The 72,089-nt window shown below is 35.0% G+C and overlaps 2 protein-coding genes and 2 non-coding genes across 6 annotated transcripts; all 4 read right to left on the reverse strand.

Moving 5' to 3' along the window:
- Positions 1-39,873: 39,873 nt before the first annotated feature.
- On the reverse strand, positions 39,874-59,087 carry LOC141672062 (tRNA N(3)-methylcytidine methyltransferase trm141). 2 transcript variants are annotated; one of them, XM_074478555.1, is made up of 13 exons: positions 58,966-59,087; positions 56,926-57,035; positions 56,747-56,808; positions 56,364-56,414; positions 56,235-56,261; positions 55,583-55,687; positions 44,511-44,618; positions 44,293-44,364; positions 43,876-43,926; positions 42,442-42,504; positions 42,206-42,330; positions 41,279-41,468; positions 39,874-41,031 (listed from the first exon to the last, which is right to left on the reverse strand). In XM_074478555.1, exons 2-13 carry the CDS (start codon positions 57,026-57,028, stop codon positions 40,318-40,320), a joined length of 1,671 nt encoding a protein of 556 aa, XP_074334656.1. In that variant the 5' UTR covers positions 57,029-57,035; positions 58,966-59,087; the 3' UTR covers positions 39,874-40,317. The 2 variants fall into 2 exon arrangements, with proteins under 2 accessions (XP_074334656.1, XP_074334657.1); XM_074478556.1 differs by having other exon boundaries at positions 40,891-41,175.
- Positions 48,145-48,252, reverse strand: LOC141676164 (small nucleolar RNA R71). Its single transcript, XR_012556769.1, has one exon. It is a non-coding gene; the product is annotated as a small nucleolar RNA R71 (small nucleolar RNA).
- LOC141675576 (small nucleolar RNA R71) lies at positions 51,244-51,350 on the reverse strand. Its single transcript, XR_012556221.1, has one exon. It is a non-coding gene; the product is annotated as a small nucleolar RNA R71 (small nucleolar RNA).
- Positions 59,088-61,181: 2,094 nt separating the features above from the next.
- On the reverse strand, positions 61,182-66,978 carry LOC141670736 (U-box domain-containing protein 51-like). Of its 2 annotated transcripts, XR_012554702.1 has the most exons (10): positions 66,624-66,978; positions 66,317-66,423; positions 66,078-66,184; positions 65,809-65,985; positions 65,473-65,596; positions 65,281-65,382; positions 64,745-65,179; positions 63,780-64,538; positions 63,304-63,441; positions 61,182-63,176 (listed from the first exon to the last, which is right to left on the reverse strand). XR_012554702.1 is itself a non-coding variant. In XM_074476723.1 (9 exons), exons 1-8 carry the CDS (start codon positions 66,808-66,810, stop codon positions 63,804-63,806), a joined length of 1,974 nt encoding a protein of 657 aa, XP_074332824.1. In that variant the 5' UTR covers positions 66,811-66,978; the 3' UTR covers positions 63,199-63,441; positions 63,780-63,803. The 2 variants fall into 2 exon arrangements, 1 of the variants encoding a protein (XP_074332824.1); XM_074476723.1 differs by lacking the exon at positions 61,182-63,176 and having other exon boundaries at positions 63,199-63,441.
- Positions 66,979-72,089: the final 5,111 nt, after the last annotated feature.

Here is a 72,089-nt window from a genome sequence, read left to right on the forward strand (position 1 = left end):
CCTCTAGCATAGGTATTATCAACTGAACCAACAGATATATATTTCAAGAATATGAAACAGGCATGCATATATACCATATCACATGCTACAATATATCGCAAGAATTTGCTAAATAACCAACATGCATCTATCGCAAGATAATGCATATACAAGTGTATACATCACAACAACAGTATAACGGATAGAATACTTGCCTGAGCGACTTGGGGGTGAGAAAGGCTCGGGACGAGTCTGATAACCTATAAACAACAAGTAAGTTGGAATTAAACCAAAGTCACTTGTAAATCTATACCTTAACTAACTTAGATTCTAACGCTTGTTTTGCGCTCACCGATTCGCTTAAGTCACTCGGGTACCCTCGGCTCCACCATTTTTAATAATTTAACCTTTACGAGTTTTAAAGCGATTCCTTCGCGAATGTCTTACCAACTGCCTAACACACTTACCATAAATGTTTCATACATTAATTAACCCTTTTTGGTCTTTAACCTACATTTCAAAGTAAGGCGAGGGAAAAAGTTTCGTTCGCGAAACGCCGTTACTTGAAACGGTCGTTTCTCCTAAACCGTGCATCGGAATCGAACGAACTACATATCAAAACGAAGCTCGTAACATGAGCTATCTAAACATGGCAGTGGTCATAATCTAGCAGGGGGTTCTCGGGTCCTAATGCTATGCACAAAAACAGTCCAAAGAAAATCGGACGTTACGACGGCTATGTTTACGCGATTTCCAAATTTTAAACCATACAAAACCAACCACAAACCAACCTCAAATCCAACATACAACCAACCTCCATTCTTATCACATCATAACAACCCCAACCAATTCAATTTAATCATTCATACTTATGCTTAAACTTAACTTTAATCATAATTAAGTTCTTTTAATCAAAACCATAACATTTACCATTCCATTTCACTACCATTCCAAATCCCAACTCTAAATCATAACAACAAGCTACAATATCAACCCACTAATCAAAATCATCTTATAATATATAGGAATCTAGGGTTTGGAGATGGTATACCTTCCTTGAAGTGGTGGGTGGAGCTAGGAAGCCTTAAGAAGCTTTGAGAAGTCTTAAGAATGCTTGGATCTTCAAGAAAAACAAGAAAAAGTTCAAGTTAAAAACTTGAAAACACTATTCATTGTCTTCTTCTTTGATTAAATGAAGAATATTGAGAAAGAATTAATGGCTTAAACTCATAATATAGTCCTAACTAAGCATGAAGATGATTAGGGAATTATCTTACCAATTTAGGAAGCTTGGATCTTGGATTTTGAAAAATCTTGCCTTTAAAAAGTAAGAAAGCCGAGAGCAATGAAGAACTAATGCCTTGGTTGCTTTTTGATTTTTGATGAGAATGATTTTTACTTGGCTTGGTTGACTTGTTTTGTATTTGATTTAGTCAATTACCTTCTTGCCCTTGAAATTGTGTGGTTACAAAGCTACCACACCTCCTTCCTTCCCATGTCATGCTTATGCCATCCTCATGATGTCATCCTCCCTTCCTTGTCCTCTTTCTATTGGTTGGATGACATCATTCCCACTAATCCCTTTGATTAACTTCCTAATCGTTTGCCTAATGACCGCTGATCTGTTATACGGTTCGCTTAACTTTCGTTCTCGTTTATCGTTTGAAGGATCATACCCGGGATCTTATTACTTAGGTTCCCTTAACCTTTCTCAATATATTATATTCCTTTTTATGATCCTCTATTATAATCCTTTAATTTAAATCCTTTTTATCCTGTTACCTTATACTCAATTCTCTCCGTATCTTGTGGATTTCCGGGAAAAACCAAAGTGTTCGGAATTGGATTCTGACGATCTTTACATACACTTATATACTTCATAGAGTACTAATAATATCCCAGAATATCCATAACAGAACCCCTACATAGTGTGGCGTGAAAAGTTTCTTCATTCAGCTAAAACACTATTCACGAGGGTTACAAAAAGTTGAAAATTTTTGGGGTTATTACAGTCTCCCCTCCTTAAAAGGATTCCGTCCCGGAATCAAACAGAAAACAAATGGGGGTACTTTTCTAGCATTGTGCTCTCTAGTTCCCAAGTTGATTCTTCCACATTATGATTCTGCCATAGTACTCTGACTAGCTTGATCACTTTGTTCCGAAGCACCTGCTCCTTCTTATCCATAATCCTTACTGGCTTCTCCACGTAAGTTAGATATGGATGCATATCCACCTGCTCGTACTCCACTATGTGCCTGGCATCCCGATGATACCTCCTTAGCATTGACACATGGAACACATTATGAACTTGTTGCAAATTAGGGGGTAGGGCTAGCTCGTAAGCTAACTTTCCAATCCGTCTTAATATCTCAAAAGGTCCAATGTATCTTGGGCTTAGTTTTCCTTTCTTTCCGAACTTCATTAATCCCTTCCAAGGGGATACTTTCAGCAGTACTAAGTCCCCTACTTCATATTCCTTGTCCTTTCGGGCTAGGTCTGCATATTTCTTTTGTCTGTCTTGGGCTGCTACAAGTCGCCCTCTGATAAGATCCATTATATCTTTGGTCCTTTGGACCACTTCGGGTCCGAGCATCTTCCGCTTTCCTACTTCATCCCAGTATAAGGGAGATCGACACCTTCTTCCGTACAGGGCCTCATAAGGCGGCATTCCGTTGCTAGCATGAAAGCTATTGTTATAAGAAAACTCGATCAACGGCAGGTGATCATCCCAACTTCCTTTAAGGTCTATTGCACAGACTCTCAACATATCCTCTAGTGTCTGGATGGTCCTTTCACTCTGTCCATCCGTTTGGGGATGGTACGCGGTACTCATATTTAACTTGGTCCCCGCACACTCCTGAAAACTCCTCCAAAATCTGGAGTTGAACCTAGGGTCTCGGTCTGAGACAATGGACGCTGGGACTCCATGTCGCGTCACTATTTCCTTAAGGTAAATGTCCACCAGTCTATCGACTGTGTATCTCTCATTGATAGGAATGAAATGAGCTGACTTTGTCAGTCGGTCTATAATTACCCAAATGGCGTCGTGATTGGCTTTCGTCCTTGGCAAGCCTACAACAAAATCCATCGCTATCTGTTCCCATTTCCATTCGGGAATCTCCAGGGGTCGCAAAAGTCCACTGGGTCTCTGGTGCTCTGCCTTTACTCTTTGGCAAGTCAAACACTTGTTTACCCATTCTGCTACGTCCCTCTTCATGTTGGGCCACCAGTAATATTCCTTCAAATCCCTATACATCTTGGTACTTCCTGGGTGAATGGAATACCTTGAACTATGGCTTTCATCCAAAATCTCATCTTTAAGTTCTTGAACATTCGGAACCCAAATTCGGTAGGAGTACCTCATTATCCCTTTATCATCTTTCTCAGTATGGATCTCCTCTCCAGTCATTGACTCTCTGCCTTCATTCATTATTTTCTCCTGGCACAATCTGATCTTTTCCAATAACTCTGGCTGCATTGAGATCTCAAAAAGCTTTTCAGTTCCGGTTCCGGTTACCTTTACTTCTATTTCCATTCTCTCAAAATCTCTCATTAATTCTTCCGAAGTCGTTATCATTCTGAGTCTTTCCTTTCTACTAAGGGCATCAGCCACCACATTGGCTTTCCCTGGATGATAGAGAATCTCACAATCATAGTCCTTGATTAGTTCTAACCATCTCCTCTGGCGCAAGTTGAGCTCTTTCTGCGTAAATATGTACTTGAGGCTCTTATGGTCTGTGAAAATCTCGCACTTCTCTCCATACAAGTAGTGCCTCCAAATTTTTAAAGCAAATACTATTGCCGCGAGCTCAAGGTCATGAGTAGGATATCTAACCTCGTATTCCTTCAGTTGTCTCGACGCATACGCAATAACTCTACCGTGCTGCATAAGCACACATCCTAATCCTTTGTGCGACGCGTCACTATATATCACAAAATCTCCTTTTCCGTCCGGCAATGCCAATACCGGAGCCGTTATCAACCTTTTCTTTAATTCCTAAAAACTGTTCTCGCATTTCTCCGTCCATTCAAACTTCTCTGTCTTACGAGTAAGTCGTGTCAAAGGGGCTGCGATCTTCGCAAAGTCCTGTACAAATCTTCGATAGTAGCCGGCCAATCCTATGAAACTCCTTACCTCTGTGGGTGTGGTTGGCCTTTCCCAATTTGAGACCGCCTCTATCTTGGAGGGGTCGACCAATACTCCTTCTTTATTGATCACATGTCCTAAAAACTGTACTTCATTCCGCCAGAATTCACACTTCGAGAATTTGGCATATAACTGTTCCTCTCTGAGTATTCCTAGAGCTATCCTCAAATGCTCTGCATGTTCTGCCTCAGTCCTTGAGTAGATCAAAATATCATCGATAAAAACTATCACACACTTGTCCAAGTACTTCTTAAATACTCTATTCATTAAATCCATGAAAGCCGCTGGGGCGTTGGTTAATCCAAAGGACATTACCAAGAACTCATAATGCCCATACCTGGTACGGAACGCTGTCTTGGAAATATCTTCGGGTTTAATCTTTAGTTGGTGATATCCAGTTCTCAGGTCGATCTTGGAAAAATAAACAGCATCCTTTAGCTGGTCGAACAGATCGTCTATTCTAGGTAATGGGTACCTGTTCTTTATGGTTAGCTTGTTCAACTCTCGATAGTCTATGCACAACCTCATGCTCCCATCTTTCTTCTTAACAAATAAAACTGGTGCTCCCCACGGAGACACACTGGGTCTTATCATACCCTTATCCAAGAGTTCCTGCAATTGGATAGCTAATTCCTTCATTTCTAACGGGGCTAACCGGTAAGGTGCTTTTGAAACTGGCGCCGTCCCTGGGGCCAACTCAATAGCAAATTCAATCACTCTATCGGGTGGTAATCTCGGAAGGTCTTGTGGGAATACATCTTCAAATTTGTTGACTACTGGAATATCTTGTAAGTTGGGCACCTCCTTCTGCGTGTCCACCACATAGGCTAGGTAGGCCTCACTTCCTTTTCGTAGCATCCTTTTGGCCTGAGCCATAGTCAAAAATTTCTGCGTCTGCCTCTTTCCTCTAAATATAACTTCTTTCTTCCCGGGGATATTTAACTTAACTTTCTTCCCTTTACAGTCTATCTGAGCATCGTTGCTAGATAGCCAGTCCATTCCCAAAATCACATCAAACTCCCCTAATTTAAAAGGAATCAGATCAACACTGAAAGATTGCTCCCCTATGCCTATCTCACAGGCGGGGTGAATCTGGTTAACAGGAATAATTTCATGATTGGCTATTTCTACTTGTAAGGGTTCTATCAAGAGTTTATCCTTAAGTCTTAACTTACGCGCAAAGTCCCTTGATATAAAAGATTTAGTTGCTCCCGAATCAAATAAAACATTTGCACTGACTGAATTTAGAGAAAGGGTACCTGCTATCACATCTGAATCTTTCATAGCATCCTGGACTGTCATGTTGAAAGTCCTTGCAGTAGGTGGCTTATTAGAAGCAGCCCTGCTTGCTCCCGAAGCTGCTGGTTTGTTCATTGGGCATTCCCTCTTCCAATGACCCGGGCGTCCACACCGATGATAATTGGTGGTTGGAACGACGGCAGGGGCTGACGAAGGGCATTTATTTGAGTAGTGGCCTTCCCGACCGCACTTAAAACAGGTTACTGGCCTTTCTTTACACTCCCCAGTGTGATTCCTTCCATATATGTTACAGGCTGACAATGGGGGTCGAGACTGGTTGGAATAGGACATTCTTGACTTCTGGCCGCCCTGGCTCACACTCACACTCATTGGCCGCTTAAACCCAGTGTTCCTTCCTGGTAGGGACACTGCTCCTCGATTAAATCTAGTTGGGAAGCTCCTTCCTGCGGAACCTCCACCCATGCTCATACTTTTCCTCTTTATTCCTTTCTTCTCTCTTTCCTTCTGCATCTGTTCACTTCTAACTTCTACAATCGTTGCCTTTTGCACCAGAGTGGCATAGTCCGTAAGCTCAAGGATTGCCACCCTATTCTGAATCCACGGTTTCAGTCCCTGCTGAAACCTCCTAGCTTTCTTTTCCTCGGTGCTCACAAACTCCGGCACAAACCTTGATAACTCAGTAAATTTCGCCTCGTACTCTGCTACAGACAAGTTATTCTGCTTTAGCTCCAAGAACTTGAGCTCCATCTGGTTTTCCATAAACCTCGGGAAATACTTTCCCAGAAACAACTGACTAAATCTCTCCCAGGTTATAATAGCATCTGTCTCCATGTTTTTCTTGGCCTCCCACCAGTAGTTAGCTTCTCCTTTCAGAAGGTAGGTAGCAAATATAGTCTTCTGTGCCTCCTCGGTACTCAAAATCTCAAAAGATTTCTCCATTTCCTTTAACCATGCTCTTGCCTCAACTGGGTCGGCTGATCCGTGGAACTCAGGGGGCTTAAGGGACTTAAAAGCCCTGAAAGAGTTTGCCACTGCATTGTTACTTCCTTGAGGGGGTGGGTTGGGTTGACGTTCCAAATTCTGCCTTAGGAGTTGCATGAACTGGCCCATGGGATCCATGCCTGGGTTTGGTACTGGTTGCTCAACCTCAGTTTCTCCTTCTTTAGCCTCTATCTCAAATCCCTCAACATCATATGTTTCCTCTTCCTCTTCATACAGGGAGTCATCCTGTTCCACATAATCCTCATCTTCCTCTTCACTGTGTTCTTGGTTTCTATTGTCCTGATTATGGCTTCCCTGGTCCTCAGATCCAGGGTTCGCCCTAGTTCCAATCTTTCTTGGCGGCATGATTCTGATAATAATAAAAACAATTATTGGGAAAATTCAACGTTAGGTCACAATCATATACAACATTGTGCCTTGCACAGCTCTTATAATGGGGAGAACGTATATCGCAATTCTATTATTTTAAGAAAGTTCTAATACGAAGGGCAGTAATAATAATGATAAAACAGTGATCCCGTCACTATGGAACTGAACTGAAAGGAAACAAATATATACATAATGCGAGAATACATAGTTTGATCTGGTCAAAAGTACAACAGTGCTACAGTCATCTGTCCCAAAAGTGATACACAAGAGTCTATCTGTCTAGTCAGAAAAAGGGATGTTATATACAAGTCAACTATCCCGGAAAATTGGCTCTTACTAAGGCCTCGGCTAACTAGACAACTAGACTATTCCATCATCAATCCTGAATCACACACCGGAGCGGGTCAGCTCCCAAACCCTTTCCATCGCACGACGGAAGATATAGTCGGCCTGCCGCCTGGAGATCCTACCATGCCTGTCCCCCTGGAGCGATCTGAGCCTCGCTCGGGATGTGAGCTCTATCCCCGTAAGCTCCCTCCTCAAGGATCGGGGTATAGAAGCCCTGGTCTCATAAGCTCGGGTACGCCTACCCACCCTCTCTGCATCCAACTCCCTCCTGGCCTCATCTAGTCGGCCCTCGGCAACAGCCACTCGGGTCCTCAATACATCCTGAACATATCCATGAGCTAACGAAGACTGCCTGTGGGCAGGGTCAAGAGGTGGTGAATCCGGAGCCGCTGAGGGTGCCTCCTCGGTCTGCCTAGGCTCGGAAGTATGGGTCTCTGAGCTGTCATCATCAGGAATCCAAGATAGTGGTGGAGGGGTAGGGGCTCTGACCACCGGAAGTGTGGGTAAAGGGATACCAGCATACACTACCATAGGTCCAACACGCTCCTCAGCTACTGGGACCTCATCCAGGTCCTCCTCATCTGGAATAGCAATAACCTCTGTCTCTGACTCCTCTGAGGGGTCCTCCTCATCTGAAACAGCAATGACCTCCGTCTCAGGCTCCTCTGAGGGGTCCTCCTCATCCTCCTCCATCTCAGGCTCCTCCTGATCCTCAACATCTAGCAATGCCTCATCATGCTCACGCTCGAACATCTCAGGGTCCTCTATCTCAGGCGCCTATACATTAAACGAGCTAAGTTACTATCATGATACTTATAAGGGTTCCCGTAAGGGTTTTAACTGTCAGCACTACTTTAAGTAGTCCGACCATGAACTTGGCAAGAGTTCTTATTATCTTTGTGAGTTTGTTATTATATCGTCGCATCATCTCTGAGGTTTATAACGCTTAGCTCTGATACCATTTCTGTAACACCCCCAGATCCGGGGTCGGGGATCCGGGTTGTCACGGTCTTTCTTTCCACAATATCACTTCACTTAATTAATAATAAATAACCTCATGCTGTGACCCCACCCTAACACACACCACAACCCGTTATAGTCTCAGAGATGAAATTGAAATAAGTACAAGTCTTTGAATCCACAATTTAAAATTATTACAACCCAAAATGATTACTTGATAATTTACAGTTAATTGCCATTATCTGCCACAAGTTATAATTATACATAATTTGATTCTCAAAAGTAGATGGTCTGAACTACAATGGATCTACCTCTGCAGCTATAGCAGCTACAACATCATCGGGAAGACGCGGGACGCTTCCCACGCGCTTGCGCTGGGTCTGCTGGAGTCTGGCCATCTCTCCTAACTGTTGTTGTGTGATGAAGAAATAAAGCAAGAGTGAGCCTTACAGCTCGCAAGATAATACATAGTGATAACAATAATATAAGTATCTAAATGGATACTTACTAGAATCTTTATCGTGCGTAAGATAATTACTTACTAGATATAAGTAAAAACAAGGAATGAAGTTACCAATACTTCACCACGCTTATATCATTTATAAAGCTACTTGAACTACCATCGTTCAAAGTATTATAAGTTTTAAGAAAAACATCCCATAGATGAGACCACAAGTTAAGACTTGAATAGATTCAATCTTTGAAATATTATTGAATGAAAAAGTTATGAGATACTTTATTTAGTCCCGATATATATATATCCACATATATATATCTCTTTAAACATTTCCTGGAACCTCTGTTATATGAAGTATGAACAGAGTTTGAAACATCCAATGAATTTTGGAAAGGAAAAGAATTTTGGCATAAACCAGATATCTTGCTGATCAGGCAAAGATACCAATAAGTAACCTTTTCTACTGTAGATGGATGAATTCCTCACCGGTCATCACCCTGGCCGCATTAGGACCTCGCGCTAGACCGTTACCCGGCCCCTCACGCGTTGATGGACTGCCACCCAGCCACTTACACATTCATAGACCGTACCCCGGCCTGTCGCTTATGCCGACTCAATTAGATGGGCTTACTTCCCGAACGTTGGGCAAGTAATCAATTCATTTACCAAAACTGCAACCTCGTTGCGAATATAAAATACACCACAGAGCCGGATTCCCCAGGTTTTGAGCGAGTATTTAAATCCCCTTAAAAAGGAAGATCTTAAATATAAAAATGAGTTTTGGGATCCGCTCTGACTTTAAAAATCATTTTGAAGACTCGAAAACACTTTAAAGAGTGTTTGGAGTAAAGCTGATTTAATGAAGTAAATCAGTCCCCAGAATATTTGAAAATGACTGAATATTATTATTTAAATAATATTCCCATAAAGAATAATCTTTATAAAAATAATTGAAGTAGAAGTATTAAAATTTATACTTGAAACGAGTATTAAATAACCAAAGATATACTTATATGAAAGTATTATCTTTATTTGAATAATCGAAAATAAGTTTGATTATTAACACCTTATTCTTTAATAAAATAAAGAATATATTTCAGCAAATAATCGGAGTCATAGATCCTCAAATGAATATTCAATAATATTCACTAATAATATAAAAGAGTCATAAGCCCTCGAATGAATATTCAAATAATATTCAATAAATAATATAAAAGAGTCATAAGCCCTCGAATGAATATTCAAATAATATTCAGATAAATAAATAAAAGGAGTCATACGCCTTCGAATAATATTCGAAATAATATTCAATAATAAAATAAAGTTTAAAGTTATCGAATAAACCTTATTCGATTAATAGTTTGGAAAACTATAACCATATATATATAAATATATATATATATATATATATATATATATATATATATATATATATATATCCATATCCATATATATACAAAATCTACTCGGGATCCTCGACTCCCGGTTTTAGAAAATATTTTCACCTTTGGGTCCCTATACTAAGGGTATATGCAAGATACCGCTATCCTCTAGCATAGGTATTATCAACTGAACCAACAGATATATATTTCAAGAATATGAAACAGGCATGCATATATACCATATCACATGCTACAATATATCGCAAGAATTTGCTAAATAACCAACATGCATCTATCGCAAGATAATGCATATACAAGTGTATACATCACAACAACAGTATAACGGATAGAATACTTGCCTGAGCGACTTGGGGGTGAGAAAGGCTCGGGACGAGTCTGATAACCTATAAACAACAAGTAAGTTGGAATTAAACCAAAGTCACTTGTAAATCTATACCTTAACTAACTTAGATTCTAACGCTTGTTTTGCGCTCACCGATTCGCTTAAGTCACTCGGGTACCCTCGGCTCCACCATTTTTAATAATTTAACCTTTACGAGTTTTAAAGCGATTCCTTCGCGAATGTCTTACCAACTGCCTAACACACTTACCATAAATGTTTCATACATTAATTAACCCTTTTTGGTCTTTAACCTACATTTCAAAGTAAGGCGAGGGAAAAAGTTTCGTTCGCGAAACGCCGTTACTTGAAACGGTCGTTTCTCCTAAACCGTGCATCGGAATCGAACGAACTACATATCAAAACGAAGCTCGTAACATGAGCTATCTAAACATGGCAGTGGTCATAATCTAGCAGGGGGTTCTCGGGTCCTAATGCTATGCACAAAAACAGTCCAAAGAAAATCGGACGTTACGACGGCTATGTTTACGCGATTTCCAAATTTTAAACCATACAAAACCAACCACAAACCAACCTCAAATCCAACATACAACCAACCTCCATCCTTATCACATCATAACAACCCCAACCAATTCAATTTAATCATTCATACTTATGCTTTAACTTAACTTTAATCATAATTAAGTTCTTTTAATCAAAACCATAACATTTACCATTCCATTTCACTACCATTCCAAATCCCAACTCTAAATCATAACAACAAGCTACAATATCAACCCACTAATCAAAATCATCTTATAATATATAGGAATCTAGGGTTTGGAGATGGTATACCTTCCTTGAAGTGGTGGGTGGAGCTAGGAAGCCTTAAGAAGCTTTGAGAAGTCTTAAGAATGCTTGGATCTTCAAGAAAAACAAGAAAAAGTTCAAGTTAAAAACTTGAAAACACTATTCATTGTCTTCTTCTTTGATTAAATGAAGAAGATTGAGAAAGAATTAATGGCTTAAACTCATGATATAGTCCTAACTAAGCATGAAGATGATTAGGGAATTATCTTACCAATTTAGGAAGCTTGGATCTTGGATTTTGAAAAATCTTGCCTTTAAAAAGTAAGAAAGCCGAGAGCAATGAAGAACTAATGCCTTGGTTGCTTTTTGATTTTTGATGAGAATGATTTTTTACTTGGCTTGGTTGACTTGTTTTGTATTTGATTTAGTCAATTACCTTCTTGCCCTTGAAATTGTGTGGTTACAAAGCTACCACACCTCCTTCCTTCCCATGTCATGCCTATGTCATCCTCATGATGTCATCCTCCCTTCCTTGTCCTCTTTCTATTGGTTGGATGACATCATTCCTACTAATCCCTTTGATTAACTTCCTAATCGTTTGCCTAATGACCGCTGATCTGTTATACGGTTCGCTTAACTTTCGTTCTCGTTTATCGTTTGAAGGATCATACCCGGGATCTTATTACTTAGGTTCCCTTAACCTTTCTCAATACATTATATTCCTTTTTATGATCCTCTATTATAATCCTTTAATTTAAATCCTTTTTATCCTGTTACCTTATACTCAATTCTCTCCGTATCTTGTGGATTTCCGGGAAAAACCAAAGTGTTCGGAATTGGATTCTGACGATCTTTACATACACTTATATACTTCATAGAGTACTAATAATATCCCAGAATATCCATAACAGAACCCCTACATAGTGTGGCGTGAAAAGTTTCTTCATTCAGCTAAAACACTATTCACGAGGGTTACAAAAAGTTGAAAAATTTTGGGGTTATTACATATGCAGTGGGTCTGGCACGGGGAGACTACTTCCATGGGTCCTAAATCTTTGAGTGCTAGTTGTCCACCTGAGGAGCAAGCTCCAGACCCAGCTCCTGAGCAATCTTCTGATGAAGCGTCAGAGCAAGATCAGGAGCATGTCGCTGCTTCAGAAACTGTTGATATTTGTGAAACAACATATAACTCGGGTCAATATGATAATGATTTGTATCAGTTTAGGAGGTTCGTAGCCGATGCTGAGCAACCTTTATATGAGGGTAGTGACCGTACTAAGTTAGATTCGATGTTTGAAGTTGCATAATTGGAAATCTAGGTTTGGTATTACCGATAGTGCCTTCATTGACCTCCTTTCTTCTGTTGGGTCTCTACTTCCCAAAGATAATGTATTACCTAGTAATGCATATGAAGCAAAAAAACCCTCTCCAATTTAGTTCTTGAGTACATAAAGTTCCATTCATGTCCGAATGACTGTGTACTGTACATGGGTGTACATACTGATGCAACCAAGTGTCGCAGGTGTCGACTTTTTCGGTGGAAGTTGACAAAGAAAGGTGAAGAGAGGGTTAATATTCCAGCCAAAGTCATGTGGTATTTCCCAATATTCCTAGATTTAAACGTATGTTTGAATCTCCTTCCACCGTTGAACTAATGTGTTGGCATGCACAACAGGGGACATAAGATGATAAAATACGATATCCAGCCGACTCTCCATCTTGGAAAAATATAGATTATAGGTGGCCCTTCTTTGGTAGTGAACCGAGAAACCTTCGCTTGGCTTTGTCGGTGGATGGTGTAAACCTGCACAATAATGGCCTATCAAATAGATATAGTTGCTGGGCAGTCATATTGGTGACTTATAATCTTCATCCCTGGTTATGTATGAAAAGGAAATTTATAATGTTGTCAATATTGGACCATGGCCCGCATGATCCTAGTAATAACATCGATATCTACTTACAAACGATGATTGATAATTTGAAAAAGCTTTGGGAGGAAGGTAAACCAAATGTGTATGACGCGTATAACAAATCATTTTTCACTTTAAAAGTAGTTTTAATATGGACGATAAATGACTTCCCTACTTACGAAAATTTATCTGGCTGCATCAATAAGGGTTATAAGTGATGTCCAGTTTGTGGAGATGACACCGTAGCTAAATATTTGACTCATAGTAGGAAAATGTGATACCAAGGTCATCATCGATATTTGCCTCTACATCATCCTTATAGAAGGCAAAAGGCCGCTTTTAATGGACAACAAGAGTTTGGGCAGCCGCGTCGAACCCTATCCGGAGAAGAAGTGTTAGCTAAGCAAGAACAACTCAAATTTGAATTTGGGAAGAAAATGAAGAAGGCAAAGAAGGTTGAAAGTCCATGGAAGAAAAGTTAGTATTTTTCGAGTTAGAATACTGGAAATTTCACCATGTTAGGCACTATATTGATATCATGGATGTCGAGAAAAATGTATGTGATAGTCCGATTCGCACATTACTAAATATGCGCTATAAGAAAAAAAATAGTGTAACCCGTCGTGATATGATGGAAATGGGCGTTAGATCTGATTTGGCTCCCCAAGTAGGAGTAAAGAAAACCTATTTGCCTCCTTCTCCCTTTACTTTGTTAAAGGCAGAAAAAAAGACTTTCTTGTCATCATTAATGTCGATGAAACTTCCATACAGACATGCATTGAACATCAAAAATTGTGTTTCCATGCCTGATTTGAATATTTACGGGCTGAAGTCACATGATTGCCACATCCTTCTCCAGCAATTACTCCCGGTTGCAATACGCTCTGTTCTTCTGAAGCATGTTATGGTCACAATTATTAGATTGTGTTTCTTTTTTAATGCTTTGTGCAACAAATTAGTAGACGTGTCAAAACTGGATAAGCTGCAGTCAGATGTCATACTGACCTTGTGCGATCTAGAAAAAGTTTTCCATGTGTCATTTTTTGATGTGATGGTACATATAATAGTCCACTTGGTTCAGGAACTACGCTTATGTGGACCTGTATTTTATAGGCGGATGTATGCGTTTGAACGGTTTAATAAAGTACTAAAGAGTTATGTTCGAAACCGTTATTATCCCAAAGGTTGTATGGCAAAGAGTTACCTTGGAGAAGAGTCCGTAGAATTATGCACCGAGTTTCTTAGTCAGAATTACTCCACTGCCGGTCTTCCAAAGGACCAAGATAATAAGATATCTGGTCCATTATCCGTTGTGATAATAAAATCAGTAGAAGAGAAGGAGCGAAATGAAGCACATCTGCATGTCCTTCTAAACAACCCTGAAGTGTTTCCATACATTCTATGAGTTTATTTACTTTGTTGTTGTCAATTTCTCATTGTTCAGTAATTAGTCTTGTAATGTGTCTTTAATATATCATTCCATATGCATTTTTCAGAATGCATAAGGAATATCTTGAAGAAATTCACCGAGGGAAAAGAAAAAGCTTACATTGGCTCATGAGAGAGCGCACTGATTGGTTTCAAAATAAAGTCAGTGTTTTATTAGGTTCTTTGATTATAGTGTAATGACGACTATTAGCTATTTAGGATTTAAAATTTCTTATCATATTTGTAGGTGAATGATGAACTAAGGGAGAACAATAAAGGTATTTCAGAAACGATAAGATGGCTCGCTGCCAAGCCATCATTTTAAGTACTAACTTGTCAAGGTTATTTAGTGAACGGATTGTGATATTTTACAAAGGAACGAGTGTTAGTGTTTGTACCCTAGAGACAACACTATTATGTTTTTTTTATGACATTTGGATTCTTAATATTTTTGCTCTATCGATTATTCTTTTAAATAATTTATTAAGTATTAATTTACTGCGATATAAATATTAGATTAATAAATGTCCTTGGAATATGATATGAATTCTATATCTCTAAGTACGTCACTTAAAAATGAGATTATGTGAATAGTATCAATATTCCCAAATATCCCTAGTCGAGTATTATTATTAAGGGATAATAATAATGCATTAAGACTAGTGTGTTTGTTAACTGATGATCACATCTCATTGATCATAGGTATAGTGATACTAAAGTCAAAAACACAGGCAGATGTAAATATACACAGTGTTGGATAGACCCAATGTGAGATTCTACATGTCTGTTGTGTCATAAGTAATTTTCAGAGTGATAATGATGTAATGGTCCTTCGACTCGAAATCATTATATTTCTATACGATGATTAATATACTTTGATTACATCAAAAAGTTACCTTTGACCAGGTAATGATAAAAGTTGACTTTGGGTATATTAAGAATCGTGTGAGAAATATGAATGATCTAGAAAGTATTTAACCCTTCTAATTATTGAAGAGATATTGGCCTCTTGTGTGAGCTAGATTATGAAATGCGTGACGCCGCGCTCAAATGTTGATTTGAAATGATAGTCTACTCATTGATCAAAGAAACCTGAATTAAACCATGAAGAGGATAACACATTACATGCCTCGAGTTTAATCTATAATATTTAGTTAAATGGATTAATTACTTTATACATTATTCACGAAAGGTTTAATCGATCACCCATTTAATTATTATTACTTGGAAAGCAATGATGTATTACTAGATGCCACTTATTGTTTATAATTTTGAATATGAGATGTTTAAATTATTGTCAACGTAATAATAAACCTATAGGGTTACACAAAGAAAGCATAGAGGAATATTTAATTCAAATTTGGATTTGAATTAAAAGGAAAGTTTGAATTATTTATTATTAATTAAGTTGGAATTAATTAATAGGATAAATGAATTTCGAATTTGTATATTATTAAATCCGAAATTTAGTTGTTATTTAATAATTGAGTTAAACTTAATTATTAAATAAATAGAATTTTAGATTTTAATAAACTCTAGATTGGATTAGGGTTAGGACTATTTTTGGCTTATCTATATAAACATCCTTAAGGCTAAAATTAGGGTTATGTTTTTATTAGATAAAAACATAAAACCCTAGCAGCTAAAATTGAGAGAGAGAGGGGAAAACAGGTCCGTTCTTGGTGCTAGTACACGCCTCCTCCATATCAGCTTTCGTATGGATACCTCTACGGTGTAGATCATTAAGGCGGGATACGTGGTGTTCGGTTAAATCTAGGATCTCCTTTTGACAACCATAATCTTAAAGCTCTTTAAGATAAACATCTCATCCACGAATTAAATATTGTTTTTGCATGGATCCTACGGTGGGTTTCGATTTATTCTATTTTTACGGTTTTATATATTATTTTCGCTGCGTTTTATGCGTCAAACCCCAATAATGGTATCAGAGCTACTTGCGAAAGGTTTTAATTTGTTTGTGTGTTTACTGATTTTGATGATAATGTCATGTATACAATCTGCCAAGACTATATGTATGCGATTTGTATATTATGCATGTGTTGATGATCTTCCATGATAAATATGATGGTATTATGTATGTCGATGATCTGCCATAATAGATATTTGATATTATACATGTATTGATGATCTGAGATGATTGTTGTTATGATTAATTGTGTCTGGACACAATAGGGGACTGGAACATACTGTATGTATATGATACGATGATACAGAGATGAAAAAGAAGAAGGTTGCTGGCGCTTCTAATTCAGGTATTTATGTTATAGATGTTAATTTATCTACTTCTACTTCATGGGTATTAGATACTGGATGTGGTTCTCACATTTGTATAAATGTGCACGAACTGCGGGGAAGAGGACATTGGCAAAGGGAGAAGTTGACCTACGTGTTGGAAATGGAGCAAAGGTTGCTGTTTTAGCTGTAGGGACTTATCATTTATCATTTCTCACTAGGCTTATTTTAGAACTAGATAATTGTTTTTACGTTCCTGCGATTTGCAGAAACATTATTTCGGTTTCTTGGTTGGACAAAAAAGGTTTTTCATTTTTGATTCAGAACAATAGTTGTTCCTTTTCGATGAATAATGTTACCTACGGGGTTGCACGTTTGTTTAATGGTTTATATGTTCTTGATCTTGATACTCCTGTCTATAATGTAAATAGTAATGATAATAAACTTATTAAGACGATAGACTCAAATCAAACATACCTCTGGCATTGTCGTTTAGGTCACATAAATGAGAAACGCATTTCCAAGTTACATCAAAATGGCTACATGGATAAGTTTGATTTTGAATCATACGAAGAACGTGAATCTTGTCTAATTGGCAAAATGGCTAAAGATCCTTTTACCGGACAAGGTGAAAGGGCCACCGAATGATTAGGACTTATACATAGTGATGTATGTGATCCAATACGTACGATGGCGAGAGGTAGCTTTTACTACTTCATTACATTTACTGATAATTTTAGTAGATATGGATATGTGTACCTTTTGAAGAACAAATCTGATTCTTTTGAAAAGTTCAAAGAATACAAGGCCGAAGTGGAAAAGCAAAGCGGGAAAGTATTAAAGTTCTACGATCAGATCTTGGAGGAGAATACTTAAGCCTCGAGTTTAAAGGTTTCTTGAAGGACTGTGGTATCGTATCACAGCTTACTCCTCTTGGAACGCCTCAATGGAATGGAGTTTTTGAGAGGAGAAATCGTACCTTGTTGGATATGGTGCGATCGATGATGAGTCTAGCAGATCTTTCAATAATTTTTTGGGGTTACGCTCTAGAAACAGCTGCATATACACTAAACCGAGTTCCAACTAAATCGGTTCAAAAGACTCCATATGAGATATGGACTGAAATACGTTATAGCATGTCATTTATGAAAGTATGGGGATGCGAAGCATTTGTGAAACGCTCGGTCTCTAACAAGATAGGACCAAAATCAGATAAATGTTTTTTTGTGGGATATCCTGAAGAAACAAAAGGGTATAGCTTCTATAATCCTACATAGAACAAAGTCTTTATTGCTCGGACCGCTATATTTCTTGAAAGAGAGTTACTTTCTAAGAAAAATAGTGGGAGGACTATAGATCTTAATGAAGATCGAGATGTACGAAATAATATTGAACCAGAGTTGGAAAGTGAGCATGATATAAATCAAGATGTTCCTGCTCCGGAAACACAGGTTGTTCGTAGATCTTGTAGGGCTCGTCATGAGCCAGAGAGATATTATGGATTTCTCTTGACTCAAGATGATGATGTGATGCTCATAGAAAATGATGAGCCTCTTACCTACCAAGAAGCTATGAACAGTCCAAACTCCGAGAGATGGCTAGAGGCCATGAAATCCGAGATGGAATCCATGTATCAAAATAAAATATGGACTTTAGTTGATCCACCTGAAGGGGTAAAACCTATAGGGTGCAAGTGGGTTTTCAAGAAGAAAACTGACATGGATGGTAAAGTACAGACCTATAAGGTGCAACTAGTGGCAAAAGGTTTCAAACAAATACATGGTATAGACTATGATAAGACTTTTTCACCAGTTGCTATGGTCAAATCCATCGGGATTTTGCTAGCAATAGCTGCTTACTACGATTATGAGATTTGAAAAATGGATGTTAAAACCGCTTTCTGAAATGGGACCTTGAAGAGGATGTTTACATGATACAACCTGAGGGTTTTGTCGATCCAAAGTTTGTTAAGATAGTTTGTAAGTTGCTTCGATCTATTTATGGATTGAAGCAAGCCTCAAGGAGATGGAATCGTCATTTTTATGAAACAGTCAAAGAGTTTGGCTTTTTCAAAACGAAGATGAACCATGTGTTTACAAGAAGGTTAGTGGGAGCCATGTGGCATTCCTAGTACTATATGTAGATGACATATTACTAATAGGGAATGTCATACCTTCTCTACAGGCTGTTAAGACTTGGTTGAAAAATAGTTTCTCGATGAAGGACTTAGGCGATGCTACCTATATATTAGGGATCAAGATCTATAGAGATAGATCAAGGAGATTAATCGGCCTAAGTCAGAGTACATACATTGACAAGGTATTGCATCATGTTTGGATGCAAGAGGCAAAAAGAGGATATGTACCAATGTCTCATGGGATAGTGATCTCAAAAGATAACTGCCCAAAACCATTAGATGATAAGGGCCATATGAGCAAAGTTCCATATGCTTCGGCAATTGGATCTATAATGTATGCGATGATATATACTCGTCCTGATGTTTCGTATGCCTTAAGCATGAAAACCAGATACCAGTCTAATCCATGTGAGAGTCACTGGACAGCTGTCAAAAATATTCTTAAGTACTTAAAGAGGATTAAAGATTCATTTTTGGTGTATGGAGGAGATGAGAAGCTAGTTGTAAAGGGTTATACTGATGCTAGCTTCCAGACAGACATGGATGATTCAGTATCTCGGGAAGGTTTTGTGTTTTTCCTTAATGGAGGTGTTGTAAGCTGGAAGAGTTCAAAGCAAGAGACAGTAGCTGATTCTACAATGGAAGCTGAGTATATTGCTGCTAGTGAAGCAGCCAAAGAGGTTGTTTTGATGCGGAAATTCATAACGGGACTTGGTGTGGTTCCATCGATCGCAGATCCAGTTGATCTCTATTGCGATAATAATGGAGCCATTGCGCAGGCTAAAGAATCAAGGGCCCATTCCAAAGGAAAGCATATACTTAGAAGATATCACCTTCTTTGAGAGATTAATGAGAGAGGAGATATACTGTGACGCCCCGGACCCCGGGATGACCTCAGAAACCCGAACCCGGGAACGCCAAACCAAACCAATCAACTCAATATATGCTTACACAACCTTAAACTTAAATAATAATATATAATTCTTACAGTATTCCAAGTATTACAACCAAAGTTCACGATACAACCAAAAGTCTATTACAAAAGCATTTTTTATTAAGATACTACATGCATTCATCGTCTACTAAGCCTTAGTTCATCACATACTTATCCTTTCTTGAACATCCTTTTCCAAATTCTTTCATGTGGAAGTTAGTGACATAAAAGAGTGCGCTCAGAAAGCTCAGTAAGCATATATAGTAGAATTCAACTGAGATTTATCCGAGAAATCAAAGTTCATCAAACAAATATTAGAATAAAGAGACATAAAAGATACTACAATCAACAAAAAATCATTATATAGTTCTCACAAGATTAAAACTGAGTATTCAAGCAAGACAGGTTCATCAATTCATCAAGTTGGGATCCCGGCCAACTAAATAATCGATTTAGCTTTACTTCCGATTAGGAAGTATCATCATCAGTTCATCAATATCAATGCAAGAATACTCATTTTTCATCAGTGAAGCCTTAGTCAAACTCAAATCATCATTTAAAACATCAACAGTGAATCAGTACATTATATACTTACAGTGCACCGCTTAATTTATTCTCTATGAATCCCGAACTTCGAATTGATTTTATTGTCGATCTTTCTTCCGAATTCCTTGGTTGAAACAACCGAAGCGGATAGTTCTATTTAAGGAAACTATACAAACTTAAATAAGGAAAGTAAGGATTCATTTTTCCTACATCCTCGATGTGGTACAATAGTAGGGAAGTTGGAAAAATATAGTTTAAGAAATTCAACCTAACACTCGTGTTTTGCTAAAAAAATATCACATGACTTCCTCTATTTATTCCTTTTTCACAATTACATATAATGGCACCTTTCTATTTATTCTAATATACTTCACTTCTCGTTTTCAGTGTGGTACAAAGATAGGTAGGGAAAAAAATAAAAGTTAAGCAATGAGCATAATATCTAGAACATATAAGCACCCTTTTAAAACTCACACCATTAGCTTCATCAATCTTACTTCTACTTATTAAAATTTTAAGGTCAAATTCTTCTATATATTCTCAGTCTTCTTCTCTTCTCTTGCCGATGTGGGTTGTGAGATCTCCTTTTTATTACCTAAGATGCATATATACCACATTGATTAGAGAATGAGACCAACCTTCCTCCAATGCCTATATAAACCCAACTTAGCTTTAGTTTCTACTTAGAAAACTTAAAACTTTCTCTTGGCTTCAATATAGCCAATTAAATTTGGTTTTAAAGTTTTAATATAAAGAGAAATAGATAAATTTCTCATAATCAAGTAAAAATTAGAGTTTTAAGGTTTAGCTAAGCTTTACCAAGTCCCACATTGATGAGATATAAAAGATGTAACATCTCTTCCTTTATAAAACCCAAGGCTATGAAGCCAACACTTCAAAATAAACCAACTATGACTTGTAGCTTTGCTTTTGAATAATTCTCTTTGTCCCACATCGGGAAGGTTTTACAAGAGATCTTCTCTCAACTCTATATAATGGGACTTGCAACAAACTTAAAAATCATACTAGACTTGAAAGCTATTATAGCTTTTAGTCTATATCCACTTAGTCCCACATCGAGAAGGTGCGGAACTAACCAAGATACTTGCTCTATAAAAAGAGCTCTACTACTAATTTTATTTCCAAGACAACATTTTCACTTTCAAGTGCAATGTTCCTTCCTACTAGGCTTTGTCTAGTAAAAGATGCGGGCTAATTTATTTTAGCTTGCGTGCTTTAGTTAAAATTTTTATCTTTCTATTCCTATTCAACGCTTATCTCTTATCATCCTTTCCTTTTTCTGTCATTCCTCTTCCTCGTCCTATCACTTTGGTCTGTATCCCTTTTATTTTTTTTTTATGGGAGCTCGACATATTCGAGCAAACCAACAATACACAAGAAAAAATTTAAAATTTAATCAAATATTTTAATAATATGCATTGTAATATCCCATATTTTCAGATATTATTTTTATAATTATTTGGATTTGTTTATGTGATTTTTATGTGAATTTTGGTGAATTATCTGATATTGGAATTGGTGTTTGGGTGTTTATATGTGATATTATTTGAGTATTTTAATTTTTATGTGCTCAGAATAAAATATAGATAATTATGATATTTTTCTGGTAATATTTGAACTGTTAGATGATTTTATAATGATTTATGGATTTATTAATTATTTTCTGAATAATTACAAAACTATTTTATAAAGCCGGGATTCGTCCAACCTCAACTTTTTTTGCATTTTTACAACCCGAAACTCTTTGGAACCTAATCTGGTAATTCCGAACATTTTCCGTGTTTTGACTTTTTCGATCCAGATTACGGTTTGACCTGTGCGCGTCCCGGCGCAAAATTTTCGATACACTAATCATTTCGGTAGATCAATAAAACCCTTATTCTCGAGAGACGAGATATTTTTACAATATTTTATCATATGGTGTTTTATAAGAAGTTCGGTTTTGATAATTATCCAAATCTGGTATTAAATTGTATCGTTATATAGTTACTTAGCGGCTAAGTAATCTATTTTTGGATCCGATATATAAGTGTAAATTCAGTAGTAAATTCCAGAATATTTCAAAAATCATGAAACTTATATTTTATTAGTATTTGAATATTTCGAGAAGTTTAAAATTATTTCGAAAAATTTTCGGGTTATATTTACCCGCACGTTTGTTCGTTAAATCGTAAAATGCGGATATGACACGCGATTTATAAATATTTTAAAAATTATGAAAATTTTATTTTATTAGTTTTTAAATATTCCGAGAATTTTAGAATTATTTCAGTTTCAAAAAAATTATCGGACCGGACCCCTATCGGGACGTCAAACCCCACAAAAATCAGATTTTTATTTTTATAAAATCGTGGGACTTTCAAATATTTTATATTTTCGCATTTTTGAACTATTCATAATCTTTTGAAAATTTTGATATAAATTTTATATTTATTTGATTTAATATTATTACCCGCTAATTATTAATTTTGGGCTAATTTTTATTAGGTTGTATTGATTTTAGTTAAAAAAAAAGAAAAAAAAAGAAGAAGAAACGTGTAAAGCCCCCAGCCCCCACCCCTGCCACGTGACGCCCCTCCCCCCTCCTTATCTCGCATTAACAAAACAAAACCCCCCAAATTTCCTTTTACCAAAACATTTCTCCCCCTTCTGTCTCTCTGTCTCTCTCCCGGTTTATATACTTTTAATTTTCAAAAATTCATATCTTCTCAACCGCCCGTCCAAATTTCAGTTGGTATATATATAAACGAACAGCGCTTCGATACCTACGCATAGGTATATATATTGCAAGGTTTTGAGAAGAAAATTTGTGGGGCATATTTCCGTTATATTTCCGTTTTAATTTATTTTTGGGACATTAAAAAGGAGTATGACGGTGTTGATTACTCCACATGGCATCTCAACGTGTATATGTCTATGGCTATTAATTTTGGATTTTTCTGGAGATATTTTCTGAACATCAGATATTCTCCTCGGGTTGACCATAATTTATTTTGGGTAAGAATTCCGAGTTTCTGCTTTTATATTTTGGGTATATTATAGCATGTCAGTGTTTATATATCTATTTCGTAATTTTTAGAAGTGGTTGTAGAAGTCATTTTTGACCGTGTTATTCATTTCTGGAGTGTTTATACGCTTAAATATAAATTATTGTGTTGATTGTTGTTGGTTGTGTCGATATGATATCGACTGGCAGTCCGAGAAATAGAGAAGGTGTTGTCCAATTTCCAAGAAAATATTATTTTTTTAGTTCTGAAGATTATTATTTTTATTATTATTCGAAAATAAATCTAAATTATTTAGTTAATGAATTTTAATTTATTATTTAATTCGAGTTAATTATTTCTTATGATTTAAAAATTCCGAAAAATTGTTCAAGCTTTAAAATATTATTTTAAATTATTTTCTAGGCTCGATAATTCTTATAAAATTATGTTCGGGTGTTCGAGCCCTATTATTTAGTTATAAAATGATTCGGAGACCCGTTTTAATTCCGAAAAATGTTCAAAATTTCATAATAAATAAACCGTTCGTCCGTTTAATACGAAATGAACGTGTACAGACTCTGAAAATATTCCGCTTTCAATAAAAATACTTTCGAGACCCGAATTCTTTTGTTTTGAAAGGTCGCTTATTTTACAAATCATTTTGAGTCGATTTTTGATCGATAAATCATATTTTTGACCCGATTTCCGTTTTAAACGTACCGAGTCAACCCTTCTGATGAACTGAGTCTTATGTGATATGAATTATGTGATATATGAGTTATGTGCTTATGTGCTATGTGAATTATGTGCATATGTGGATCAAGAGTCCTGTATTTGTCTGTTATATTTATGTGTGGGCTATCGTATGGGTAGACGATAGGCTTTTGACGTGTAGTTCGTCGAGTGGTTATCGATTAGACAATTAAAGTTCTATATTTTAATTATAGATGCGGATCATTCGAGTTGATCAAGACAAGATGTTGGATAAAGAGTGAGATGGAATGGAATTGGATAACTGGCTTATAGCAATCGCAGGAGCAGCATATCAGTCAAGTGTTGAAAAGAAGGACGGTGATGTTTTAAGACAGAATGTCAGAATAGATGTGTCTTTACGAGTGTGACTAACTGCTAAAACCCAAAGGCAAGTATTTCTATCATCACTTATTGTTCAAGTGATATTTATTTTGAATCGTATCATGCAAGTATTGCTTTCCCTATTCTCAGTTTAGAATCGATAAATATTTTACATATCGCTGAATTAAATAATTCTGTTTATGCAAGTATTCTTCCACTATTCTATGTTCAGAGTAGCTAAGTGATTTTACTTATCCAATTATCAGATTTATAAATGTTGTGTATTTTGAGAAAGATGACGTTGTTTTTGTTTTCTGCCCAAGTGAATGGGCGAATAAAATTTATAAGGGTGTCGAGTATTATGACCCCTTTCAATAAAAATGTTTTAAGATTGGATGGTTGCGTAAGAGGCCGTGACGGCGGTCCAACGTGATCTATGTGTTATACAGGATATAACACCTTTCTAGGCCGATATGTGCCTTGGGTACCCCTTTGTTTAGTTGGATATGCTTCGGCATACCGGTGTTGCTCCGCGGCTGATCACCGGCAGCAACACACCGTCGTTCGAGGATTCTAATCTAAATTATTATATTGCTTTTGACATCTTACAAGGAATGATTTATTAAGTATTTTGTTTTCGGATAAAAGATGAAATGTGGTTTTGATTCAGTTTCTTATTTTGAGAATACTTAGTTTGTTGTTAAATATCAAAGGTGGTATTAGTACAGATGATTGGTGTTGACTTTAGTATGGGATGTTGTGAGCATCAAAGTTCGTAGTGATATCTAATTTGATATGATAACAAAATAAGTATTAATTTCAAGAGTTCGGTTTTGAGTAAAGTTTACGATTCAATCCAGAATCATTGTTTCATGTTAGAATTGTTTACGATATTTCCGTAAATACTGTTTTATGAGTTTTATTCTCGTCAAGATTCAAAGTATTGCTGAAGTATTTTGCTAAAAAATATCAAAATGGTTTTGAATATAATTAAGGAATTAAATCTAGGATTCCTCAACTAAAATTTTATGATTCAACAACTATGATTTTAAAAATGTTTTGCTCTGATGCAGATGTCAATTTTATATCAAAACGATCATATATATGTGCTATAATGATCTTTCTGAGCATTTTTTCCGCTCATACTTGCCTGTTTTTAAATTTAACCTCCAGTGAGGATTAGCTTGCGCTAGTTAGCTGCGTAATTCGAGGAAGCAAAGAAGAAGCTTTTGGAAGGTGGTTGGTCCAGGGTTGCGGACTAGTGTAATTTTTATTGTGTAAAGTTATTTATATTATATTATATTATAGTTGTATATTTTATTTGGGCCTAGTATACTTCATTTCGAAGTTATACTAGTGGGTTTAGTTTTGAGTTGGAATTTATTGAAAAGAGTTTCAAAAGAAAGTGAAAAATTTATTTTTGAAATTTGGATATCTTGTTTCTAGAACTGTAACCTTAAAAGATCTTGGATTAGTTTGGGGTCATTTATGCTAAATATCTTCCGTTGGCATTTGTTTATTGATTAAACAGGTTAATTTGGATTGAGGTTTCATAGTGACGGCCAAATCCCTTGACCCTGGATTTGGGGGCGTTACATTTTCTATGTGGCTTTGCAATTCTAAGTTTTAAGGGAGTTTAAACATTTTCTCTTTTTTAAAAGATAAAGAAAGGGAACTTAAAGCAGAAAGAGAAACCTGATCGTGCAGTTTTTTGGTGGAAGGCTAGTTAGCCAAAGAATCCTGATGAGCTTACTAAAGAGCAAGCGGAAATAAATGCTAGAATTGTAAGTCAAGGCTTAAATGAATCTAGATATTTTTAATATTGCTTTCCCTTCAAAGATAATTGCGTCACAAATAATGCACTAATTGTATGCATTAATTTGACAGGCTAAGTTACTTGAAATGAAGGAGAAGGGTGAATTTGTTCCACATGAAACAGAAGATATGTTGACTACGGCACTTCAGACTCCTGAGCACTCAGGAAGGGTTCGAGGGGTTGGCGACTTTGTCACTCCAACATCATTCTTTAATTTACCAAAAGTGAAAAAGACTAAAATTACTAAGCCAGGGTTGTTGGATCAGTTGGAAAGAAATCAGCGGGAGATGGCTGAACTTAAGGCCTTGGTTAATGCTTCGAATGGTCACTTTCCTATGTTCTCTGAAAAATCAAGTTGTCAAATACCTGTTAATAAAGAAGGAGTTGTTGATAAGCGGAATGTTGGAATTGATGTTAAACCGCTCAGTGCCAAATAATTGTTGGTAAATGATGAAGAGTTTGTTGCTTTTGACCCCTCTCCTTCGAGCAGAAAGAAGGTAAAATATTATTAAGATCTACTAGATATATGCCTACAGACTTAGGATTTATACAATAAAATTAAATTGATCCCCCATTATAATGTAGGGTCCACAGTCATGTGAGCTTGTACTGGATTGTAAAGGGAACAGGGTTGCTTTTGGAACAGTTTTTTATGATCACGAAGAGATGAATGTTTCAGTATATGGAGTGCCTCTAAAGCCCAGACATGTTCGTGTGTCGGTTGACGGACACATCCAGCCAGAGGCGTCGATTCCAGTGTCGATACTTGGTGAAATTGAGGTTGTCCGCCAAGCAGTTGCCTCCCACGTAACATAGCCTCGTGAATTGATCATCTACCCAACTGTGGCGGTATGTTACTTCTATAAAAATTATGTCAATATACTCTTAATTGATTGTTGCATTCAATAGTAATTATGCTTATATGGAATAAGTTACTATTTTATCATTATATATAATGGGTTTCGAGCACATAAACGTAACGGAAACAATAATTAAAAACGTAAAAAATCAGAATTTTCGAAACCCACCGCAGGATCCATGCGAAAAAATATATATTTAATTTATAGATCAGATTGTTTACCTTAAGAAACTTTACAAATTGGTTAACTAATGGAGATCCAAAACTTGTTCAATCACCACGCATCCCACTCTCGCGATCTACGCTCTTTCGGTATCCACACGAATGCTTGAACGCAAGGATTGGATGTGTACTAGCACACAAACTCGTCTTTTCTTTCTCTTTCCATCTTCTCTCTTGGTGGCTAGGGTTTTAGTAAAAGTCTTTTTTTCACTCGAAAAATCAGCCACACAAGAGATATTATATAGAGAGTAGAAAAACGAATTATAACTCTTAACTAATTAAGAGTTATTATTAATTCAAAATTCCTATTTGTATTATAATTAAGTCTCACTTAATTATATAACAAATAAATTTCATAATTAATATTAGTAAATTTGAATATCATTATTTATCTAATTAATTAAGTCAAACTTAATTAATATTATAAATAATTCAAATTACTTAAATTTAATTTAAATTAAATAATCCTTCAAGCATTCTTTGTGTGTGACCCTATAGGTTATTATTACATTGGCAACAAATTTTAAATCTAACTTAAAATCGTAAATAATGAGTGGCATCTAGTAATACATCATTTCTACCCAAGTAATAATAATTGAATCGGTGATCGATTAAACCTTTCGTGAATAATGTACAATGTAATATAATCCCTTTAACCACATATTATAGATTAAACTAGAGGCATGTAATGTGTCATCCTCATCAATGTTTAATCCAGGTTTCTTTGATCAATGAGTAGACTATCATATCAAATCAACATTTGAGCGTGGCCACGTATTTCGTAGTCTAGCTCACACAAGAGGCCAATAATATCACTCCTAAAATAGGAGGGTTAAATCCAATCTAGATCATTCATATTTCTCATACGATTCAGAATATACCCAATGTACACTTTTATCATTACCTGGTCAAGGATAACTTTTAATGGAATCAATGTATATTAATTCTCGTATAGAAATATAATGACTTCAGGTCTAAGGACCATTACATCATTATCACTATGAGAATTACTTATGACACAACAGACATATAGAATCTCACATTGGGTCTATCCAGCACCATGTACATGTACATCTGCCTATGTCTTTGACTTTAATATCACTATACCTATGATCAATGAGATGTGATCATCAGTCAACAAACACGCTAGTCTTAATGCATTATTATTGTCCCTTAATAATAATACTCGACTAGGGACCTTTCGGAATATTGATATTATTCTCATAATCTCATTTCTAAGTCACGTACTTAGAGATATAGAATTGCATATCATATTCCAAGGATATTTATTAATCTAACATTTATATCGCAGTAAATTAAGAATTAATAAATTATAAAGGGAATAATCGATAGAACATAAACATTAATAATCCTAATATCTTAAACTAAAACATCATAGCGTTGTCTCTAGGGCATAAATACTAAAAATCTCTCACTTGCACTAGAGCCAATCACTCATGTATCTAATACTCATGGAACTAGTATGACCATCGTGCTTCTGCTACGACAAAGCCTTCGTCAGTGTGTCTGCAACACTATCATTACTATGCACATTACATTTATATCTCCTTGATCATTAATCTCATTAATAAGGTGATATCGCCTAAAGACATGCCTAAACAGTCTCCTTGGCAGTTTCAAAAGTATCAATATATTCGGCTTCCATTATAGAATCATCAATGTTCTTGCTGTGAACCATTCCAGCTAACATAACTTCTATTTAGACAAAACACAAACCATATATAGACACATAATCATCCTTGTTTATCCAGAAATTAGGTTAAGAAACTAGTATCAGTGTAACCCTTTACAACCAGTTCCTTATCTTCTCCATGCACCAAAAATAAATCTTTAGTCCTCTTTAAGTACTTGAGAATATTCTTGAAAATTATCCAGTGACCCTCACCTGGATTAGACTGGTATCTGCTCGTCATGCTCAAAGCATATGAAACATTAGGATAAATACATATCATTGTACACATTATAGATCCAACTGCTAAATCATATGGAGCTTTTTCAAACGGCCCTTATCATCTAATGATTTAGGGGACAATTATCTTTTGAGATCATTATCCCATGAGACATCGAAACATATCCTTTTTTATATCCTGCATCTTAAAATGATGCATTATTTTAATAATGTATGTACTCTGACTAGGTCGATTAATCTTTTCAATCTATCTCTATAGATCTTGATCCCTAATATATAGGTAGCATCGCCTAAGTCTTTCAACGAGAAACTATTTCTCAACCAAGTCTTAACAGCCTGTAGAGAAGGTATGCCATTCCTTATTTGTTATATGTCATCTACATATAATACTAGGAATGTCACATGGCTCCCACTAACCTTCTTGTAAACACATGGTTCATCTTTATTTTGAATGAAGCCAATATCTTTGACCGTTCATCAAAATGAATATTCATTCTCCTTGAGACGTGCTTTAATCTATAAATAGATAGAAGCAACTTATAAACTATCTTAGTAAAATTTTGAATCGACAAAACCCTCAGATTGTATCATATATACATCCTATTCAAGGCTCCCATATAAGAAAATAGTTTTGACATCCATTTGTCAAATCTCATAGTCAAAGTAAGCAACTATTGCTAACAAAATCCTGATGGACTTGACTATAGTAACAGGTGAAAAAGTCTCATCATAGTCTATACCATGAATTTGTTTGAAACTTTTTGCCACTAGTCGCGTCGTATAGGTCTGTACTTTACCATCCATGTCAGTTTTCTTCTTGAAAACCCACTTGCACCCTATAGGTTTTACCCCTTTGAGTGGATCAACTAAAGTCAGTACTTTATTTTGATACATGGATTCCATCTCGGATTTCATGGCCTCTAGCCATCTCTCGAAGTCTGAACTGTTCATAGCATCTTGGTAGGTGAGAGGCTTATCATTATCCGTAAGCATCACATCATCATCTTGAGTCAAAAGAAATTCATAATTTCTCCCGGGCTCATGGTGAATCCTACAAGATCTACGAATAACCTGTGTTTCTTGGACATGATTACTTTCAATATTTTGATGTACATCCTGATCTTATTCCAACTCTGGTTCAATGTTATCATGTGGTTCTCGATCTTCATCGAGATATATTATCCTCCCACTGATTTTCTTAAAAAGTAGTCTCAATACAACAGCCCGAGCAACAAACATTTTGTTCTTGGAAGGATTATAAAAACTATACCCTAGTCTCACTTAGGTATCCCATAAAATAGTATCTATCTAATTTTGGGTCCAAGCTTGTCAGAGGCTAAACGTTTTACAAACGTTTCACGTCCCCAAATTTTCATAAATGACATTCTATGACATTTATCACTCTATATCTCATACGGAGTATTTTGAACCGCTTTAGTCGGAACTTGGTTAAGTGTATATGCAGCCGTTTCTAGAGCATAACCCTAGAAACTGAATGGAAGATCCGCTTGACTCATCATCAATCGCACTATGTCCAACAAGGTACGATTTTTCCTCTCAGAATCTCTATTCTATTGAGGTATTTCAGAAGGAGTAAGTTATGATACACTATCACACTCCTTCAAAAAACTCTTGAAATTGAGGTTTAAGTATTCTCTTCCACGATCTGATCGTAAAACTTTTATACTTTTCCTTTGTTTGCCTTTCTACTTCGGCCTTATATTCTTTGAACATTTCAAAAGAATCAGATTTATTCTTCATAAGAACCACATATCCATATCTACTGAAATCATCAGTAAATGTTATGAAGTAGTATAAACCCTCTTGTCATCATACGCATTCGACCACATATATCATTATGTATAAGTCATAATCATTCGGTGGCCCTTTCACCTGATCAGGTAAAAAAAGCTTTAGTCATTTTGCCAATGAGACAAAGTTCGCATCTTCCGTATGATTCAAAATCAAATGTATCCAAGTATTCATCTATATGTAACTCAGAAATGCGTTTCTCATTAATATGGCTTAACAACAATGCTAGAGTTAATGTTTGATTTGAGTTAACTTAGAACATATAAAATTGTTAACTAATTATGCAACATTCTAAGTCTTATTATTGAAATAGAATAAACAACTATTGTTTATTTAATTAAAATGAAAACCTTTCTTGTCCTGACAAGAAATTGACTTAATGTATCCGCTAAAGGCAAGCACGTAATAACAATTTATCAAGTTCTCAATCTCGCCTTATGGGCAACATTAGGTATCGAGTTCCTTCAACTAGAGCAACAACTTTTGCTCCAATTCTAATCCTATACCTGAAGCTTGACCATTGCTAGTCTTCTTCTTTAGATCTTCCAAATAAGCTCAACAATTTAACTTCCATTTATCTAGTTATTTCCACAAAAATGACAATCATCTCCTTTAGCAACACCACTATTAGGCTTCAAAATCCCTTTGGGATTGGACTTTGGTTTGGCACCGAATAAAATCAAATCTTCACATTTCCTGTCCACTTTCCTTCCCCATTTGTATTCCATGTGTACATTATCAATATGGACATATTTCATGCTTTTACCGTGTTATTTTCAGCAGTTCTAAACATGCTTAACAACTCAGTGAGTATTTTGTCTATCTCATTCATTTTGTTCTTAACAAACTGAGAATAGAAGTTGTTCAAAGATCATTTGATCAAATCAAGCTGAGTTTCTAGACCATTCTTGAAACCCAAAATATCAAGGTACCTATGCCTATCACCTTTAGAACATGTGGTCCAACCGGATTTGATTCTCCCATTAATGCAAAAGTATGGTGCCTTATTATTGTCAAATCTTTCTGACGAGCCTATCATTCAAACATCCTTTGAAGGTGCTCAATCATATCATAAGCATCATTATGCTCTTGTTGCTTCTAAAGCTCAGCACTCATAATTACAAGCATAAGACATGAAACATTAGTTGCATAATTAATTTGCTTCTGGTAAGTATTTTGTTCAGTACATGTTTCATTCTCAGCTAGAAGAAATAAGGGAGGGGTTTGAGTGACATCCTTGAACCTGGGGACAATTCTCAAGTTCCCATGTCAATTGAGGAAATTATTTCATGTCAGTTTGTCCTTCTCAAGGACTATTACATAGAGAAGTTATTTGTGTTATTTGTCATTTGATATCTACAATATTAAAGTGACTTAGTCTACAAATGATCATTAAATTATGTTCAAGTGATTATTTATATATATACACAATATATATCTCCCACTATTTTTATCAAATCAATAGCCCTAACTATTAATTCAGAAAGAATATCTTATCCTTTCTAGTGAGCCAAGATCCATATTTCACCATGTGTTAGGTCAGCTTTGGCTTTTCTCCTAAAACATGATTATTTAGGTAGACAACATTTGTCAATTATATCAACTATATAACTCTTGGATAGCTTGGTAGAACAACATTTGTTCATATTTATCTAATAAATCTCGCCAAACTCTATGCCTCTAAGTTCACAATCCTATTGTGGTAACTTAGTTAAGTCAAACCCAATAGTCAAAAGTATCAATATACTTCAACACATCTCTCACGATAGATGGGAGTATTTCGCTTTGGCGAACCCACTCCTTATCGATCTAGGGTTAACGCATTAGACTTATTGGAAGGCATCCGATCAACTTAATATTAACTTTAGGATTTTGTTAATTTTAAAACGATCATGATCTCATCATAAAGAGATTCCCAATTTTTCCTTGAATAAAATACTTCAAATCAATATTCGTCAATGGTTTGATTTTCAGGTAGTGAGGGAGTCACAACGGTCTCGCTTAAAACCCACAACCTTACAAGTTCAAAAAACTCGCTTTTGAAAAAATTGCCCCATGTCAGAAATAAAGAAAATTCGTATTTTATTCCGTGTTTCATAAACACGAGAATCTCATAATTGTTTGTTCATTTTAAAATCTTGAGTCATCACAGATTTTATCTTGTTTAGCAAGCATGGCATGAATGTCGTATCTAATACATACATCCTTAATCTAATTAAGCATGCATCTTTATATACTACTCTACACATACATTCATCATATGCGCATATATATGTAAAGTGCAATAAAAAAACGTGGTTGGTTATGGCTTCATCCTATGTGATCTTTATCAAGCTAATGACAAAGATCTAGGTCAATCTAAGGTGGAAAATAAATACAGGCTAACGATTACATGTCTTCTTTCTTGTATTGCTTCCTTGGATGGTCTCCGTGTGAAATTACCCTAGATCTTCAAATCTTCATGTCTTCATGTACATTACAAGAATGAAATATGAAAACTAATCTAATGAACTTGCAAGAAGAACTCAAGTTACATTCGAGATTTAATAATTACAAGATTAAACGACATGCAAGCCGTATTTGAAAAACCAAAATCATTAACCTAAGGTCATAAGCCATAACCATCCACCATGCTCAATTAACACAAAATAACATGTTAAAATACATAATCTGTTCTTAACATATCATACCCATCATGATCTAATCATAAAAACCAAATATTAAAAAAAATCAGAAAATTTGAAATTAAATCTGATAACATTAAATCGCAGATTACAGGTCCTAAACGACGTCAAATGCCTTACAGATCAGTCGGTGATAGCTTTATCTATCAGTTTCGTTCAGACGCTCGATTCCATATAAAATAGCATATTCGTTCGCCAAAATCGGACACCAGGCCTAGATTTCAGCAAATCCGCTGCATCCGATTCAGAATCGTATCAAATACGATTTATATAATAAGAACAAACACAAAACATCTATATATCAGTATATATACAGATTATATAATCATCATATGATTATACAACTCTCATGAATATCGTATATTTAAAACATATATATATACATACGCATATATACACATAACAACATGTAAAACATACAAAATCGCATACATAACAGTCATGGAATATTGTATACATATTATCATCATAAAACCAGTAAACACATAAACTAATTAAACACTTTTCGCAAGTATCTCTGATGCCATTAATGGGTTTTGAGCACATAAACGCAACGGAAACAATAATTAAAAACGTGAAAAATCAGAATTTTTGAAACCCATCGCAGAATCCATGCGAAAAAACATATATTTAATTCGTAGATCAGATTGTTTACCTTAATAAGCTTTATAAATTGGTTGACTAATGGAGATCCAAAGCTTGTTCAATCACCACGCATCCCACTCTCGCGATCTACGCTCTATCGGTATCCAAACGAATGCTTGAACGCAAGGATTGGATGTGTACTAACACAAACCCGTTTCTTCTTTCTCTCTCCATCTTCTCTCTTGGTGGCTAGGGTTTTAGTAAAAGTTTTTTTTTCACTCGAAAAATCAGCCACACAAGAGATATTATATAGAGAGTAGGAAAACGAATTATAACTCTTAACTAATTAGGAGTTATTATTAATTCGAAATTCCTATTTGTATTATAATTAAGTCTCACTTAATTATTTAACAAATGAATTTCATAATTAATATTAGTAAATTTGAATATCAATATTTATCTAATTAATTAAGTCAAACTTAATTAATATTATAAATAATTTAAATTACTTAAATTTAATTTAAACTTAATTTAAATTAAATAATTCTTCAAGCATTTTTTTGTGTGTGACCCCATAGGTTATTATTACATTGGCAACGAATTATAAATATAATTTAAAATCATAAACAATGAGCGGCATCTAGTAATACATCATTGCTACCCAAGTAATAATAATTGAATCGGTGATCGATTAAACCTTTCGTGAATAATGTACAATATAATATAATCCCTTTAACCTTATATTATAGATTAAACTAGAGGCATGAAATGTGTCATCCTCATCAATATTTAATCCAGGTTTCCTTGATCAATGAGTAGACTATCATATCAAATCAACATTTGAGCGTGGCCACGCATTTCGTAGTCTAGCTCACACAAGAGGCCAATAATATCACTTCTAAAATAGGACGGTTAAATCCCATCTAGATCATTCATATTTCTCATATGATTCATAATATACCCAATGTCCACTTTTATCATTACCCGGTCACAGATAATTTTTAATGGAATCAATGTATATTAATTCTCATATAGAAATATAATGACTTCAGGTCTAAGGACCATTACATCATTATCACTATGAGAATTACTTATGACACAACAGACATGTAAAATCTCACATCGGGTCTGTCCAACACCATGTACATGTACATTTGCCTGTGTCTTTGACTTTGGTATCACTATACCTATGATCAATGAGATGTGATCATCAGTCAACAAACACACTAGTCTTAATTCATTATTATTGTCCCTTGATAATAATACTCGACTAGGGACCTTTAGGAATATTGATACTATTCTCATAATCTCATTTCTAAGTCACGTACTTAGAGATATAAAATTGCATATCATCTTCCAAGGAAATTTATTAATCTAGCATTTATATCACAGTAAATTAAGAATTAATAAATTATAAATGGAATAATCGATAGATAATAAACATTAATAATCCTAATGTTTTAAACTAAAACATCATAGTGTTGTCTCTAGGGCACAAACACTAACAATATATACAATATTCATATTTTATACGGATATTAAAAGTAATGTAATTCACTCCCTAGTAAGCTCTTGCAAAGACTAATTAAGGTTGAGAGGAAAAATGATGATGTGGTCTTATATGTATTTTTCGATCCAGGAGCTACATTTACGTTGAACAATTCTTTTCATTCTTATTTTGTTAATCGGTTGAAAGAGAGTAGTCCCTATCGCATGTACTCAATGCCACATAATCATAAGTAAGTATTTTTAATTTAGACATGCTTTTACAAATTAATATATTTAGGTAGTTTTTTAAAAATTTCTGACTTGTGTTTTCTTTTTTCTTTTTTATAAACATAGTTGCCACTGGATTTTGGTTGTAATTTGGGATGACGATATTTATATTCTGAACCCTCTGCCACATCCAACACATTTTGACGAGTTGGAAAAGTCATTAACAGAGTAATATATTTTTATTTACTATATATATATATATATATATACACACCTATATATATAGTAAATATTCTCCCTTTCATATATATATATAGTAAATATTTTCCTTTCGAAAATAATCATGTATATTATTGTTGTTCTGTAATGTAGAGCGATGAAATCTTACAATGCTCAAACTGTAAGGGGAAATAAAGCTCCTCAGATAGAGAATCTTCTTGTAAGTTTTTTGTATTTTATTTTTTTATCGGTTTGTAATTTTAATTAATTTATGGAGCTAATGTATATTTATATTGTAACAGGGATCTCCCAAACAACCAGGAGGGGTTGAATGTGGTTATGTTATAATGCGATACATGAAAGATATCATTGTTGATATGAAACTATCTTTTACTACCAAGATATATATGCAAATCATTTCCGATATATGGCATGTATAAATAAAATTAATGCATGTTAGTATAAGAAATGAAACTGCGATGTTAGTTTTTACTTGTGTTATTTAGCGGGCAGCCAAAACTCGAAAGTCCTACACAAGGCAGGAGTTGGATGGGTTGCGGTTGGAGGTTCTTGAATTTATCCAAGACACGATGTAAAACTGTTGTCTGATTAAGGGTTTTGAATTGCTAAGTATCTATATATAGCTTTCCTCTGAACTAAGTGATCTTGATGTTGTGTTTTGCTGGTGGTTGGTGGTTATCGGAGGTTTGGTGATAATTACATCCATCATTGTCATTTATGTTTAAAATTGTCGAAATTTGACATTGGTACATATTAACTAGCCAAATATGTTTAGAATGTCGGATGTAATAACTAGCGAATTTGGGTTTTATTGTTTTTGGTTGGGATGTTTATTTTACACTTGGAATGTATGTCCGAATTGAGCTTGTTGGATTGAATGTTAAGAAATTTGGTATCAATGTAGCTTTATGTTTCTATTGGATGTTTTTTTGTTGGGATTTTACATTGTTTGGTATTTTTCTGGTTGTAAATGCAATTGGTTCCCTATGGTTGTAAATAGTACTAGGATGACATGCAATTTACAGAACATTAACATCACAATGGTAAATGTAAATCGATGTAAAAATGTACAAAAGACATCAGGTAAAATAATATTAAATGAAAAAGAACTAAAAAAATCGATGTGAAATAGTCATTTGACATCGGTTCTGAAAAGAAACTCTATGTATTTTAAGCCAAATAACATCGAACTTTTCAAAAGTTGGTGTCTTAAATTTTACAATATTAAAGAGTAAACATCGGTTAGAGAAACCGATTGATGTTAAACAAAAAGATTTAACATTGCTTTCGTAAAGGAAACACATGACTTATCCAGCATTTCACATCGGTCGGCTAATTTAACTGATGCCTGATCTAACATTTCACATCAGTCAACTAAACTAACCGATGTCTGACTCTTCATTTTGACATCAGTTTGTTAGGAAGAATTTTAATAAATGGCTTCTAGAGCTTGTAGGTTCCATGTTTTAATGGATAAATACCTCATAATATATTCATATTCACCTAAAAATACTGTAGTTTAAGCTGAAATTTGTTGCAAATACATCACATTTAATCTTAAAATCGTTGTATAGCAGTTCAATAGACATCGGCTGTTAACCGATGTCAAAGGTTAATGACATTTAACATCACACGGGAAGACATCGGTTCAAATTTTTTTTAACATCGATTTTGAACAGATGTCTGATGTCATATTTCTAGTAGTGTACCTAGATATTTTATTACCAAAAAGATACTAGTAATTAAAGATATCATGTTCAAATTCTATAGCAACATATTACGTATTATCTTATTTTGTTTAATCTTAATTATATACTCCCTCCGCGGATTCTTTACATATTCTTTTATCATGCTTGACACCCATTTTAAGGCTATTATAAAATATAGTTTTATAATTTATTTTTAGAATTTTCTTTTCTGTATAATAATTTAAACATTATACTTTTATTTAAAAGAAAAAAATATTTGGAATTATTTAGTGAACCATATTTTACGGAAGCCTTAAAATGCGTGTCAATCCCACGTCCACCATTGTAACGAATCCAGTGGGACGGAGGGAGTATTTAATAGACATAAATAAAATCATAATGATATGATAATCAATTTTTCATATAATATTCTTTACTAAAATTTGAACTTATTATTTACATTGAAAATTGACTAAAATTATAATTTATTATACATTAAATATAAATTTATTAAAATATAAATTTGTAAGTATTTAGATAAAAGCAGGCTACATTTGTTGATTATTTTGCCATCATCTATAATATTACAAGTCATGTCATGCCTATATTAACTCTAATCTAGCCTAGCCTCAATCTTGTTCTAAATTTTATTATTTATATTTTTTATAACATGCTTAAGGTTTAAATATATAATATTATTATATAAAAATGCTGCTTGTATTTTTATTTATAAAACAATAATGTTATGTAATATTAAGTGTAATAAAGTTATTTTATTGTTAACTAAATTTATAAAAATTCTAATGTATTAAGATATGTTTTAGTCATATATTTTATTTTATATGTAATTAATGTTCATAATAATTACTTATTTTTATTTTATAATGTTTACTTTAAAATATTGATATAAATATAAAAATGTTCTAATATTATAATTAAATATCTTTTTATTAGATATATTATTTTATTTCCACTAATATAAAACATAATTAAGTAAACTCCCTTTCAAACAAAGAAATAATTAAAATTAATAAAAAAATAATATTATGAATATAGCTAATAATTGTAGCTAATATCATTAGAGCAAAAATGCCTACAGGTTAAATAAAATTTAAACTAAATCCCGAAGTGTAGCGGCTGCGGGTTACCTACGATAAAAAAAAAAAATTAAACTAAATATATTTTAGCTAACAGATTTAGATATTGGCCTTCTAGATGCTATTAGTAATCATAAGTCCGAATATGAAATGGTTACGAGTACTAAAATTTTAGCACTTAAAACACTAAAATTGTATGTACATATTATAAATTACATGGTGCAAAAAAAAAAAAAAATTATAACCACAGTGTACCACTGTATATAACTCATCTAAATATACAGCTGGGCAAAAAAAAAGGATCTGAATCCAGCAGCGTCAAAGCTTAACATTGTTGAATGTGTAATAAGTCCGATTAAGGAAGTCTGGCTTTTCTGGGGCATGTAAGGATGGCTGCTGCAGAATCTCTACTTCACTTCACTCTCTTGTCTCTTTACATATGTGCGTAGACTTTACACAGACTTATAAAATTTACATGTGCATGTAACATGTAAGGTTTAGCTACATGATTTTGAAATAATAATTAATTAAAGTGCTCAAGTATCCAATTGGCTGAATGTAATTTACATATTTTTTGGCATTTTAGTTTGTCAGATGTTTTTCCAATTGTTAATTATACTAATGTTCTATTCCATATAAATTTTGTTCTGATATTAATTTATTCAAAAGCAGTAGTACTTTTCGAGCTTTTTATTTTCTCTAAAGAAACTAAAGCTATGACAGGTGTGTATCATTAGGTTATTAAAGCAACTTAGGCTCCCCACACTATCAAATTAAGAAGGTAACTAGGTACAACTTGCTCTAATGATGCAGATGGCATGGAGCTGCGTGTATATGCACCAGAATTTAAACAGTATTCTGCCAACATGTATAGGAATTGATACATAAACTCTAAAGTCTATTGATTAAGGGCGCGTGGATTGTTGACGGAAATAAGATTCGAGAATGAGAATGATAATCCCCGGAATGAAGTTTACATTCCCAACCATTAAATAGTCAATACGAATACAATAACATGGGATTGAGGTTCCGACATTAACCAGCCTCGTTAACAATGAACTAAACCCCTCCTTAACTTTCACTAGTGCATCGCACAATGTAACGTTGTACATTCCATCTTAACAAGAACAATGTATAGGTTATCTTTCAATTTCATAAATTCCGCTGCTCCAGCAACATGTATGAGAAGTAACAATATGCTGCCAAAAAAGTAAAATAACTTTCACAGGCATGTAATACATCCCCAAAACTGGACTAACTATTTTCTGTTCCATAAATTTCGGTATATGACAGTAGATCTCCAGACAAGTTTAGAGACTGATTATAGTATAGTGAAGTACATAATATTCAAAGCCGTACTGGGAATGCCCTCATCTCCAGTATCTTTTCTGAACCAACTGCTGATAATGCTACGAGAAGAGGTAGTTGCTGATTCATCAGGCCACCTATCAATAAGCTTAAACCCAAATTTAGATGCAGCTGAAAGTATAGAGGGTTCATCAACTCTGCGAAAAATATGGCATAAGATAAGTGCAGGATTTAATTCTTTATTGATGTTTTTGTTTGATGAAACCAATTCTTTTGCAGTTGCAAACAAGGGCAAAATAGCTTCTGCAACATAAGTCACATCTGTGCCTATAATGATATCAAACCCTCCGTGATTCAAATCCTTAATTGCTTCTATATGGTCTTTATTACCCCACTCAAGTCTCTTCACAATTAGTTTGGCTAGTGAAGAGGATTGGAGATTCGATCTAACATTTTCGGACAATAATTCAAGTGCCTTTTCATCCCCATCAGAGGCCACAACAAGGTCAGCAGATTTAGTGGAAATCATTGAACAAATTCCTCCGCAGCCACAACCCAACTCTAACACCCTTTTCCCTGCAACAATAAGCTGATTTGTTGCAAGGACATGAGCCATAAGATGAGCTGATTCCCATAGCATCAAACCAGTTGATTTGCACGTGTGCTGGTTCTCTTTAGGAAGTACTTTTATCTTGAAACTCCAGTCCCTTACATTTACCTCATTAATCTAGCAGGGTGCAGTTGGGAAGACGAAAAATCAATTAAGCTGATAAGACTAACCATTAAAAGCTCATTCCCCATCACCAACCAAAAAAATTAAACTAATAAGAACAATCATGTCACCCTTTGATCCCCAGCCTAACAAGTTTTCCTTTAACCAGGACATGTTACTTATATGAGAGTGGGCAATGATATATATATTTTTTTTAAATCCACTAAGAAATAAGGATGAGAAAACTTGAAATAATTTTTACCTCATTATTAGAATTTGACATACCAAACATTTCACTAATTCCTTCAGACATGTCAATCTCAGACTCAGTTGCTGGCTCTATCACTCTGTTATCTGACTTGGTACTCTCCTTCGAAAGGACTGGTAGCTTTGTTTCAGCCTCAGCGGTGTAGTATAAACTTTTCAAATGGAAGACAGCTTGAACCCATCGCCTAAAATCAGAAGACAGTTACACTCGGACTAAGTAAACTACACATAACATGCACTTAAACTCACTTTCTCTAAAACACCTTTTTGAACCAGAACGTGAAATAGAATAATTATAATACGATATTTTTCAGACATTAAATAAATATCACTATATCAGGCTCGATTTTAGCAAATGCCGTAAAGAGCACAGATGTTACACAAGAATTGGGACTGATTATATTAGTTTCCCTAAGGTCTCTCAAGCTTCTACAACAGGCCAAAAGCAGAGAAAATAGAAATTTAAAGCACCCGGTTTTTCTGAAGGAGCTATGTAACAGTAAGAAAAAAAAAAGAACGAGAAAAATGAATTAAATGCAGAAAGATTCTACAAGAAAATGGAAGAGAAAAAGAAGTAAAAAAGGAAGCACTTATTGAAGTGCGCTACGAAAGACATAAATGGCCACACGGCAGAGACTAAGAGACAAGTTAAAATGATTATATGACCCAACAACTCATAGGACGAGTGCCTCGTAAAAGTAATAGAAAAATACTTTCCATGCCTCCTACATAAGTTAAAGTTAGGAAGTAATAAAACTCATGCACTTTAGTAGACTACATATTTACTATTACTATTTAGAAATGCAGCACATAAGCAGGAAGCCTAGTTTTGTTTTGCTACTTTGCTACTGACTACACCAGTAACCTATATTAATAAAACCAAGGCAATTACAATCTAAAATAGGATCATATGCTGACTAACCGATTCATTACTAGTTCTCGTGAACGATTTTCCACTTGCTTGCAGCATAAACTGTGCTCTTTGGTATCAAATCCATTTTCCTTGACCAAATTTCCTAAGAACTCTTCAGAAAAGTAGAATGCGCGCTGGGATCATACATACAGTTCAATAAAAATGGGGTCAGAAAGCAAAAAAAGGTGGCTTAGAAGAGCTTTTTTACACTAGCGCTAGAACTGTACATGCAAATTACAACTTACAGTGCCATCACCTCTGACATAGAAGTTCTCACTGATCTTTTGATCCTTGGAAGCAAGTCTTTCCTATCAATTAAATACAGCTACTGAAAGGATGCTAGCAAAAGATGTACAAATTAATGCATATATCTATGGGGCTGCACCCACAAAGAACACATTATATAAAGAACAATAAAGAACACCAACAAAATACTTCTTTTTTTAAAAAAAATGATTTGTTAAGATTAGAATCACATATTTAACATCGATTAAGCTTAACATATCAAATATAACGTAGAATCTTATCTTAGAATCCAGTGCAGAATCCAGCATAGAATCTTCTACATATTTTTGTAACAATAAACTTATGTGTAGTAATGTTATATTTGATCCTAATTTTTCTTAGATTCTATTTTTAATCATAAAAACTTTTTTGGTGTGAAAATTACAATCAAAATGTGTTTTTATGTATGACTCTATGGTGTTCTTTACTGTTCTTTAGAATCTATATAAGGGTGTTCTTCATGGAGCAACGGCCTATATCTATGTAAATTTGAGAGAATTGAATTGTGGCCTGATTTTCTAAGTGTTTATTCGTCAACAATTAGATTAAAAACAAGACACAAACACTTTGTATCAGTCACAAAACAACAATTCTCCTCAAATATGATAGCATTTCCCACACTAACTTGCTTATATATTATTTAGGCTGGAGATAAAAAATTTGCATACAAAACACATGAGAAAACGCAGGAGATTTGGGTCTATAGTAGAAAGTAAAGTAGGGAAGCACAACAAATTGCAGTGTAAAAATAGCTGGTTGATCAAAACACAGTAGCAAATTTAGAAGAATTACATTACACAATCAATTACATGAAACTGAAGTGTTTCCAAATATATCTATAAAATAATACCACAACGCTACAAACTTGACTCTTTACAATTTATAAAAAAGATGAGCTGCACAGTTTATTTATGACTTCTAGTCCTCTACATAGTAATCAAGTAAGAGATATATAAGCTACATTGTTTCAAGAGAATAATGCCTCGACCATTGTAATAAATAGTCTAAAACTGAATGAGCATAGATTAAAAAAAGACAAAGAAAACTACCAACTGGCATCAGTTTTAAAAAAAAATTCTACTACTCTTTATCATGTTTTATAAGTATACTTGCATATAATATCAAATAAAGCCGTGTACATGTGCGCGTGTTCGTGTGTTGTGGCCTATATGTATATTGTTTTTCTGGCTGTAAATTACGAAGCAAAACTATTATATATTTCCTTCTCCTGAAAACGCTATTGCTAAACTAAGATAGAATATTGCTCAAGTAAGATAGAATATTGACCATCAGATGCTTCAACATATGCATTAAAAATATCAGCATCCACTAAGAAAAACAAATGCATGTATGCAACTATATAGCGGTATCAAGATCATTTAATAGAAGTAAACCTGAGCGAGGTCCCCAGCAGCATAGTCGCGGAACAAAACAAAACCATTAGGCTGGAAAGAGGGAAAAAAGGTGATCGCATTAAACGAAAGAACAAAAAGCATAAAAGAGAACAAAAAAGAAGGTTAACATTATGAAATCCTACACATTTATATATTGTCTGTTTAGGGTTTCCATAATTGATCGATCTTGTTGACAAATATTATATATCAGATGAAGAATCATTAAGTTTAATAAGAAAACTGGAGAACAGGTTGTGTTGACAATTGTAATTTAAGGTTTCTGCATACAGAAAAAAAAAATAATAATTTTTTTCATCTTCATTTTTTAGTCATCTAAACTTGTTTAAGTACGATCAAAAATCTGTCCAGACAAGTTAATTCTCAATATTTTCAAATTGGGTGTGATAAGTATTTTACCTTGAGAACCTTTTTTATGTTGTGCAACACTTTAGACATCTTCTCGGGGGATACTGCAGATAAGACAAATATCTGCTTTACAAGTCAGCTTCAAGCACTAAAGTATAATACTATATCTGTGATATACTATAAGCGAAAGTCCATCAAGAAAGTATGCACTTCAGGACGCTGTTGTTCAGCTATACTTCGACTTTTTAAAGAAAGGTTTTGATATATACCATGGTTACAATGTCAACTGAAGCTGGAGATACGTGCTTGCTTAGGTCCTCAGCCGTCAGATCACAAACAAATGCATTCACCCGGGTCTCTGTGAAGTCTTTATGCATCTGATGGGAAAGGATTGTAGGACCACAATCAAAAAAAAGTTTAATTATTTCCTGCTCAGCATCAATAATCGGGAGCACTATCTATAGATTTGGCTGCATGTTATCTAAGATGTGCTAAAAAGGTCTACAAAGTGACATGTGGTATTTCTGATTAGCAGAAAAGGTGAGACAACCCAACCTTATATCATTATCTTTTTAACAAGACCGTCATTTTGGTAGTGAACATATATGTAGTTTTAGTGTAAAGAGGAAGAGGGGGTGAGAATTTATAACTATGACCTTGTCCAGAGGAAAGGGGTGGGAAGAGCCTTAGTGACTAGGCTATTGATGTTGGACAGTAACTGAAAGAAATCTAAAGCACAGAGATTATAATGATGTAGAACATTTCAATCATTCTTAATAAAATCATACATTTAAAACCCATTCGTTTTATTTGTTTATTTGAATATTAGTTGGTTCATTCAAAAAAAATTACAAAAAACAATGACTTTCTGTTTTTAAACATTAGGATCATTCCACTTATAATAAGAATAATTAGTTCGTGATTTTAGTATTTAGTTCTCTAGCATAATTTGTGTGGATTTATTCTCACACTTGCATATTAATTCCATTTTAGTTACAGATTTTTTGTCACGTTTATTAATTCCATTTTAGCAATAGAGTTATAATTTTATTAGATCCTGCCATATCTCAGCTTTGCATTTAGATACTGATAAGTGGATTTTATATCTATCTGGAACGCTTCATATCGGCTTAAGTTGGTGTTTTGAACTCAAGTATTTGGTGTTTTTGATGTGTTTTGTGTTGAGTCGTTGCAGGGCACAAGTCAAAGGTGAAAATGAGCTTTTAAATGATTATATGTTGATAAGAGATCAGGGAAGGAGTAGTGTAAGTTTGTACAAAGGATGGAGCGCAAAAAGAAGAAAGCTGCAGAAATTCTACAGAAAGCAAGCGCGCCCACGCCCAAAGGAGTGCGCCCTCGCCCCATTTGTCAGACACAGAGCGCGCCCGCGCCCCATTTGTCAGACACAGAGCGCGCCCGCGCCTGTTCAAGCGCGCCCGCGCCCGCGCCAGCCAAATTCTGCAAAATTCTGATTTGATTATAATTTGGTTATTACGAGAGTCCACGTTAACCAAGGCTATATATATAAAGAAAAGAAAACGATTTTAAGAACAAGGAAGCCAAGAAGAACATAGAGAAGACCTAAAGTACACAAGACGGCTAAGGAGAGAAGATTTAGTTTTCACTTTTGTATTCTTCGATTTAGGCGATACTTTTGGATGCTTGCTTTTGATTTGATCCAGTGTTGTTAAAGGCGCGCCGAGGCGCAGCGAGGCGCACCATTAGCGCATAATTCTTACCGAGGCGAAGCGCCTTTAATGATGCGCGCGCCTAGACCCCTGAGGCGAGAGGCGTAGCGAGGCGAGAGGCGCAGCGAGGCGAGAGGCGCAACGAGGCGCAAAAACAGTCAATATTAAAAAACAGCCCTAAAACCGAACTTTTTTTAAGCCCATAAGTGTTTAGAAATCCATGTTATCAATAATAACAAACATCAAGACATTTCCTTACGTATACATTTATATTCTACTTCGTTTCTTCTTGGTAAAGCTGCGTGTGTACCATGTATATATATATATATTGTGTGTGTGTGTATATAATTAAATATATATATATATATATTCTTACGGTTATAGTGTTATACATACTAATATACCATGTATATGCTTGTTCTTTTGTGTTTCCAGTCACATAATGATATATATGTATGATTTACCGTAAAGGAGCAATGGCAACCGAAAAAAGTGATAGTAAGAAAACTTATCCAACATGAAAGTTCCTTTAAGTTTCATATTCCTATTTTTGGTGTTTTTGGTGTTTTTGCAGAATTCTATAATGAATAATTCATTTTCTAAGTAAATTCATTTCACTTCGATGACCTCGCGCCTCATCGCCTAGGTTGCAAGGGACCCTAGCGCCTCGGTGCATAACATTGATTTGATCTAAACCCCAGTAATTTTATATTATCTCGTAGTATTCTGAACTTATTTATTATCATGTTTTCATTGGAACCCATGGTGACAATGTGTTCGATCATTAACTAATCATTATCATGGGGTTCTAGCGGATTTATTTATGGATTTCAATAGTTGATTGTTCTAAATCGTTAGTGTGTGGTGATTTATGATTTCCTAGTATGGTTGTAATTATTCTTCTTAGATGTGTAGCTAACATCTAAGTCATTTGTTAATCTTTATTGAAGAGAAAGTGGATATAGAGGTTTAGAACTTGTCGTGCTAGCATAGGTTTATGTATGTTGTCATGCATGATTCGTAGTGTAATTTTAACCATCTTACGCTGCACTATGTAATCTCAATAGATAACTTGTTCATTAAACCGTATGTTTTCAAATCTTATAAACATATAAGGTCTAAGCATAATTGGTGTCTCCTCAACTTCTATCTTATTTGTGGATGTTTAGTAGTAGGGTATACGTATGTCGAAAGATAGCGTATACTAAATTCGTGTTATCTGATTAGTTGTCATCACCATCACATGCTAAGATTAAAGGCATAAACTCTGAATGAAGTATTTAATGAAGTTAAAATCCCATGTTTTATCTCATATAAGTAAATCAGTTTTATTCTCTTAGTTAATGCATGCTAGTATAATCATTTTAATTAGTTAATCAACTCAAAATTGATACTTGTCTTAGCAGTGAATAATAACCATACATTGTTGCATAAGTGCATATTTTGTTTTAAACCAGTCTCTGGGGGAACGAACTTAACTTAATCGTAGTGCATATTTTGTTTTAAACCAGTCTCTGGGGGAACGAACTTAACTTAATCGTATTCTACTTGTGATCGAGTACGCTTGCGAGGTTTTGTGCGAACAAGTTTTTGGCGCCGCTGTCGGGGACTCGGTGTTAAATTTTAGTTTATATGCTTGTCAACAGTGGTCGTTAAAGTTCACTGACTCAGATTATTTTCTTACAAGGTTTACTTTGTTCGTGTATTTCAGGTACTCTAGAGAGCGTGTATACGAACACGTTCTCAATCTCGTAAGGAAACACTAGACGAAGTTGAAGAATAGGAAAAAGAAGTTTTTGAAGAAGTTGAAGAAGTTTTTGTTGCAATGGGAGAACCAATAGCATAAACGAAAGCGTTGAAGGATTATTCTCAACCGAAGATCAATGACATTCAATCTAGCATTGTCAGGCCAGCTATTGCAGCTAATACCTTCGAAATCAAGCCTGACATGATTCAGATGGTACGGAATTCAGTCCAGTTTGGGTGTGCTCCAACGGAAGATCCCAATATGCACACTAGGGATTTCATCGAGATCTGCGACACCTTCAAATTCAACAATGTTTCTGAAGATGTTGTGAAACTGAAGCTTTTCCCATTTTCTCTGAGGGATAAAGCTAAAAGCTGGTTGCACTCTCTACCAGCTGGTTCTATTGCTACTTGGGAGGATCTTGCTCAGAAAATTCTTACTAAATTATTCCCTATGACAAAGATAGTTGCAATCAGGAATGCTTTTTACTCAATTTGCGCAGCAATCAGATGAATCTCTATGTGAAGCCTGGGAGCGCTACAAGGAAATGCTTAGGAATTGTCCTCATCATGGAATGCCTGATTGGATGGTAATAAATTGCTTTTATAATGGTTTGGGAACACAGTCAAGACCTATGCTCGATGCAGCATCAGGTGGAGCCTTATGGGCCAAGAGCTACGAGGAAGCTTATGAGCTAATTGAAATGATGGCTGCTAATGAATATCAGAACCCAAAGTCAGAGACTACCACAAAGCAAGGTAGCAGAAATTCTAAAGGTGGATACATCTATCACAGCTCAGCTCAAAGCGTTGACTATGAAGGTCGATTTTCTGACCAACTATGGTGTTCATCAGATAACTAGTGTTTGTGAGCTTTGAGCAAGTTCGCATGCGACGGAGCAATGTGCTATATCTAGTGAATCATCTCAGTTTGTGAGCAACTTTCAGAGGTCGCAACCAGTTCCTGCCACATATCATCCTAACAACCGCAACCATCCTAACTTCAGCTGGAGCAATAATCAGGGTGTTATGCAACAGCCTTACAAGCCGTTTGGAAACAAGCCTTTCAATCCTCCAGGTTTTCAGCAACAGTTTGCACCAAGGCAACAATTTCAGCCACAGGGAATGCACCAACAATCTCATGGAGGTGCAGGTCCATCTTCGAAATAAAAAAAATCTGAATTGGAGGAGTTGAGACTGATGTGCAAAAACCAAGCGGATATAATCAAAACTCTAGAGAATCAAATAGGGCAAATTGCCAATGCTTTATTGAACCGACCACAAAGAACTTTTCCTAGTGATACAGAAGCTAATCCAGGCAAAAGGGAAGTCAAGGAACAGTTGAAGGCAATCACCTTGAGGTCTGGAAAGGTCGCTAGCCCTAAAAAACATCAAAACGAAGAATCTGAAAAATTTCTCCAGAAGGTGGGCGCGCCCGCACCCATATCAGGCGCGCCTGCACCCTTGCCAGCTTCAGAAAATGCAATTCTTGAGGAAACAGCTGACCAGAAGGGGGTCGAAGCAGAAACGAAGAAGACTTCTACTGAAAACACTAATCCTGAGCAAAATACAGGAGATAAACAAGTCTATCCGCCTCCATATCCTAAAAGACTTCAGAAGCAGAAGTTCGACAAATAATCTGCCAAGTTTCCGGAGGTTTTCAAGAAATTATATATTAATATACCTTTTGCGGAAGCTCTAGAACAAATGCCGAGCTATGCTAAGTTCATGAAGGGTATTCTTTCTCGGAAGCTTAAACTTGAGAAGTTAGAAACCGTTGCACTAACGGAAGAGTGCAGTGTTGTGCTGCAACAGAAACTACCTCCTAAACTTAAAGATCCAGGAAGCTTCACGGTACCATGCACTATTGAAAACTTATCTTTTGACAAGTGCTTGTGTGACTTGGGAGCTAGCATCAATCTGATACCATTGTCCGTCTTCAAGAAACTTGGTCTGCCTGATCCAAAACCTGTAAACATGTCCTTACAACTGGCTGATCGATCCATCACTTATCCGCGAGGTGTAGTGGAGGATGTATTGGTTAAGGTGGACAAACTCATATTCCCTGCTGATTTTGTCATTCTGGACTTTGAGGAAGATGAGAAGATTCCCATTATTTTGGGGAGACCATTCTTAGCTACTGGCCGAACTCTGATCGATATGCAGAAGGGTGAGCTTACTATGAGGGTTCAAGATCCAGACGTTATCTTTAATGTTTTCAATGCAATGAAATTCCCTACTGATGAAGAGGAGTGCTTTAAAGTAGAGTTGGTCGACTCTGTAGTGAATTCGGAGCTTGATCAATTGCTAAGGACTGACGCCTTAGAGAGAGCCTTAATAGGGGAACCTAATAGTGAAGATGAAGAAGGGGAAGAGCAACTGCAGTATTTGAATGCATCTCCGTGGATATAGAGGTTTAGAAATTGCCATGCTTACATAGGTTTATGTATGTTGTCATGCATGATTCGTAGTATAATTTTAACCATCTTACGCTGCCCTATGTAATCACAATAGATAACTTGCTCATTAAACCATTATGTTTTCAAATCTTATAGACATATAAGGTCTAAGCATAATTGGTGTCTGCTCAACTTCTATCTTATTTGTGGATGTTTAGGAGTAGGGTATACATATATCGAAAGATAGCATATACTAATTTCGTGTTATCTGATTAGTGGTCATCACCATCACATACTAAGATTAAAGGCAAAAAACTCTGAATGAAGTATTTAATGAAGTTAGAATCCCATGTTTTATCTCATATAAGTAAATCAGTTTTATTCTCTTAGTTAATGCATGCTAGTATAATCACTTTAATTAATTAATCAACTCAAAATTGATACTTGTCTTAGCAGTGAATAATAACCATACATTGATGCATAAGTGCATATTCTGTTTGAACCAGTATCTGTGGGAACGAACTTAACTTAATCGTATACTACTTGTGATCGCGTACGCTTGCGTGGTTTTGTGCGAACAAGTTTTTGGCGCCACTGCCGGGGATCGATGTTAAATTTAGTTTATGTGCTTGTCATCAGTGGTCGTTAAATTTCACTAACTCGGATTATTCTTTTTACAAAATTTACTTTGTTTGTGTGTTTCAGATATTCGATCGAGCATGTATGCAAACACGTTCTCAATCTCGTAACGACAAACTAGAAGAAGTAGAAAAGGAAGTGATCATAGCAATGGGAGAACCAACAATGAAAACGAAAGCATTGAAGGATGATTCTCAGCCGAAAATCAATGACATTCAGTCTAGCATTGTCAGACCAGCCATCGCGGCTAATACCTTTGAAATCAAGTCTGGCACGATTCAAATGGTATAGAATTCAGTCCAGTTTGGGGGTTCTCCAACGTAAGATCCCAATATGCTCATTAGGGATTTCATCGAGATTTGCAACACCTTCAAGTTCAACGGTGTTTCGGAAGACGCTGTGAAACTGAGACTTTTCTCATTTTCTCTGAGTGATAAAGTTAAGAGCTGGTTGCACTCTCTACCACCAGGTTCTATTTCGACATGGGAGGATCTTGCTCAGAAATTTCTTTCCCTATGGCAAAAACAGCTGCAATCAGGAATGCTCTTACTCAATTTACACAACAGTCGGGAGAATCTTTATGTGAAGCTTAGGAGCGTTACAAGGAGATACTTAAGAAGTGTCCTCATCATGGAATGCCTGATTGGATGGTAATCAATTGCTTCTATAATGGTTGGGGAGCACGGTCAAGACCCATGCTAGATGCAGCATCAGGTGGAGCCTTATGGGCTAAGAGCTGTGAGGAAGCGTATGAGCTAATTGAAATGATGGCTGCTAATGAAAATCAGAACCCAAGTCAGAGACTACCACAAGGCAAGGTAGCAGGAATTCTGGAGGTGGATACAGCTACGACCAGTGTTGTTAAAGGCGGCCGAGGTGCACGAGGCGCAGCGAGGCGCACTATTAGCGTATAGTTCTTATCGAGGCGCAGCGCCTTCAATGATGCGCGCGCCTAGACCCTTGAGGCGCAAGGCGCAGCGAGGCGCAAAAATAGTCAAATACAACCCTAAAACCCATACTTTTTTAAGCCTATAAGTGTTTAGAAATTCATGTTATCAATAATAACAAAAGTGAAGATATATCCTTACATAGACATGAATATTCTACTTCTTTTCTACTCAGTAAAGCAGTGTGTGTATTATTTATATATATAGTTTAAATAAATAAATAAATATATATATGTATATTGGGTGTGTATACAAATATATATATATAGTGTATATTCTTACAGCTATAGTGTTATAAATACTAATATACCATGTATTTACTTGTTCTTTTGTGTTTCCGGCTACATACTAATATATATGTATGAATTTACACCGTAAAGGAGCAATGGCTACCGAAAAAAGTGATAGTAAAAAAATTAATCCAACATGGAAGTTCCTATAAATTTCATATTCCTATTTGTGGTGTTTTTGCATAATTCTATAATAAATAATTTGTTTTCTAAATAAATTCTTTTCACTTCGATAAGGCTCGCGCCTCATCGCCTAGGCTACAAGGGACCCTAGCGCCTCGGTGCGCATCTCGCCTTTAATAACATTGGCTACGGCTATAGCTGCTCAGCTAAAGGCGTTGACTATGAAAGTGGATTCTCTGGCTAACTATTGAGTTCATCAGATATCAAGTGTTTGTGAGTTGTGTGCAAGTGCACATGCAACGAATATATCTAGTGAGTCGGCATAGTTTGTGTTTGTGAGCAATTTTCAGAGATCACAGCAACCGGTTCCTGCCACTTATCATCCTAACAACCGAAACCATCCTAATTTCAGCTGAAGCAATAATCAGAGTGGTATGCAACATCCACAACAGCCTTACCAGCAGTTTGGAAAGAACGCTTTCAATCCTCCTGGTTTCCAGCAACAGTTTGCACCAAGGTAACAATTTCAGCCACAGGGAATGCAACAACAATCTCATGGAGGTGCAGGTTCATCTTTGAATGAAAAATCTGAATTGTAGGAGTTGAGGCTGATGTGCAAAAGTCAATTGGTTTTAATCAAAACTCTGGAGAATCAAATAGGGCAAATTGCCAATGATTTATTGAAGTGACCACAAAGAACTCTTCCTAGTGATACAGAAGCTAATCCAGGCAAGAGGGAAGTCAAGGAACAGTTGAAGGAAATCACTTTGAGGTATGGAAAGGTCGCTAGCCCTAAAAATCATCAAAACGAATAATCTGAAAAATTTCTCCAGAAGGTGGGCGCGCCCGCGCCCATATCAAGCGCGCCCGCGGCCTTGCCAGCTTCAGAAAATGCAATTCTTGAGGAAACAGATGATGGGAAGGGGGTCGAAGCGGAAACGAAGAAGACTTCTACTGAAAACACTACTCCCGAGTAAAATACAGGAGATAAACAAATCTATCCGCCTCCTCCATATCCTAAAAGACTTCAGAAGTAGAAGTTCAACAAGCAATTTGCCAAGTTTCTGGTGGTTTTCAAGAAATTGCATATTAACATACCTTTTGCAGAAGCTCTAGAATAAATGCCGAGTTATGCTAAGTTTATGAAGGGTAGTCTTTCTCGGAAGCTTAAACTTGAGGAGTTGGAAACCGTTTCTCTAACGGAAGAGTGCAGTGTTGTGTTGCAGCAGAAACTACCTCCTAAACTTAAAGATCCAGGAAACTTCACGATACCATGCCCTATTGGATACTTATCTTTTGACTAGTGCTTGTGTGACTGGGGAGCTAGCATCAATCTGATGCCTTTGTCTGTCCTCAAGAAACTTGGTCTGCCTGATCCATAACCTGTAAACATGTCCTTACAACTGGCTGATCGATCCATCACTTATCCGCGAGGTGTAGTGGAGGATGTATTGGTTAAGGTGGACAAACTTATCTTCCCTGCTGATTTTGTCATTCTGGACTTTGAGGAAGATAAGAAGATTCTCATTATCTTAGGGAGACCATTCTTAGCTACTGGTCGAACTTTGATCGATGTGTAGAAGGGTGAGCTTACTATGAGTGTTCAGGATCAGGACGTTACCTTTAATTTTTTTCAATGCATTGAAATTCCCCACGGATGAAGAGGGGTACTTTAAAGTAGAGTTGGTCGACTCTGTAGTGAATTTGGAGCTTGATCAATTGCTAAGGACTGACGCCTTAGAGAGCGCCTTAACAGGGGAATCTGATAGTGAAGACGAAGAAAAGGCAGAACAACTTCAGTTTTTAAATACATCTTCATGGAAGAGGAAGTTGGATTTGCCATTCGAGTCCCTTGGATCAGCAGAGGTGAAAAATTCTCAGGAGTGTCTTAAACCATCTATTGAAGAAGCTCCCACACTTGAGCTCAAACTACTACCTGATCACTTACTTTTTTAGGTGATGCATCTACTTTACCTGTTATTATTGCATCTAACCTTTCAGGTAGTGATGAAGACAAGCTCTTGCGAATTCTGAGAGAGTTTAAATCAGCAATCGGATGGACTATAGAGATATCAAGAGAATCAGTTCTTCTTATTGTATGCATAAAATTCTGCTTGAGGAAGGAAGTAATCCTACCGTTAAACATCAGAGGAGACTCAATCCTATCATGAAGAAGGTAGTGAAGAAAGAAATTCTTAAATGGCTGGATGCAAGGATCATCTAAGCTTGATGAGGTAGTAGAATAGATACGCTAGAATTTAAGATTGTTGAGAACTGGGACGAAGAGGTGTTCGATGATCATCACAATTACCAGGATCGTGAGACGGATGAGGGGCACCGTAACTATAGGTACCATGATCAATATGATCATAGGCAATACGATGGTAAATCATATGCGGCCGGAGCTAAGACAACATATGCTCATTAATCAGATGAACAACTTGGAATATATTTTTCAGCTTGCATTAGAGCACGAGTATCGATTGAAGGATACCTCTCAGCAAAAGAGTTCTTCATATTCGAATCGACCAGTGATACATTTTCGTATCTCAGAAGACTTCTCGAGCTACTAATAGTGAAGTCCCTTGAATAAGGAAAATGTTCGACTCTAGGGTGACCCTCGATTCACTGGCTGATTCAAATATGAAAAAAAATTCTCCTGAGAGGCGTCTTTCAATCGATACTCGTGCTCTAATGCAACCTGAAAACTATCATCTAAATTGTTCATCTGATTAATGAGCATATGCTGTCTAAGCTTTGGAAGCATATGATTGTGAAACTTAACGAGGGTCATGTGAGTCTCCTACTTAAAATCACACCTGTATAGTAACCCCCTAGGAATGAAAGAGAGCAAATATTCTATCATCGATGAGATTTGTACATGAAAGGAGAACATATCATTCTTTTACAAATTAGTGTTTTTGAACCCTAATTTAAATTGGCGAACAGAAGAAATGTAGATTCTGAAATAGTACATTTTCACTACATTTCCTTCCAAATTTAGTCTTTAGAAGCAAACTAGGCATTACGTTTTATTTAGCTTTTACTCGTCGTTTGAGACCATATGCAAACATAGTCCTCCCACGCCATATGACGAAACTGTGGTGTTGCAACATGCGTTCAAAGAATATTCACGCATGTTAAATATACAAGAATGTAGGTGCTACAATTTGAATTAATTTGTTGAAATATTATATATTTTATTTGAGTCACACATAAACATAAAGATTCCATTATTAATTTAGATTACGAAATATCGTTCGGCGACACGAATTCTTATCTACATTTTTGTGATAAATAAGATTTTCAAATGCATCTACAATGGGCAAAGAACGTACATAAATTTCTTGGCAAAAAAAAGAAGATAACAAAGCACATAAAAACTTTATTATTACTCAAAAATCTGCACAAAGGAGATGCTATTAAGCAGTCCCAATTACACTATAAAGTACATGCTGTGCTAATTTCTCTAATTCAATAATAAATAGCGTCATCACGAGAAATCATACCTTAACCAATTCCACAGCACGTGGTGAGAAATCACATGCTTGAACAAAAATATCTGGATATGTAGCAACTAGAGGAAAGATAGTGTTTCCAGCTCCACAGCCAACCTGCTCGAAAACATATATTTTGTGTAAACTAATAAAATAAACAATTAAAGCACTCCAAAAGCACTGACATTAAGTGTCGACAGCAAAAATAACAAAGAAATTCTCAGATCCAAAAAAAATATAGGTCTCAAGATGTTATATATCTTAGTACTTTCAATTACATAGCCTTGTTCTTCCTACTAACTACTTCAAAATTTAAAGTTGCAGATGTCGTCATAGCTAAAGTAGATTAATTAGATTTTTGCATACAAAATAGTCAAGGAAACCTATTGTTCAACCTTGGTTCTAGAAAAACATGCAAATTAAAGATAATTATTAACAGATATTAATCATTTCTCCTAAATTCCCAACTAATGTCATAGATTTCAAGCTCATTTTGTCCAAATCTGATACAGTGATAACAAGGATGAATTCAGCTCTCCACCGGTCAAAATGCATATGGTTAGAACAAATACATTCGATATGAATACAATTTATACAACTATGAAATCAAAAAAGCTCGAGTTCTTGATGAAAATGAAAGGCATAGTTAGAAGGTAAAACTTACCTCCAATACAACTTTGTTTCCTGCTCCCTAGAAACCCAAAAAAAACATATAAACCGTGTTAAGTATAAACATACAAGTATTACTACAGCCAACATCAAAATTTAAAACCATAGATATCATTATACTAACAGAAAAGTATTGTCCCCATTCCTTGTCCAGGTAGTGCCGATCCTTGAAAAACTGATGAAAGAAAAATATAAACCAATATGAGCCACATAGTGTGCAGAGAACAATGAAGATAAAGTATTTTTGCATACAGTTATAATTAACTGTAGAATCCAGGTCGATAAATACCACTAATGAGAGAATACAAAATAGGTACAAGTTTAAGAATGACTATTAAAGACTCATTTTTTTAAACTATAAGGAGAATTCCAACTTATGTTCTCTTAGCTAAACTTTGAAAGGAGACCAGGTTGATATGTTTTTTTCAATTAGATAATAGCGAGATAACATAATGAAGTTTTTCTTTCCATTTTTATTTTAACAAGTTGCTAAAAGCGAGGTCTAACCCTGTCTTGATGGCGTTTGTAGAAATTATCCCAATACTTCTTAGCTTCTCTCTCGTACTTCTCTGCCACATTGAAAGACACATTTATATCACAGATCAGTGCGTACAAGCTTTTCGCTAACATACGAGCCATCAGGAATGCATTGGTGAATAGCGATATAAGAAGATAGGGATACAGACCTCTCCAGAATGGGGTAATTTCATTGCTTGGTGTGGAATATATCTGTATCCTCACTGGTGGTTGCTGCTTCAACTCCACGCTGCCTTGTGTATCAGATGCCATTCCGAATCTATTGCAAGCATAATAGAATGTAGAATAGTTCTAATAATCTAATTAAGAATATATACAGGAACAATTATAAAAAGTATTAGCAAATAGCATCACATATATATTTCTGGTCACATGTGCTACATCCACTTAAATTTGGCATAATCCTTGGTAAGAATTGGTAATAAATTAGAAAATCCATATTCATGCAGAACACATGATAAGTAGATATATGATATGCAGAGATGTAGAAATTTAGACTAATTTGGAAACATTACCCATTTACCCTAGTAATAACAACTTTGTTACTCTCAGTTTTACAATATTCATAGCATGCCAAACAAACGATCTTGGGAAGGTGAAGTTTTCTCCTAGTGCTGTAGTGCAATTATCAACCTTGTTACAATTTCAGTTTTGCAAATTGGACAGCACATTAGCAGAAAACCTTGACCCTTGGGATTGGGCAAGGAAAACTAGTGAGCCACGGACAACAAAAACCATCGGGAGAAAACACCAATCATCTACAATTATATTAAATATTCCATCCTAATTTGTCTTAGACGTAAGTTTTAGGCTTGCTTTTTTCACCTTTATTAAAAAATTCTTTCAGTAGTAATATTTGAAAATATGTATATTATTCGAAAAAGTATATCTTCTTTGTCAATCTATTACTCTGTCACTAGCTGCAAGTACTTGCGCTTAATTCTTTTTCGTGATGAGTAAGAAGATAATGTTCTTAAGCAGCATATTCAGTTGTTCTAGAAGGATGAAATCAGAAGAGAACACTTTTGTCCACAAAAGTGGCAAAGTTTATCAGTATAACTGTCTTGCTGGGAATGATGCTCACTTAAGCTCACTAATCAGGATAGCTATATTAAGGAAGTTGAGTCCGCCTCCATTGCTCGCTGCCTCTTTAACAGATTTATAATACTAGCACTGATGTAGCACATAATTTAAGAACAAGGAAATAAGGAAAAACAAGAAAACAAAAACATTTGACGAATCAACTGCAAAAAATCTACTATCCCAAGAATTTCTCAGAACAATCTCAATACTAATACCATACGCTACGGTATTAGGTCTGCAAGCTCCTCACATATCTGGCAGATTACATGACTTGCATAAGTTTTAAACTCCAATAAAATATAAATTTATCACATTAGGCACACTAAACTTATTCCGCGTAATCTTCATTCGGTTATCCTTCACCAACAATTTGGACTCCAATGCCCATTATTGCAAATTTGCAATTGCACAAGAATCCCAACAAAAATATAAGAAGTGTCGAGGATTGCTCAAAGATAAAATATTGAGAAACACATGAAAGTAGCCTTGCGGTAAATTCAGCATTTTTATATATTCTTTTAAAGTCACGCCTACTTCTATTTATCATGAGGAAAATGCTAGGCGCACAAAAATTAGTTCTCAAAATAGTTACAAATGCCATGTGTCAGATATTTATTGGTTAAATATAAATGAATCCCCTTGCATTCATAATAATAGCACCAATTAAATTATTCCATATTGCCACATTACCCATGCCATGTATAACAATTTTTTGCAACTATATTTGTACCTCTAGCATTACTCTTTTCATAATCAACTCAAAATAGCCAGTTTTATCAAAAAAAACAAAGACCCTCGATTCTTAATCTCGAATAGCGGTACACTTCTAAATCCAATAAACTGTATAAGTTGTGAATGTTCGAATAGTAACACTAATGCCTACATCAAATATAATCAAATTTAACAACTAGTAATTGGTAATCACAATTCAAAACAGAAAACAGGGTAGTTTATTCTAAGATAGGCACAGACTAACAGGAAAAATGATAAATAAAAATATATTAAATAAGCCAAATTTATGAACTAGCACATAAATATAAACACACACACACACCAATAATAGAGTTAATCTTGAAAGAGAAATCAATGGTAAGAATAGAACTAACCTTGTTTAGTAAGATTTGGGTAAGTGAAACTAGTTCAGTTTGATTGAACTGCCGCCTGTAACTGAAGTCGTTAGAAACTGTTTGTCTCAAAACTGAAGAATAGAAAAACCCTTATGAGATTTGATATTTATTTATTTTAATGATTTGTTTTTTTTTTATTTATTTTATGGGAATGAATGCCCAAAATACACCACTTTTCAGTTTTAAGTGTTCAAAATACCCACCGGCGGGGAAACTGTCCAAAATACCCCTGAATACGCATGTTACAGATACGTATTCTATTTTTTTAAAAAAAATATAAAGAATTCTCTAAATGAATACGCACGTCTCACATGCGTATTCTTTGTATTTTTAAAAAAAAATAGAATACGCATGATGGTAATCCGTATTCAGTGGTTATTTTATGCGGTTTTCCCGTCGATGGGTATTCTGGGCAAATCTCCTCAAATGATGGATATTTTGATTTTTCACCCTAAAAAATATGGTCAATTTTAATTTGCAAAATACACATTTCATAATGGTGTAATTCAATATACATATTTTCCAAATGAGTAAATTACAATACACACATTCTAGATTACGGGACAATACCTATTTTGGTATATGAAATAGATACTCCCTTCGTCCCGGTTTATTATTGGTCAAACTGACTCAATTTTGACTGTAATAAAAACTCATTCTTTAATAATTTAAAAAATTAAAAAATACATATAAAAGCAAATTAAACATACTTTCTAATGATATAAATTTTATAAGTATTTTCAATATTATATTATATGAAATTTTAGGTCAAAATTGGGTCAATTTAATCATAAAAAATCAAATAAAACAAGTAAATTGGGACGAAAGAGGTAACTATTCGTAAAATGCGTATTGTTATTAGGTGGAGCCTACTATGTGCGTGTTTGGCACCGCATTTGGTGGTCATATATGGGCTGATTAAAGAATGAGGTCGTAAAATGCGTATTTCTCGTTCGGAGACATAAAATGTGACTATATCACATATTATAATTGGAATTGCATTGTAGAGGAGTTTTAAAAAGTGGACAGTTCCACCCTCCTGGGACCGTTCTACTTTCTTTAATTTGATAAACACGAATGCTGGTGACCTCTGCTTTTTATGTTTTTAACTTTTTAATTTCTAACGTTAATATAACATACATATGTTTGTAACATTAACTTAAAAACGGTAATAATTATTTATTTATTAAATTAAATAAAATAAAATATAGTAAGATATTTATAATTATAAATTATAATTTTATAAGAAGTATTGTTAAGAAAAAATAAGATAAAGTTAAAAAAAACCCATGTGTAAATAAAATTGAACTTGTGCATTGGAGTGGAGTGACCACTTATTTATAAAAGACCACTTGATATTTAGTTGACAAAAATATAATCCCACATATAAGTAGATGCTCTAACGGTCATAATTGGCCTATTTCTCAAAAGTAGATATATTGGTTGATAATTTTAAAAACCGGCTATATATGTTATTTGTTTAGTTTTATTTTAAAATTGCTCCTGCTTCTTTTCTTATATTTTGCTATCCCCGCACACCTAAATATTTAAAAAACAATCTCGGGAGTTTGGCTGAGTTCCTTTATTAACTGAATTGATCATGAACACAAAAATGTGTTAGATAAGTAAATAAACTCAACCTATTCTACTTGAATGCACTCATTTAGCTCTGGATGGGCTTGTTTAAAAATTGAAATTGTTTGGTACAAAACATGTGAATTAATGGTGAACAACTCGACTCTGTTCGAATTTATTTTGCATTCAATTTGATTTGAAATATTCGTAATCAAGTTCGTGTTTTAACGAGCAATCTTAAATATCACTTTTGACAGTGGTGAATGATTTTCAACTTAATAATGGAATAATCTGATGGAAGGACTCCAATCCTAAATTTCTCCCTAAACCAAACTATCCTAAAGATTAAGGTGTTAGCAGAAGTTCAAACTGGATTTTATACTATTTATTTACCTGTAACCTGAACCATCCGTAGAGCACGGAATTTAGAACTAAATTAAAATAAACAGTGCACTTGTAGCACCTGTAAATACTCAACGTTCAGAATTTGTGCATTTTTTGTTCAAAAAGCAAGTGCAACTTTTGTCCAAAAATTTATGCAGGGTTGAACAATATTGCAAGTGTTATGTGTTAGAAATTGGAGTTCAGATCACAAAATTCTCAGACCGGCAACAATTGAGTTACACAAATCACATTTACTCTTGAAATCAATATACAGACATCAGCAAACAATAAATATTTTAAGTCCTAAACAGCTAGGAGCATTGCTAGACAAACAATAACATGAATGAGAAATGCAAAGTGACAAGAATTACAACAACCCTGTGAGATGTTGTAGTAATAGTAAGGAAAGGTGAAACTCCTTTGCTGCCCTGTCCCTGGCGGCCCTTGACCAGCAACATTATTTGGTGGAACCGGAGGTGAAACTGCGTATGGAGTATTGCTCCATGAACCATATGATGGTGGTGGTGGAAATGCTGATAAAAACGGTGTTGGTTGATCAAAATAGTAAGGTTCAGGTGGTGACGGATCTATTTGAGGCAAAGGTGGTGGTTGATAGTAAAAGTAGGGTTCTGGTGGTGAGAGATTGATACGAGGCAAAGGTGGTGGCTGATCATAGGAGTAAGGTTCTGGTGGTGAGAGATTGATACGAGGCATAGGCGGTGGTTGATCAAGATAGTAAGGTTCTGGTGGCGAGAGTCTGAATGGAGGCAAATGTCGCGGTGATGTGGAGGGCATTACTGGTGGAGCTGGAGGAGGTGAGCAGATGAAAGGGCAAGTTGCACAATTACTATAGCATAGTAAACTAGAACTCACCGGAGGTACTTTGAAGATATGATCTTGTGATTTTGCAGTAGAAAATTTAAGCATTTCAATGAGTCCATGCATGAAGAAAAATACCAGGTAATTTCTTTGCATTATTACTCGGCTCATGGAATCTTTCATTTGGTTGATTACTAACACTTAGTGTCAGTGTGTATGATGTTATACCTGGCTGGGATCCACAACTAGTAAGTTTCTATAGTACCGTTACTCTTTTCTTGTAAATCCAAAAGTTATTCCAGTACTGTTGGTTTCACTATGACTGTTACTCTGAGATTATGATGGTTTGGAGAAATAAAGATGGCTAAGAGTCTAAGATTAAGAGTGCAATAAGAAAACATGAATGGGTTGAGTTCTTAAAAGTGAGACTGACTTCATTTAGCAAGTAAAGTGATACAGACTTTTCAAATTTTCAAAATTTTGCTTTCGGTGGTGATTGAGGCACAAATAGATTCATTAAATAATAAAATATACTACAGAAAACTGGACTCTCAGAAAGGGGACAATATGATGAAGTAGAATTTCTGTGACAAGTTTGAAGACATTGTTCAAGCAACGGGACCTAGTTTTTTCCTTCTTTATTGCAAGGTTTTCACTTTCCAGCTGAATTTAAAAAAAAACTAGTTTTATCATATAGATAAAAATCAACCAGAGGATCAAAATTAAAGGAATATATAAAGGCGCTACCCGGTGCACAATTCTCCTGCATTGCTCAGGAGATCTCAATGCGGTGCTCAAGTCTCCCACCAGAAGGTCTCAAACTCAATATATGAACCCAGTCTTACCCTTTTTTTCCCAAAAAGTCTCCCACATCACTCATAAGATCTTTAAAGTTTAAACGCAGTTCACAAGTCTCCAACCAGAAGCTCTCATTATACGCACACTGTCTTGCCCTTAATTTTTTCATAATTTTTTTTTCAAGCTCAAACATGTAGCCTATTGGTTAGCAAGTATCCATTTAAATATTGTGTCAAACAAAACCTACCCCGGATAATATGCTGGACATAAATAACAATGAAGCACTATCAATTATCAAATCATGTTTAAGAATTGTTAAGTAGTCAGTCGTTCTAAAATCTAAAATTGTTAGAGGAAGACCCCAACATGATCTTATACTCTTCAACACATCCCCTAAATCGTACGATTGCACAAACCAATACCATGTAAAGTAACCCGTCGCTCTAAAATTCTAAGATGTTAGAGGAAGACCCCAACTCGATCTTATACTTCAAGAATTAATCAAGAATGAGGTATTGAGAAGTGAATTAAAGAACTCATACTCTAGTCTTTATTTGTAATAATGTGCTAGGAGATCAGCTAGGCTAAATATTTGTGTTTGTTCTCTCTCCGTTCTGCAATGTTTGAGCATGCATGTCAAGAAAAGAAAATTTTTCATTCAAGAAACTTTCTGATACAATGTACTTAATTTTTTTTCGCTACTAAAACTGTATGCCCAAAATTCCGAGAACAAAGACTCACATGTACATGAAAAAAGATCGACTTCTGAATCTTCATGGACAAGAACTTGTCTGGTTACAGGCACTCCAGTTATATCGTTTCATTAGCGTTAATGTCAAAGTATGACTCTGGAGATGTATCAACATTTTCCCTGGTTTCCTGAACATTCATAAAAGCAGACAATTCAGAGTAGTATATTTTCTAGTTACACTGAAATCCTCTCTAAAACAGAGAAATGTTAGAGCCCTCATTATTTTTCAATATATACCGTGAAGGCAAACCACAAGAAAAAATAACCTGTTGAGCATAACTTTCAAAGACTAGACTTTCATGAAAAAGCTTGTAAGAATTTTGAACCCCCCACCCCTCCCCTGTTTTTTTAATGGAACTGGTCAAAGTACTGATTTATTCGTAAACTGACTGATGGAAACTAATCTAAAATTCAAGAATCAATAGGTAAAAAACTTCACATGTAAAATAGTCAGTACTTCACCTACCTGCAAGGCATTTACTGAATTTTCTTATGGACTTGGATTTGGAGAACTATGATCAGGGCCGTGACTTGATTTTCTCTTTCCGAATTCTCTTAAACGGCTAAGCTCAGGCAAAACAACTGAACCAAGATTTGGTCTGTCTTTTTTCTTTAGCTCAGCACACTTCAGTGCTATTTTCGCGAAGCTAAGAGCCTCTTCAACAGGCCAATCTGGCACTGATGGATCAAGTATACTTTCAAATGCTCCCGCTGCAATGGCTTTCTCTACATGGTGAGTGAGACCCATTGGGGGCCTTGCAGTTATAATCTGGAGTAGCATTATCCCAAAAGAGTATACGTCTGATTTAACACCTAATCTACCCGTTTGTTGATATTCAGGATCAATGTAACAAAATGTTCCTGCTGCTTTAGTCATCCGATATTGTGAGACATTGTCAGCTAATGGAGCTGGGACTAATCGTGATAAACCAACATCACTAATTTTACATGTATAGTTTCGGTCCAAAAGGATGTTGGCTGGCTTGAGGTCACGGTGAACAAGGGGTTCTGGTTTTGCATTGTGCAGAAATAGAAGTCCAGTGGCAATTTCAGCTGCTATTTTGAATCGTACCCTCCAAGGGATCGAAGGGGTGTTACCTTTACGATACAGTCGATCCTCCAAGCTTCCATAGTTCATATATTCATATACTAAACATCCGTACTTGGGACAGGCGCCTAAGAGAAGGACCATATTTGGATGCCTCATGGAAGACAGGACCTCAATCTGTATATGACATTAACACATTTTACTTGACTTGTGTAGAAGTAAAATATTGGACTTACAAGGAAAATCTGTATATGACATTAACACCTTTTACATGACTTATGTAGAAGTAATAAATTTGACTTAAAAGGGAAAATTTTCAACCTATTAACTGTATAAGACCCTAAAAAAAGTCCAGAATTTTGATAAATCTTTTGCCACAATACCTCTTGTTGGAATTGCCTTTTCCCTTGGGCAGCAGCAGAACCTGATCTTAGAACTTTGATGGCAACTCCAGTGTGGTCAAGCTTGCCTTTATAAACCGGTCCATATCCACCTTCACCAATTATTAAGGACTCTGAGAACTTATCAGTAGCCGCCTCAATCTCTTCCAAGGTGTACTTTCTGTACCGAATATCATTTTTGGATAAAACATTCAAAGCCCGCTTCTTTGCTTCTGCGTCTTTTCTGACCTTTAACTCAGCATACAATCTTCTCTTCGCTTCCAAGTCAGCTAGCTTGTTTGCCTTTTCAGCGGCTTCATTCGCAGCTCTGCATTTCACCTTTTCTACCTTGGCTAAAACAAGTGCTGCCTCATGAGCAAGACGCACTTGCTCATATTTCGGAGCTTCTTTTTGCTTCCATTGCTGTATTTCTCTGACCTGAAATTATGTAATTTGATAGCACTAAACCTTAATTAAAACTTAACAAAATGGAAGCATTCTTCAGGATATGATTAAAGCTCTCTTAGAAAGTATGATACCATCTTTTTGGCTTTAGCAGCTTCTCTGCTAGCTGATTTATACATGCCTATGGTTTGCTTCAGCTCATGCTTCAGTCTTTTCAATTCTGCATCCGAATCTTCCTGCCAACCCCAAATATAATAATTTAGATAATATATTGGGCCTTTCAATATGTGAGCAATAAATCCAATCTCATGTCGTCATGTACTTACAGGGGAGAATGGCTGAGTTTCATCCTTGTCAAGTTCAGACGGAGGGTTGGAAGATACATTTTGTGCAACAACAACGGATCCAGATCGCTCTTGGAAATCCTTATCATCGCGAGAGGACTGACAGCTATCATCCCCATCGCACATATGAAAGATCAATAGTTTAATAGTCATCTCTATTGTCTATAACAATTGTGCTTGCCAACAAATTTTCAAAATAACATGAATAAAGGTACATAAATTCATAGAAGCAATAACTTACCTCACACACAAATTAGATAGTTTGTTTGTTATTTGCACTAAATCTACATAAGTTTATCTTTTTTAATTATCATGTACCTGACATAATTGTCTTGTTTAGTGTTCTCGACTGAAACATCAGGCAGCTTAGTCTCAGGATTGGAAAGATTTTCAGCATTCAAAGTAGCTGGTCGAACAGACTGTAACTTGTCATTTGCAACAACATACACCGAACAAAACTCTGGTGCAGATTCCCCGACCTTACTTGCAACATCACTGCTCCGACATTGCATATGTAATCGATTAACATTTATAAGAGAAAATTATACGTCTTGTGTGCAAGTGAGAAAGTCATGTTTGAGAAGTACCCTGTTGATGCACCAAGTACAAGGTTGTTAATCCTTTTCTCATTTATATACTGAAGAAGTGACTTGGAAACATCATTATCTTCCAGAACAACTCCTTCTGGTTTAAACTGAAACAAAACTCATTGAATATCAGAAGCAGTTAAGATTTCAGTACAGCCAAATAAAAAATGCCGCGAATTTACAATCATAATTACGACATTTTTAACTCACAAATCAATACTACCTCAACATTGACTTACCCCTTTACGCGTGCAGTAGGTACTAAAGGTTTTAATGAGCTTTGATGTTTCGTTCTCAAATGATTCACCATTCGCTTCAGAATTAATACCATCAATATCAGTAGAATCTGCAATGCCATCAGTACCTCAAACATCAATATAAAAATGAATCTTGATCCCTACTACAAAGATTCATTTATGTTGTAATAACGAAAGATAACGAAACAAAAGTAATCCGCGAGCTTAATCATATAAAATTTATTATGATAACATGCATGCGCTAATAGGGTTGATCACATTATCAAGAAACACGAAAAATGTTACGTACCATTCTGTTTCTTGACATGAATTAGAAGAAGTGCAGGGCAATCGGTGTTGCGAATCAAGAGATTATTGATAGCCCACCTAGCAGCATTTTGGCTGCTTTTGTTTCGAGCAATCGCCACGGCCACCACGTTGTTGGCCGGAGCAGAAACGCTATTGTCTTCCGGTGGGAGAGGGTGCCTCATTTTCATGAAGATGGACGTGCAACAATCAAATAAACAATCAAAATTTTATTTGATTGCAAGAAAAAAACAAATAATTATTTGATTAGTTAATTTAATTGTTGCTCCTGATCACCATCTCCTCATCCTCTCCCACCGGAATGTTTATTAGGACAGATTTGGTTTCTTAAAACGAACAAAACCGATAAAACTACCTCGTATTCTCATTTATATAATTGTTGTTAAATTTATGCTTTACCGTTTTAGCTTTTATTTTGTTTTAGTAAAATATATTTAGCCTCTTTTTTGTGTTATGTGCTTCTTTATAATTTCAAACAAATTATCTGACGTCTTTTTAAAATCAAGGTTCTTTGTCACCAAAAGAAAGATGGGCTATTGTTATTAGTAAAAAAAATGTGAAACCATCTGAAATGTGTGCTTGGAACATGCTGAAATTTTCTCCAACAATTTGCTTATTTTCTACTCACTCCGTACATTAATTCGTTATATTTAAAATAGAAAGTTCAGCATACAATTTAATACTCTTATTTGATATATTTTCATAATTTACTTTTAAAAGCTTTTTTAAAAAAAAATAAATTCAAACATTAAACTTTTATTTAAAAATAATAAGTTAGAAAACTATACTCGATAACAGCCCTAAAATATGTGTCAAACTCTTCATTTCAAATGTTAAGAACCTAAGAGAACGTGGGAGTATTTTTTATTCTCACTTTTTTCTTACTAACCAGGACATTAGATCAGTTTTTGAAAACGAGAAAAGTGTTCAATCTAGAATATACGTCTATCTATATATAAGCATCAAACGTTGATAACTTCCTGTTCTATAATGTGCGTTAAATAACTGCAAGTTAGTTACCTAAAACTTTGGTAACTGCAAGTCTCCATATCTCTCATTATAAGCATTATTCTGGGAGTGAGTCTTGACAACCAATATTCTCTCCCTAATTCATCATCAAAATTCTCCCAAATGTACAAATTTATGACCAAATGTAAACAGGTTCAAATATGAAACACAAAAAGACTTTTATAAAGAAACGTATTTCAGGAATTCCCTTGAATACTATCACTCAAAGTACCATGACACAAACGCATAAACCATTTGTATCTTATTGATATCATATAAAGAAAATATTAATTGCTTATGATTTTACATCGAAACTATTATCAATCTCAATTACTTCTTCCGAACATGAAGGAAACATGAAATCTTCAAAGCGGTATGTTCCACAAGAATTACGAATGTGATTCATGCATCCCGTATTATTATAACAAATTCATCAGAAATACATAATTTAAACTTAAGTGGTTCGTCAGTATGCTGGAGAGCAATGGTATCGCCAATTTTAATTTGTGTTTCTCGAATGAACCAATTCCACTCATTAGTAAAAAGCACTGCGTCATGAACACATTTTACATGGATAGACCATTCTTGATCCTCAAAACAAAATGTAATGACTGGAGACTTTTCACATAAATCAAATTTGTTGCAAGTATATGAATTGATAACCTAGAAGGTACAAAACTATTAGAGACAACACATTAAAAAAACCACAATATTTTAATATAAATATGTAAATATGAACGTCTATTTGTTATCTCTGTGAATGATGTGCCCAACAAATTATTGAATTCAATAGGTAGGTGATGAACAGTGCAAAAATTAGTTGTAGCATTATAACAAAAAGTGGTACTCAGTCTTTCTAGCTCGTTATCAGTCCACATCAAGTCAGAATTCCATGCCATTTCTGTATATTTCAATTCCACCGCATACGGATTATATACTTGAAATTTGAATTGTGCTCCTCCTTCATATCCTAGTAGAACCATGTTGTAGGGCTTCATTAAGTAGAAATTCATCATATCATTCAGATCTTGGATACTCTTAGAGTTTCTCGGATATTTTCTCGTCCAAACAATATTCGAGGTACCTAACAACTTAACCTCAGCAGGGAGCTGATTACTATAGTTTACATAAAATGGCAATGGCAGAAACTGCATAATTTGAACAAAGCAAAACAAATACTCTAATGTATAAAAATTACTATAACAATAACAGAGTTACCGCATAATGAGCAATTGAACTTTAACAAAGTACAGAGATACATGCTAATACATACTAATTCCCCCTTTATGTAAAAATCACTCATATTTGTACAAACAAAATATATCTGAATTTTTTTTACATCCATTTATGCATCAATTTACATTCAACGACCAATGAAACATCAAATTTTTATTATAACAATGACAAAATTATAAGAGAATTGAACAACTTACCTCTTTCAGAATTAGCACCCCGATGAAATGCCATGGATTAGTTATAGTAGTGAATGCGGCATTTCAAGCTCTAACCATAAATTCCTTGAATCAACTTCAGATTAAAAGAGAGAGTCTATGAATTGTAAGTGAGTTTTGTCTAATTCAAATTGGAAGAGAGAGTGTGTGAATTGTAAGTGAGTTTTGTACACAATATGCTGATTTACTTTTTTTTTTGTTTTTGGAATATGTTTTGTATTATTCAAGTATTTTATCCATCCTAAAAAACATACTTTTATATGTTAAATTAATATTATACTTTTCTTTATAATTTGTATAAAAATATGAATGTTCTATTAACATATTTTTATAAAATTCAAATAATTCTATAATTATTTTTTATATTAATACATGACATACGTTTGAAAAGTCTTTAATAACTTACCGCTATATATACTTTTTAATATTAATATAGTACATAATTCTTATATTAATACTGTTGTATTGTATGTTTACCTTTTTTTAATAAAATTAAATCACATTATTTCATTTTGGTGTTGTCTAAACTAATCATGGAAATATTATTTGATAAACTATTATCTAAACTCGACAAAAGCGAAAAATAAACTATTCAAATTATAAAAAAATGGTTTAAAAAGAAATTTGGTGCGAATCGTGAAAATTAATAAAATTTATCTTTTTTTGGCTAGCACGCGTAGCACGCAGGCAAATGTCCCTAGTTTATATAATTGTTGTTAAATTTATGCTTTGCCATTTTAGCCTTTATTTTGTTTTAGTAAAATGTATTTAGCCTCTTTTTTGTGTTACATGCTTCTTTATAACTTCTACTGATTATCTGACGTCTTTTTAAAATCAAGGTTCTTTGTCACCAAAAGAAAGATGGGCAATTGTTATTAGTAAAAAAATGTGAAACCATCTGACCATGCTAAAACTTTCTCTTGTACGAGCTTATTTTCTACTCACTCCGTACCATTAATTCTTTATATTTGAAATAGAAAGTCCCACATACAATTTAATACTCTTATTTGAAATATTTTCATAATTTATTTTTAAAAGCCTTTTTTAAAAAAAATAAAAATTCAAACATTAAACTTTTATTTAAAAAAAATAAGTTAAAAAATTATACTCGATAACAACCCTACAATATTTGTCAAACTCTTCATTTCAAATGTTAAGAACCTAAGAGGATGGGCGAGTATTTTTTATCCTCATTTTTTTCTTACTAATCAGGACATTAGATCAGTTGTTGAAAACGAGAAAAGTGTTCAATCTATAATATACGTCTATCTATATATATTATAATATCAAAGAAGGCATTTCAAATTATTTTTCTTGTATTTTCATTTCTATGAACCTTTAATTAAAATAATTTTCTAACATTTAATAGCATAGTTATGATTATTAGTTATAACTGTTAAATTATATATTATAATTGTTAGAAAATTAGGATTTTAGAGCTTAATTTAATTATGTTCTTGACGTTAATCCTAAAATCTAATGATTGAAAATTGTTCAATGATATTTGAACTTAAATTTTCATATATGGTTTTAAGAATTTTCTTATTGAAATCCATATAAAATGAGAGTTGAAAGTAGCTTGGAAAAGCTTGGAATTTTTGAGAATGTTTGTCCCACATTGAAATAAATAAAGGGGGTTGTGTGCTTTATATGGTATCACACACATGTGTAGTATACAACTACTAAGGTGTGTTATGGTCCATTGTGTTGTTGTGTGCTTCATGCGCACACACACATGCGTGCGTCGCCGCCACACCATGCACCGGACCGGGCCGGGTCGAAGGGCGATTTGGGCGAATGTCTCGGCGTCTCGCGTACGCGAGGCGACCTGGGCGAGGATTTTATTTATTTGAGAATTAATTTTAATTCAAATTTATTTATCAGTGACTGGATTATTATTATTATTATAATTGTTGGGCTGGGTTCGATACTGAATTGGGCTAAGTCATTTATTAGTGGGCTTAGTCTAATTCATTGAACCTGGACATGAATATATAATCGGATCTGTAACTGATATATTGAATTAAAATTTAAATCTGATAATAATGTGGGTGTTAAGTGAAAAGCTGTTACAAAAAATTTAAATTCAATATCTGATCAGTTTGAATTTTTTTTGTTAATGGAGCAGTTTAATTCAGACATTAAGTGTGTAGACAGTTTCACTTTTCCTCTTCTATAAATAGAGGCTAAAGTGAATGTATTTGACACACTACACAACATTCTCTTCTCTTCTTCCTCTCTGCATTTCTCTCCCAAAAATACAAGTTCGAGGTGCTGTTAGTTTAGTTTTCCGGCGATTGAGGTGCAAATCGAGGTGAAAGTTTTGTTGCTGCTGTTAACACAAACTCCGAGTTGTTTAATCCCGGTGGAGATATTGCATGCTTCTCAAACGCAGCAGGTAGGGGGCAATATTCTCTTCAAGAACAGCCAGGGCTTCGAGCAAAGCCTGGTGACTCAGCTGTGATCGTATTTTCTTGGCGTTTTGTATCTGTGCACCATTATTTTTCAGACACGTTTGAAAGCTATGGTTTCGGGTACATCTTCATTTTTCTCTTCGTTATTTCAATTACTAATTTTGTTTACATGCATGTTTTATTTTGTTAACTGTGGTCTTGGCCTGGACTTGCTAAATTTTATATATACTTGCCTCTATGTTGCTATATTTGTTAGTAAAATTTACAACAATAATTACTTTATTTTATTTATATAAAAGTTAGGTGAACATTTTTTAGCATTATTGTATCATTTTTTATTATATTTTCAAGATTAATAAAGATTAATAGAGGATCTTAACTTTTGATCAATTTTTATCATTATTGTGGACGAACCACCATAAGTTACGAAAATATTTAGATTTTTCGGTTTATATCAATATTGTGTATAAAAGTAAGAGTAAAATTCTATGTCGATCACCTTTTTGTTGGAGACTTTGACCACTTATATTCTACAAGTAAAATCTTATATAAAAATATTGCAAAATAAATTATTTT

Source organism: Apium graveolens, chromosome 7 (assembly GCF_009905375.1).
Source record: "Apium graveolens cultivar Ventura chromosome 7, ASM990537v1, whole genome shotgun sequence".
In the NCBI taxonomy this organism is placed as follows: domain Eukaryota; kingdom Viridiplantae; phylum Streptophyta; class Magnoliopsida; order Apiales; family Apiaceae; genus Apium; species Apium graveolens.

Excerpts from the sequence above, each read along its gene's own strand:
- LOC141672062 (XM_074478555.1), bottom strand. The coding sequence starts at position 57,028 with ATGGCATCTGATACACAAGGCAGCGTGGAGTTGAAGCAGCAACCACCA. Across the intron at positions 42,505-43,875 it reads CTGCTGGGGACCTCGCTCAG|GAAAGACTTGCTTCCAAGGA; the intron begins GTTTACTTCTAT and ends TTTAATTGATAG. Across the intron at positions 42,331-42,441 it reads ATGTCAGAGGTGATGGCACT|CGCGCATTCTACTTTTCTGA; the intron begins GTAAGTTGTAAT and ends GTATGATCCCAG.
- LOC141670736 (XM_074476723.1), bottom strand. The coding sequence starts at position 66,810 with ATGAAAATGAGGCACCCTCTCCCACCGGAAGACAATAGCGTTTCTGCT. Across the intron at positions 66,424-66,623 it reads TCATGTCAAGAAACAGAATG|ATTCTACTGATATTGATGGT; the intron begins GTACGTAACATT and ends ATGGCATTGCAG. Across the intron at positions 64,539-64,744 it reads AAAGGCAATTCCAACAAGAG|ATTGAGGTCCTGTCTTCCAT; the intron begins GTATTGTGGCAA and ends TGTCATATACAG.